The sequence below is a fragment of the Ailuropoda melanoleuca genome, chromosome 14 (genome assembly GCF_002007445.2).
Source record: "Ailuropoda melanoleuca isolate Jingjing chromosome 14, ASM200744v2, whole genome shotgun sequence".
In the NCBI taxonomy this organism is placed as follows: domain Eukaryota; kingdom Metazoa; phylum Chordata; class Mammalia; order Carnivora; family Ursidae; genus Ailuropoda; species Ailuropoda melanoleuca.
Genome location: NC_048231.1, coordinates 106,060,680 through 106,130,980, shown reverse-complemented (window position 1 = coordinate 106,130,980; position 70,301 = coordinate 106,060,680).

Below are 70,301 nucleotides of genomic sequence, written 5' to 3'. Positions count from 1 at the left end.
TTTGTTTGATTCCCTTTATTTTATTTTATTTCATTTCTTTTTTTTTTTTAAAGATTTTGTTTATTTATTCGACAGAGATAGAGACAGCCAGCGAGAGAGGGAACACAGCAGGGGGAGCGGGAGAGGAAGAAGCAGGCTCATAGCGGAGGAGCCTGATGTGGGGCTCGATCCCATAACGCCGGGATCACGCCCTGAGCCGAAGGCAGATGCTTAACCGCTGTGCCACCCAGGCGCCCCTATTTCATTTCTTTTTAACAATTAAAATACTTTAAAAAATTTTTTTAAGATTTTATTTGTTAGGGAGAGAGCGCAGGAGCAGCAGGGGGAGGGGCAGAGGGAGAAGCAGGCTCCCCGCGGAGCAGGGAGCCCAACACGGGACTCCATCCCAGGACCCCGGCCCGGCCCCGGGGTCACGACCTGAGCTGAAGGCAGAGCTTCACTGACTGAGCCCCCAGGCACCCCTTGATTCCTTTTTTAGATAGAAAGGCAGAATTGCAGCCTCACCGTGAGGAGGGCTGACGGCAGCGGCGCTGAGCTGGCGCTTTGGGAACGGTGGAGACGGAGCCCCTGTGGCGCAGTGCGGCAGGGGTGCCCTGGGCGTGGGGAGCGTCTGCGCGTTCCGCACATGGCCACGGACGTGCTTCGTGGGGGCTGCTCACTCTGGGGCCCTTTCCTGTCCTTTACTCCCGGTAGTGAGGCCGACACATTCCATTCATCCCATGAAAGGAATTTGTGGCATATTTTAAATGGATGTCACTCTTTTTTTCGAGTCCAATAAAACCTGCCCTAGTGCTTCAACGCCCTTTCCCTCCCACCCAGACTCCACGTGGAAAAGTCTCTGGGCCGCCAGGAGCCTCCGAGTGGGTACCTTTCCTCCGGGGTGACTCAGGCTCCTGCGGGCCAAAGGGCATCCGGGGGCGAGCCAGACAAGGCGCCTCTCCTCGGGGAGGCTCAGGGAGGGGGCTTCAGACCATTTCTACTTCGTGGGATGATCTCTCTGGGCCACGTGGCAGGTTTGAGGCTGGGAACGCCAGGTTAGAACGGCCTGGAGGCACAGCAGGGTGAGCGGCCCTCCCTCTGTTCAAGCAAGACAAATGCTCTTTTCTTGCACCAACTTCTCTAGAAACGTTACTACCCAAGTATTTCCACCAGAACGTTTAAGCTTATACACAATTTCAGGTTGGGGTTCCTTATTTACAGAGTTCAAATGTTGGCAAAGTTTGCCTTGGCACAGACGCCCGGCCAAGGAGAGCAGAGCCCAGCCAAACTTTCTCACTTGGAAACAGAGACTGACGTTTTCAGTAAGTTTGGTAACAACTCCAGGTGGAGACACACGTCCAGTCCACGCCCCCTCTGCACGCTCCCTTCTGACTCTGGCCCCGAGAGGAGTAAGGCTGCGGGCCAGCAGCGGGAGGCCCCGTGGAAACCTCGCGAGGACGGCCTGCAACCGGCCACATTTCAGATGTTTGAAAGGCAGACTGGCTCTTCACTCAGACACCTCTCCAGGCCCTGGGCTGTAACATCTGTCCCTGCAGTTCTGAAGGGGGATGGGAGCCTGGGGTCCGTTGCAGCCTTGGGTGTCCCCCCAGCCCCTCGCTGGCATCTGGTAATGTCACAGGGACTAGAGCCGACGTTGTTCCTGCCACAGGGTGTGTGCAGCCCAAGCCCTCTGCCCCCCACAGGGCCAGGGGCCGTTCCCTGGATCCCACGGGCTCATAGTGGGGACAGAAGGGTCCAGAAGCTGTGGGCCTGCATCTGGCCCTCAGCCCATTGTGGAGCCCGAGCTGGCAGCTCCTTGCACCTGGTGGTCTTCAGGACCCCTCCCCTGGCTTTTCCAGACAATAATTCTTACAAGTGGATGCCCCAGGCTCAGGTTCTCCTTGGCCCACAGGATGGCCGTCCACCGTCCACGGTCCATGGTCCACGGTCCATGGTGCTGTTCCAACCAGGTTCCTGGGGCGGAGCGAGTGCGCTGCTGCCATTTCACAGAAAATTCCACCAGCAGTGCTTTCTCCGCTTTGAAAACACAAGTCTGAGGCCGTCCCTTAAGCAGCTGGTCGGCAGCCTTCTGTGTGGCGGCAGGATGCCAGGCCTGGGCGTGACCCCCGCTCCGCCGCGGCCCCGGCTCCCCTGGGACCCCCCTCTCCACTGCAACCCCCACTCTTCTGTGAACCCTTCTCTGCTGTGACCCCCCACTCCCCTGGGACCCCGGCTCCACTGTAACCCCCACTCCACTGTGACCCGGGCTCCACTGTGACCCCAGCTCCAGTGTGACTCCCACTGTCCTGTGACCCCAACTCCAGTGTGATCTCTGCTCCCCGTGACCCCCGCCCAGCTGTGACCCTGGCTCCAGTGTGAATCCCACCACCCTGTGACCCCAACTCCAGTGTGATCCCTGCTCCCTGTGACCCCTGCCCAGCTGTGACTCCAGCTCCAGTGTGACCCCCACTGCCCTGTGGTCGCCTCCCCAGGCAGAGTTCTCCCGGGTTTCAGGCCCTTCTGCTCTGGGTTCCTCGGGAGTGACATCTGTGTCGACAGCCGTCTGTCCCCCAGGTCTACCTACTGGACTCCACACAGGTGGGTGATGGTGACTCCCTGTTGTCCCGTCCTCTGAGCCTGGCTTAGATAATGCCTGGCACGCAGTGGGCACTCAGAACACTGCTGAGAGAGCCAGCAACGACAGACCAGTGTGGCGTGAAGCCTATGTGTGATGGCGCTCCGGCAGGGAGACCGACGTGCGGACGGTGACAAACCCATCAGTGTCGCCTGAGACTGTTTCGTGCTTCACAGACACTGAGGTGGCACACCTGCGTCGTCGCCCTCACGTGGGACTGTGTGCAGGAAGGCTGGGCCGCACGCGGGAGCCGCTGCCTCGGGAGACCGGGTCCACGTCCGCAACACGGCTGCCCCCCAAGGCTGTGGCAGGGAGCAGGCCCGCCACCCAGGGCTGGACGTGGTCTCGGAAACCCCACGCTTACGTCTGTCCCACATCCGTGCTGGACTGAGATTGTGTGATCTTTTTAGCGGCAGAATTCTCAATTTATTTCACTTGAACTTCTGCTTTTTTGTTTCAGACAGTTGTTTTTGTTATTTCCTAGAACTCCATAACAATTCTTTTGACTTCATGCTGTTTTTAAAAAAATTAAAAATAAAAGTACACACTAACATTGAGTGTAACATACAGTAAAATATTGCTGTCAGCATCCCCTGCCCCCTGCAACGTGCTCTCAGAATTCAGAAATAGGAAAATCCACTGTGATTCTGAGGAACGATAAGCACACACGGATCTCGGCACCTCCGCGGCCGTGAAAGGGGAGCGTTCACCAGGCCGCCGACCACTCGCCCCCCGGCCCGCTGTGCCAGAGATGGCTCACAGACCCGCGTGCCCACCTGCCTCCCCCGGGCCTCCCCCACGTGATGGCCTTGGAGGCAAGTTGCCGAAGGCGAGGCCTGGCTCTGGGGCGGACGGGCCAGGGTCGTGGGTCGGCTGTCCACACAGCCACCACTGTTCATCTTGCTTTTAAAGTTTACGGCTCTCCTGCGCCCAGACAGGATTAAAGCATGTAAGACCAAGATACGTGCGAGAAGGGACAAATCAGATTGGAATTCAGCTGAACACCAGCAGGAACTGGGGGGAGGCAGCAAGGCCTGACGGGCATCCTGACCTCAGCGCCACACTCCCTGGCCCCAGGGACGCGAAGAGAAGCTTTATAATTTGGCCCCTCAGGTTGAGAAGGAGGGACGTCCTGTCTGCGTTTTGAGAGGGTTCATCTTGAGGACGCAAGGAAACGGCTGCTCACAATGGAAGACTTTGCCAACCCCTCTCCACTGCCAGTTCTTTCTCGTCCTCTTCCTACTCGCAGCCCCCAGGCCTAAGCCGCTATCCGTGTGAATCTGGGTTGGAACGCGCCGTGTCCTGTGCTTTGTGGAGCGTGGGTGCGGCGGGGTCCGCACCTGCAGTCAGCGTTGCGTGCCCTCGTTCCGGAGGACTGAGGAGCGGTGTTTGCCGGCGGGTCGAGCGGCTCAAGGACGCTCGCCCGGATCCAGAGGGTGGGCATTGGCGGCATGGGAGCTGCTGACTCTCTCCGTCAGGAAACAGCCCTTGAGAGGATGAGCGGAGGCCTTTCCCCAAGGAGTAGGCAGCCCGAGCCCTGAAGTGTTTATAACTGGACCCCGCAGGCCCTTCTCTGCACCTCTGTCTGGGAGGCCTGCTGTGTGCCAGGCACTGTCGGGGACGCAAAGGGGACCTTGACTCTGGGAGACAGGAGTGGGGTGAGGCGCCGAATTAAGTGGGAGGGACAGGGAGAAGTCATCCGGAGAGTGACTCGAGGGGAGGGAACGCGGATGTCCTGAGTGAGAGGGACTGGCCAGCCCATCTGGTGCCTTCTGGGGCGGCCAGGCCCACTGCTGGGTGGGGAATGGGGCCAGGGGAGGGGTGAGGAAGAGGGTGTGCAGGGGTGCAGGCCGTGTGAAGAGCATGGTTGGGGGGCACTGGAGGGCTGGGTGCAGGGCCCTGCAGGCTTGGGGGGGGGTAATGTTGGCCTGAATGTGGAGGTTCTGGTTATCTGCTCAGAGCCACCTGGAAAACTGGACAAGTGCCCAGAAGGTGGTCCTTCTGCGCCCTCCCCCAGGATGGCCCAGGCTTGAGGGTCCAGAGGCTTTGGGTCCCAGTGCGATGTCTGTCCCTTCCTGTGTCCTGGAACCTTGGGCCACAGCGTGGGTCTGCTCAGGGGGTTGTGCCGACTGCTTGGAGCTGAGGGCCCACGCGGACCACACGCCGTCCCACTGGAGCTGCACCCGGAAGCAATAGTGACACCCCACAGCCAGCGATCAGAGCTGGGTCAGAGCCCTGCTGCGCCATCCTAAGTGGGGCCCCCCGCCACACCCCTGTGTCGTGACCCTGAACACGCCTGCGTGTTTGTCAGAAATCCCGCGTCTGCGACTCACCCTGGGGCGGTGACGGGACGCTGGCGCAGACGGACACGTGCGGTGTCCTCTGCAGCTTGTCTGAGTCACAGACGGCGCTAACCTGCCCCAACCGAGAGGGGCAAGGGCACGAGTGTGTGCACGGGTGTGCGACGTATGCTGATGGTTTCAGGTGAAGGCCAGCACTTACTTAGTGCCCGCTGTATGCAGTGCGTGACCGACGCACGTCCACGGGTGGTGCCTCGGTTGTCAGGCGACCCCATGGGATTGACACTGCCACCCCTTGGCACACGCGGGTTCTGGGTGACCGGACGTGCCCCCTCCCCTGCCCCCCCCCCACATGGAGAGTAACGGCCCATAAGCCCCACAGTGTCCACCCGGCCCACACACTGGGCCTGGGCTCCGAACAGCAGCCGTGGGAGTGGAATTTCACCTGAGCCGTGTGTCTGAGGCTTGCTGACATGGACACGCACGCACACGCATGCCCCCGTACACGCACACACATGCACACGTGTGCACACACACCGTTCTAAGTGACCGACTATCCTCATTCTCAGTGACGTTCACGGGTACAAATCTCCCTGAAAACAAATCACAAACAAAAATTCAAACACACTGTGCAGCAGGCTGGAAGCCGCGGGAATGGAGGTAAGGGGGTCACAGTCTCAGCGTGAGCTGCGGTTACGAACCACTCTTCCTCTCATTCCTGTGACACATTTTCTGTCGGCTTACACATGTGTCCTCACACGTATGAGGGAAACTGAGGCACGGGGTCAGGGAGCGTCCTGTGACTCCCACGTGTAGCGCCCGCTGGGAGTGCTGGCTCGACACTCCGTATGCGCTGTGCTCTGCCCGCAGGTCCACGGCCACGGTCTGGGTGGCACTCGGACCCCAGGTAAGCAGCTCTGCGTCCCCCACACCTTGACCAACCCAGGGGTCCCCGGGGGGCGGGGAACCCACGCACCATCTCTGAGCCCGGGTCCCTGGGGCCGATGAGGGCTTTGCCCATCTGTCCCGGGAGACGTGTGAAAGGATAGGTTACCAACGACCAACGAGCTCATTCTGTCGTCACAGTGACGGTGAGAGTGGATGGAGTTCACCTCCACACTTCTGGCCCGTAGCCAGTGCCCCCGAGATGCACCAAGGGCACCCGTCCTCCGCTGTCTGCCCGACGCCCCGTGGCCCTCATTCTGTTTCCGAGATGTGTTCCCTTGGCTTCTGTCCCAGTCTGTCTTCCGGGGGCTGGGCTGGCCCTTCCGGCGCTCACCTCTGTCCCCCTGGCTGCACCTGCCATTTCCTCCTGTGCTGCGTGCGGGGGCCCTTCCCTGCTGACCAGCGAGGGATGGAGACTCGGCTCCCCCGCCGTACCTGCCCTGTTCAGAGGCCCGCGGTGACTGTGACTGCACGCCTGGCACCGCCTTCCGACTTCCCTGGACTTGCCGTCCCTGCACTGGGGTCGCTCTGGACGACGCACTGGCCTGCAGCACGGGCCTCTGCTCCCAGCACTCCCTGAGCCGTGAAGCGTTCCCTGACCCGTGCTTGTCCGGGGCCCCCCGTGCGGCGATGCTGAGAGCCACGGAAGTCACGGTGAGAGCCTTCCCGCCTGGAAACTTGTGCCTGGAAACTCACCCTCAGTTCTGGGGACTTTTCCTGGGATGACTGGCTGGGGACCCCTGCTGTTCCCTCTTCCATGCTCCCCTTCCCGGACTCCTTCCGTGTGTCCTTCCTGTGTCTCATCTCCGTGCTGAGGAGCCGTACTTTCTGGCGGTTTCCCTGAGCATTTCAGCAGCCACGGCCCCTTCCTCAGGCCCAGGACTCCTCGTGTGGGTTTCGAGCTCTGTGTCTCCACGATACAGTAGTTTGCGTGCAAGTTACAGCCGCGGTGCCTCACGGGGGCGTAGGAAATGGGTTCTCCTGTCCAGGACACACAGACACTGGGGGGCCTGGTGGCTGCAAGACTGGGTTTTAGTGTCTCCAGGGAAGCCCTCGGATCTTTACCTGGGAAGGGGGAGACGTCGGGCATGGAGATGGGGAGAAGGTTCTAGAACCAGGCTGGCACCCGGGAGGCCAAACCTCTGCATCAGGCGCGCTCTCGGCTTTCCTTTTTGCCGTGTCGCTGGCACCAATCCACCCACTTTGGGGTCTGTCTCCTCCTCGCTCTGCCGTCTGTGCTGTTTGGTTCACAGAACGTTTGCAGTGAATTCCTGGAGACTACAGACCACGTGTGTTTTCACCTGCAACTTCTCCTGGCTCGTCACTTTAAATCCTTTACAACACCCCGAACCCGGCACCTGACGGGGACAAAACAGCGCACGCCACAGTCTATAGGCTTCAGGAAATTTCCCTCTGCCCCAAACGCCGCCATCACTGTCCTCAGGCTTCTAGGCACGACTCCTTCCCGTGCTGGGGGCCTAATGCCTGGTTCCCGGAGCCGTGTCTGCCGCGCGGGGTCGTGGCTCCCCTCTTCAGCTGCCTGCGACCAAAGGGCCAAGAGGCCGGCCTCCTCTCCGGGTCCCAGGAGCACGTGCAGCGAACCCTCGCGTCCAGTTCCCAGGGTAGGGAACGCCACACACACCTCGCCGTCGGCTTCCGCCAGGTGACGGGACCCCGGGCTGCGCGCACCTGTCCTTCACGCTCTAACGTTCGTCTCAGAAGCTTCTGGCCCCAGACCGTGAGGTGTGGCGGGAAGAACGTGGTGCCGTTCCGCTCCCGTCGCCTGCTCTTCAGAACCGGGTGGCCGGTCAGTGTCAAAGTGGAGGCTCGGTGAGTGGGAGACAGAGGTCCGGAGAGGCTTCCCTCCCGGACGTCTGACCAAGCTGACTCCCGGCAGCCCAACAGGCGTGGGAGCTGCCGCCCGCTCGCGGCCTGGCCCAGGTAGTCCTCCGCGCTGGGGCTCCGGGTCCTGAGATGCCACGGCCCAGGCACGGACGTAGGCTGCTGACACGTCAGGGGAGGGTTTCTGCTGGTGGCACCGCAAGGCCCACTACCCTTGGTGACCAGCAGGCCTCGTAGCCATGTTTGTCCCTGCTTTGGCTCTGCGGGCCCCTCCCAGACTGTCTGCTCTGGTTAGCGGGGCACTCGTGCTCCGAGGTCCCGGGCAGCATGGCCTCACCTGAACCCAGCACAGCCTCTGCCCCAAACAGTGCATTTCAAGCAGAAGAGAGAGGGTGACATCTTCGTTTAGAAGTCCAGCAGCAAGGTTGACACCCGCTAATTTGGGCGTTAGAGATGAGTGTCTCCACTGGACGGTCACTGGACTTGTGCCTTGGAAATCGATCGTCTCCTGGTTCCTGGAGTCGCCTCTGCACGTCCAGATGGCTGGCACTGGACACGCTGAGCCCGTCAAGCTGGCTTCACGTCAGGCAGGCCCTGGGCCGAGTGGACATCCAGCTGCCATCTGCCCGTTAGGAGCCTTTAAACACAGGCTTCTCCCAAATGCAGATTCCAAAAGTGGGTGGAAAGCTCCAGTGACTTCCTGATGGCAATGGCCGCGAATGTGACGCGGATATACTTAGCACCAGGGTGACAGCTCCCTCCCCGGGAAGACAGCCGTGGGCGCTAATAGGTGCCACAGCTGTTGCTCTGAACCTCTGTTCTGCTGATCTGTTTCGGAGACCATGCTGACATCCTGTGAGTAACAAAACAGAAGCAGAAACACCCATTGCTTCTAAGGAACTTTGCAAACCCTCCCCAGGCCTCTGCACCCACCTGAGCATGACTTTGGAGGGGTGGGAATGAGCAGACTTTAAAGAGGACAGCATGTTAACCAGTTGTTCCAGAAAGGGCCAGAGAGGCAGCCTATGAAATAAAATGCATAAAATGAAGGGAAAACAAACTATCCCAACCAGAGAAAATGGGAGGTGGAACGGAGGTCCAAGGGGACACACGGAGCCCGGATTAGTGGCCTGGGGCGCACTTGTGGGCTGAGAGAAGACCGGCTGGGAGACAGCCCATCACTGTGCCCAGGAGGAGAGCCCGTCCTCAGCCCCCATGCTTCGCGTGGCCCAGCGCAGGGCTGGGGAGCACGCGGAGCCCCCCGGAAAGCGCTCTTGCAGGGAGGCGGACCGGGCGCGCACGTCTGCCCCGCGGAAAGTCGTGGACCGTGGGCCCCTGATGCTCCTTCCCAGGGCGCCCAGCAGGAATTTGTGCACATTTTCTCCGTGTTTTGTGGTGGGATGCTGCCCTGGGCTACCGCGGATGCAGCCGGCATCGGGATTGGCTCCGCATCGGCACCACAGAGGACCGCTCATACGGAGCCTGGTGGCTGAATCTGGAGCAAACACTCTGCGTGGGGGGCGTCAGTCTGTGCAAGGGGAGCCCCAGGGCCCCAAACTTGGATCTGCTCAGAGCTTACCTCAACAGGTGCTGTTTTCTACATTAACTTTTGAATCGGTCTCCACCTGTTACTGAGGAACCATTGTTTTGCCGAAGATCTGAACTGGCCGCCCGTGTGATGTCCGCTCGTCTTCAGGCCCCACGCGTGGCTGGCCTGGCTTTTCCGCCCGCCTGTCCTGAGCACGTCCCGTGCTGTTCCAACGTTATAGACCCTGAACTGACCTGGCGGCACAAACCCTGCCCATGACCTGGAAGGTTTTTGGTTTGTTTTATTTTGCCGTTCCTGTATTTTTCCAAGAAGAGAAGTCCCAATGCCAAGGCACACGCCCGCTCCCATCTCACTCACTGTCTTCTGGCCGAGCGGACTGGAAACCGCTCATCAGCAGGCCCAGCCCCTCAGGCAACGGGCAGGAGGGTCTCTCGAGGGGCCTTGGCTGTCCAGACGCCTGGCCGTGTGTCCCTGCACCTGCGAGGTTTCCACAAGAATAGGGAAGGGGAAACTTCCGTTTTTTTTCTCTGAAAGGGGAAGCTTGGACCCATCATGAGTGTTTTCAGTCAGTTTATTGTTTCTGCTTTCTCCAGAAATAGTTCCCGGCTGGTGAGCCAGGCTGACGTCTCAGACCGGACACTCACACAGGGAAGCCCCTCTTTGTCCCGAAGCCCCCACGTGTTGAATCAAAGGTCCTTCACGAGTCAATGAATTAAACGTTTACAAACTGCTTGTCCTGAGTCAGAGCTGGGACACGTGTTTGTTCTCAAAAGCAGAATGTTGCTGTTATTTTAAATACTCTCTTTGACACAGAAGCTTAGGATTCACACAGAAATCTCGTAACGTGGCGTTTCCTTGGTGGGGATACGGTCGTACAAGTGCAGCAGACAGCAGCACCCGCTACAGGCCGTCCTCTTAAGACTGCAAACTGGCAAATCTTTACAAGACGTCACGGCGGAAACCCCCTTATGTAGAGCCACTTTGTAGGATTTTCAAGGCCATGTGAAGTTACTGCTAACTTTCGACTTATACCCAGCTGTATCCTTAGGTTGCTGTCAATTTAAACTCACTTATGTAGTAACATAATCAGGAGATTCATTGGCTCCTATAGCTGACAGGTCCAGAGGACGAGGCTTCAGGGATGGTTTGATCCAGCAGCTCAATGATGACATCAAACCATTTTAAGTCTTTCTGTTCTGCCTCAACCTGTCCTATCTCATCACAAGGGGTTTCCAACAGCAACTGGTCCATGGCAGGGAGGGTCTCCCTGTCCCCATTTTGGATAGAGGCCAGATCTGGAGGGACGCCCCATCAGACAACTTTAGGCCACATCTCCAGCCGGGACTAGTCACTGATGGCATGGGAGAGTTCTGTGCTGGACGGCACCCCGGAGGCTGGGGCTGGTTTGGCCTGCCCAAACCTGCCATGTTCCACACAGGTGACCAGCCTCTCCTGTGCACACAGGATCTGGGCAGGTTCCCTCGCTTTCTGGTGTATAACATGACAGTGCTTCCTTTACACGCGACTCGGATACTCTCGGCCTTGGGCAGGGGTCTCACCCTCAGAGCCGCTAATAAAATCACCCAAACACACAGGGAAGGGGGATAGGAAACCTCTTTCTCTTCTGAATATAGGTAATTGTACAGGATTCTAGAGAATTCTACCCTTCCTAGTGCTTGGTTTATTAGCACTTGGATTGAGGTGCATTTTGACTCCTGCACTGGCAAGGTGGCTCTCCCCCCACACCCCGTCTGTAGGGCATCACTAAGAGGTCCCAAGAGGTGTGTGACTCAATCCACCCGTGTGAATAGTGGGTTATAGTTGGACTTCTTCTAATAAAAAAAGGAGGATTTCCTACAGTTCCCTTACTTGAAGGATTTGAGAGGACAGCAGCACCATCCCCCACTCCTGGCCCTGACACTCCCCTCCCCCTCCTCCCTCCTTCCTCCCTCCACTTGGGACTAGTGCCCAGGTGGACACAGGTGGGGGACGGGCAGAGTTGGGGTGTCAGGGGACTCCCGGAGCAGGACCTCCTGTTTGAGTCACTTGGGGGCATTGACCTGGGAGACCCATCAGAAGTGTGGTCCCTTGAGGAGCAGTGTGGGTCCTCACTGGGACCATGGTGCCCACTGCAGGGCAGTCCTGCCCCCGGGGGCGCCAAGCAGAGTGGGGTCAGAGCAGCTGGGTGGGCAAGGAAGACGTGCAGGAAGGGAGGTGGGTATAGTGAAACCAGCGTCAGCTTATGTGGCGGCCCTGCCCAACCACAGGGTGCAGGGCGAGGGGAGGGGTGGGGTCAGGGGTAGGGCACCCGTGGGGCATTGACATCTCTGCTGGGGTCAGGAGGCGTCCCGGCCCCACGTCGAGGCCGGGACCAGCTCAGACCCCACCTGAGGCCTGCAAGTTCTGCTGGCACCTCACCCTCTGCAGAGAGCTGGACATCTGCCCCCTTCTGCTCGCGGTCCTGGAGGCCCCACTCCCCTCAACACCGCAGCCCGTTGACACCACTTTGGCCATGCCCCTCCACGCTGGGGCTGGAAGCATTCTGACTCTGATGCACGTGTTTGCTCGGACACATCCTCTCTGCGGTTACCCGTGGTTCTCCAGGGAGCGCGTGACAATGACATGGGGAGCCTGGCCTGAGGGCTCAGGGAGGGGAGCCCGTCTGCTCCCACCGACCTCCTGCCCTGCAGCTCACGCGCCCCAGGCCGTAGGACCAGCACCCACACAGCCAGTGCCCTCAGTTTTTATTTCTGTGGTTAAGAAATTCTGTTTTATCTCTGCTGCCTCTCGAGACTGTGAGGACCCCAGTTTTTTTCAGGGTCTCCCCATTCTTCAGCAGCCAGGGCCCCTGACAAGGGCGCCCTATCCCTGCCTGTGGCCCCTCACTCTGCAGGTGGGCGTCCCCACTAGCTTCGCACAGTTCCTGCCCATAGATGTGCAACCCACGCCGTGTCCGTGGAGGCTCAGCGGACGGATTAATGAGGGCCGTTGCTAAAAACTCCATCCTTTAACAACACTTAGAAACATTTTCAGCATTAAGGCGAGAATGTTTGCAGGGCCACCCTGGGGTACTCCACCAAGTGGGGTACTTGTGTGTGTTTGCACACATGCGTGCACGTGTTTCTGGCCACACGGAGTTTTAATGCCCTGCTGGAGGCACCCCCGCTTCAGAGTCAGTGTGGACGTCCTACAAGGGGCCTTTAACACCCTGGCTCGCCCAACCTCTCCTGACCCCAGGGCACCTCCTGTCAAACGGGCTAAGCGGCAGTCAGCAGCTGCTCCCCCCCAACTTGTTCCCCATCGCAAACCCTGACCCCCAGCAGGCTCCCCTTCTGCTCACCTGCACCCCCAGGTTCTGGGTCCAGATAAAAATGATGAGGAGCGAGACGTGGGCTGTGACCCTAGCTTTGCTGCGGGGGCAGCCCCATGCCCTCTCCCTCTGGCACACCTGTGTGGCGGGACCTGGGCGCGGGCACAGACTGCTGCCGGCCAGGACGTGAGCAGAGATGTGGGCGTCCTCACAGTAGAACTGAATCTGGGTCCAGCCAGTAGAAGGGCTTTGGACAGAAGGATGGAATGTGTAGGTTCATCTCAAGCGTCCATACCAAGGCTCTTCCTCCTCTTTCTCGCGGGGTGCTGTGGGGCCATCATCAAAACCAAACAACCAGGCATGTGAGAAATGATCCAACGTTAACTTTGTAACATGTGACGATGGGCCTATATATTGCAAACCTTGGGTTTGGTCTATATGTAAATTTTATTTTAAAAACACCTGTGACAAGATACAAACTATTTTGAGTGCTTTGAAGAATTTCTCTATTGTGTGATTTAGATGCCAGACATCTCAGATGCTAGAGATTTAGTCTAGGGAATTTGAAACATAATTTTCTGCAAGGAGTCTGCCTCGCCTGGTTTAGACTGAATGTATCGGTATGAAATACGTTATTTAAAAGCCTCGGCAAGAAATATTTCCACGTTGCCCTGCTCTTGGTGGAGGCAGCAATTTGCCCGGATTGTCAGACGGGGGTCCAGACTGAACAAGGGCCCCGCCCATGCACACACACGAGCGTGTGCACACCCACAAGCTCACACACGCTCACCACACGCAGGGAAGGTGGCCTCTGCCATCGGGAGCGCAGGGAAGGCTATGACGGGCAGGCAAGCTCAGGGCTCAGCGGCCCCTTGCCTGGTCTTCCCGGCCACCAGCTGTGGTGGGCACCAGAGGCCAGCCAGGTGGGCTTTCGCCACTCGACCTCTGGGAGGAGGCAGAGCCCGGGGTACACCACCGAGGAAAGGAGGGGCTGGGGTTCCTGCCGGTTGGGACTCCCCGATCAGGGCCCCCCAGACCTGCAGCTGGAAGATGAGGCTCTCTGCAGTCCTGGGATCAATGGTGTCATTTTTCCGGGGTCTTACAGCCAACACCCCACAGGGCGCTGCAACACGCCGTGTAGAAAAGCGGTGGGCAGAGGGGGTGGGTTTGGGATCCGACCGAACCACTGGCTGCCTGTCCCCCAGCGCAGGCCTGCACAAGGAGCGCGCAGACGCCGGGCCAACACGGCCCAAGGGGTCATCTTCCCAGCCCCTTCCTGCCTCCCACGCTGACCGTTAACAGATGCGGCAGATGCAGGACCGGCGCCTGCTCCAGGGTGGGGGCCTCTCTGACCCCGGCTCCCCTGGCGGCCGAGGGATGGAATGCGGAGTGGGAGCATTGGTGGTGTGTGGAGGTAGCTGGTTCGCCCAGGGAGGACGGAGAACAGAGGGCTAGTCTGCACAGCTGAGCTGACGATGAGCTGCACCCACAGAGGGGGACGTGGGGGACGGGGCGCCAGACCCAGCAGGGGCTGCAGCGAGCCCACCTCTAGCTCCCAATCCCAGCTGCTTCATTTGCAGAATAAAGGGCCAGGCAGAGGTTTTAGCATGCGATCCTGTTTCCATACTTTCTTCACAAAAGCTACTCTTCCGTTCACTTGTTTGTTTTGTAATAGTTTGAGCAACATCCGTGGTGTTTAGTCCATTCACAGGGCTGTGCAACGTCGCCACGGTCAAGGGGAGGACACTTTTATCGCCAGCAGCACCCCCCCCCACCCCCGCAAGCACTGACTTCCTTTCCGCGCACGATTTGCCCGGTCTGGATTCTTGTGTGGATCGGATCGATAACATGGGGTCCCTGCTGACCGGCTTTTCCCACTCAGCATCACGGCTGGCAGCTTCCACCTGAGAATCCGTTCTTCGGGCACTGACGACGTCATTTGCTATTATTTCTCAGACAGTATTTTAAAAATCTTCCTGAAACATTCTTGAATTCCTTAAATAACCCTGGGTCGCAGGTCCTCACGGTGGAGCTGAACATGTAAGTCAGGGTTTCTGCTCCGAATACGCCACACGGCAGCCGAGAGCCTCGGAATCGTTACGCCCAGGGGCAGGTGTCCCCATCAAGCTGGGTGAAAGGGGGAATCAGTGGCTGAGAGTCGATGCTGGTCTGCCTGGTGGGAGCAAACGTTGAGTGGAACATTCCAGGCTGCTCCCCAGAAAGGCCCGTGGGTGACCCGGAGGAGGGGCAGAATGGTGCCATGGACCCCAGCCCACACATGCCCTTCCCCGTAGCCTGCCGTTCCGGGAAGGGCACGTGGCCTGCAGGCTGGCCAGCAGGTGTGGCGTGGCGCCCCTCTCCTCCGCAGGCCGGGCAGCAGCTGGACCTGCAGTGCCGGCTCCTCCCTCTCCCGGGTCCCCCCCTTGACATCACCTGGCTGCTCCGGGCCTGCTTCTACCCCCAGCGACCCCTGCACCTTCTCCCCGGTCCCCTACGTGTGCACTCCAGGGAGGTCACCCTCAGTGAGCCGTGGGGTGGCCTCCGGTCTGCTGGACAGCTGTCAGACTGCTGGTCTCCCGTGGGAGATCCTCCGGTTAGGACCGTCAGGGCCGCCTGCCTTCTATGGCCTCCCTCTCTGCCTGTTCTCCCACCTGCATCTCCAACTGTGACGACAGTGATGAGGACGGTCGTGCGATTATGTCATGGTGGAGATGACGTCATGCTGCTGCCGGTGATGTCACAACGCTGACAATAATGTCACACGGATGGTGGAGATGATGTCATGCTGCTGCCGGTGATGTCACAACGCTGACAATAATGTCACACGAATGGTGGAGATGATGTCATGCTGCTGCCGGTGATGTCACAACGCTGACAATAATGTCACACGGATGATGGAGATGATGCCATGATGTCATCACGACGATGATGACAATGTCATGACAATGATGTCATGCTGCTTCTGGGGATGATGACAGGCGTCACTGTAAATATTTGGCATATATTAACTCAGGGAACCCTCTTAACCCCCTTTCACAGATGTGGAAACTAAGAACCAGAGAGTTGTTCCATTGTGGGCAACTTTGGGCGTCCACCCTTTCCTTGGGCCTGGAGCACTGCACCAGCTCAGAACGTCTGTCATTCAAGCCCCGGCAGGAGGGTCAGGTCCTCCCTGCTGCTTGTCCGGCATTCACCCTCTGCCCCACCACCACCCCTTCTTTGGGCACCAGGCAGGCTCTCCCTGAGTCCCAAAGTGCAGGCCTTGTGCCGTGTCTGGCTCCGAGCAGGCAGGCCAGGCCCTACTTGTGCGACAGCTGGGCCAGGCCCTTAGCTGTGTTTGTGTGTAGTTTGTCAGAACCACTGGAGATGGAAACCACCTTCACTTCCTCTCCCTTTACTAACAAAGTGTGTGGGGGGCTCCGTGGCCAGTGGCCATTTTGGCTGCAAGCGGCACAGCTCAAAGCTGTTTCCACGCTCCTCTGTGCAGACATCGTGGCTTTGTGTTCATCCCACTGAGGACAAGGAGCCCAACGCAAGCAAAGGCGCCCCCACCCAGAGGAGCCCCTCGCGTGGCTGGGCCCAACCGCGACTCCGAGAGCTCTGCCCTCCCTCTGCCCTCCTCTGCTGGGCCCTTCCTCCTGGCCATGCCCACGGCCTGCGGAGCTGTGCGCCTAGGTCAGACTGGCTTTCTGGCTCTCCGTTTTCCCCCTTGCCAAATGTAAGATGCTAGAGGAAGTTCCCCGAAGCAGGGGACTTTCAGGAGATTACGGTGGGAGGGGGTTTCTTTAAACCAAAACCCAAGCTTAGATTGAAACTGGAGCAGGGCACAGGCTGCTCGAGGCCACCGAGCTTGGAGTGCGTCTTCAGCCGGAGCGTGGCCTGTGCCAGTCCGTGGCGGCAAACCCAGTCATTTCAGGCGGAGGAGACTATCAGTAGAACACAGACAAGCAGGGCCGTGAAGGCGCCACTAGGGATTTGTCGTGTTTATGCTCCTGCTTTCAGATCATGGCAGGTCGTTTCTTGGCTTGTAAACACCGAAGCAGGAAACCATGAAACTAAACATATTTGCCATTTCAATGAAAATTGCGGTTATCAACTTTTGCTTAAAATAAATAATAGTGTTCCTTAATTTATATGGTAGAGATGTCTTTGAAAAGCAGATTGGAAAGAGAATTTTGCTGAATTAAGTCTTGTTAACTACAGTCTGACTACACTAGAGAATCTCTCGGAAGAAGGGGCGAATGTTTTAGTAAAAGAATCTTTTCATAATGAAATTCTCTAATTTTTTTTACTATTCACTTAGCTTTTGTGCTATGAAACTTCCTTAAATTACATCTCATGAGCAATGAGAACCAAGTTCAACGAACAGCATCACCACCTGGGCCTTTATCTCCCAAAAGCTATAGTCAGATCAAGACCCACCACCGGGCCAAGGTCAGAGACAAAGAGTGGGGTATCTCGTGACTTTTATTATCCCCGCCTATTCTTTTAGTAAAAATTGCAGGTTGATTTGGGGCCCCTCATTTGCATTATATTCTACTGCTAGATGAAACCGCACCTACAAAAGTCAACTTAAAATTATTTTCCAGGGACGCCCGGGTGGCGCAGTCGTTAGGCAGCTGCCTTCGGCTCAGGGTGTGATCCCGGCGTTCTGGGGTCGAGCCCCACATTAGGCTCCTCTGCTGGGAGCCTGCTTCTTCCTCTCCCACTCCCCCTGCTTGTGTTCCCTCTCTCGCTGGCTGTCTCTATCTCTGTCAAATAAATAAATAAAATCTTTAAAAAAAATAATAAAATTATTTTCCAGGATTGTGGAAAAATATTCTGACATATCACCAGTTGACTCGTATTCCAGACGAGTCTTGTCAGCTGCAATGTCATCAAAAAATCTTGCTGGCAGCTGGAGCTAGAACACCGGTCTCGGTCCCCCTGAGTGCGTCGATCCAAATAAGGTTTCCCACGTTACGCAGACCCAGTACCGACCGCCTTGGCCACCGCTGTAATGTCTCCATTACATAGGCGACGGGGGCACAGAGTAGATCGTGTATGTTGCCCTCTATGCCCCCTGACTTTGGTGACATGGAACCCTTCTAACCACTATCCCAAACGAGGCCACTCTTTTAAAGAACACGCTTGACCCCTGTGTGTGGTGACAGGATGGCAGGGCAGGACCCCGGCGCTGAATTCCACCAGGGGCTCTGGAGGTCAGCTGGCGACATTTGCTTCCAGACAGTCTACACCTGCAGTACCGATGCCTTGATCCCTGAGGTCCCCTTGGTCCCTGTCCCCTTGGGCCCTGAGGTCCCCATCATAACGTCCCTGCAGAGATTTTGCCCCAAAAGGAGGGGATAAGCATGGTGAGCAATACTTGCTTTTGTCGGCAGAAGGAGTCAACAGTAAATTATTTGTTTTGATCCATTTGGGAAATTATTCCTCTCTCAATAAGACCTATCAAACTTCCATGGCCGCTTCTCCACCATCAAACTTTAATGCACATGTAAGCAGCGTAACTTTCAAATTGGTCTCTAACACTGTCATTTTAACCTTGGCCTTATTACTTTGCAAATGGACCCCACGTAGTCCAATCATTCATTCATTCTCGCACGCATGCGTTTAACAAATATCAACATAGGGCTGTGATAGCGGCGTGCATTGGACCGCCAAGGAAACACGCTAATCTAGCCACAGGGCTCAGCAACGGTAATGGGGTGCAGGGAGAGGTGGTTCTGGGTGCTTGAACAGGGTCCCTCTTGATGGAGAACAACTGGCATGTTTTCTCAGGAGATGGACCTGGTCAGATATGTAGGTTTTATTATATATTCACTTATCTATTTTTACTTTTTCTTATTATTAAGTAAGCTCCACACCCAACACGGGGCTCAAACTCACAGCCCTGAAATCAAGAGTTTCGTGCTCTACCAACTGAGCCAACTGGGCACCTCTGTGGGATTTATTTTTTAACAATTATTTTACATTTTAATCAAAATAATGTGAGAAGTGAAATAGAACCATAGTATTTATTAAGAAAGGCAGTAGTCCCCAGCCCACCCCCCCAAAACCCCTATAGGAGCAACTTTTCAATTCTAGTGATTTCACCTGGCATTTCCATTTGTATTTCCAGGCAACGTGAGCACCTGCTCTGCCATCCCTGCTGGAGTTTTCCCATCACGCTACTGTCACCCTACTGGGTTAGACGAGGGCTTTGTTGTCCAATCTGCCTGCTCGCCATATCCCCCCATATACCCACACTGCACTTTTGTTGTTGATGTCAGTATTTGATGTTTATAGTATTCTGTAAGTTTTGCTCACTGCTCAATCAAGTGGTCTATAGGATGGCCATAAAATACTCAGAATCATAGATTTTTTTTTTAAAGATTTTATTTATTTATTCGACAGAGATAGAGACAGCCAGCGAGAGAGGGAACACAAGCGGGGAGTGGGAGAGGAAGAAGCAGGCTCATAGCAGATGAGCCTGATGTGGGGCTCGATCCCATAACGCCAGGATCACGCCCTGAGCCGAAGGCAGACGCTTAACCACTGTGCCACCCAGGCGCCCCGAATCATAGATTTTTTTTAACGTGAACTGTATTATGACATCAATAAACCATTACATTCATTAATTTCTGTATTCATCTACATTTTCAGATGGTGGTCACCTTGTAGTATAACTACACCTCTCTTGTATAACTTTTTAATTTTCTGGAGTTAGTTGTTTCTTTTGTTTTCTTGATTTTTCTAAGTTCCCATCACTAAGTCTTCCTAAACTCCCCAGCAGCTCTGCAAAATCTCATTGAAGATGCTTTCTACATTGTGGCAATGACCAGGTAATCCTCCTGCTCTAGGCTGGGTGGCGGCTTTCCTGGCCCCGGGGAGCTGTCAGCATGGGATCCCTGCATCCTCCCCTGAGAATTCATCCCCCCCTCTCCTGATTCCCATGCCTACATTTTCCTTGGCTCACCTCCTCATTTGAGTGGAGCACAGTTGCAGAGCCCTCAGGGAGCCACTCTCTGTGGAAATTTGGAGGCAGCCTATGCCACCCCCACTCCAGTGCCATTGACTCTTCTCACCAAAGGGTTTTAGGGTCTTTTTGTATCCCTGGTGACCTAAAACTTCACAGTAATGTGCTTCTTACCGTGGAGGCCTACTCTGTCTTGTCCAGTGAGAGGGGGGCCAGGGAAGGCAATGGTCATTCCTGGACCAGTGTGGCCCACACAGTGGTTTGGTGCTGCCCCAGGGCTTAGCAGCCAGTGCATGACACAGAGGGCAGGGCCACTGGTTGAAGAGGGAGCATGAAGACAGAGGAGAAAGGAAGACCCCATCCTGGGAGGAAATAAAAAAAATTCTGGTGATCCCTGGCTTGGCCATCATTGTTGCTCTCCTGCTGAGGCTGCAGGGGACAGTGGGGACCAGGGGACTGTGCTTCCTCTGGCCCCTGCTCCTCTGCCCTGGGTCCAGAGCCCAGTGGGCTTTCATCACCAGGGAGCTAGGAGAGCACAGAACTCAGATTGTCACCTGTCGGGCATCCCCTGAAGCCACTGCCAAGGTTGCCACCAACATGAGTCCACCACAGGGTTTTTCAGAGAGCTGAGTGCACCACGGATGTGAGGCCCTGGGTGGAGGGGAAGCCGTGTAGGATCTCCCACACCATTGGGCCACCCCAGGGTCCAGTGTTCTGGAACTCAATTGTTAGCCGTGGAGTTGGGGCCAGTCAGACATGGTGCTCGTGGGGCACTGGTCACCGGGTCCCTGCCTGGCTCAGCCCCACCATCCCTCAGGTCTCCATGCAACCTGCTCCTCTCTCTCCAGCCACAGTGCCTGGTCACTGGTCCTCGTACCACCCTCAAGGTGGCCCTCAGCCTGGAGGCCACGGAGGAAGCCTGGATAGTGCAGGCAGCTCCACACCCACCCGGACTGAGGTGGGTCCTGCTTCCCCAAGGCCAGCCCCCTCACCTCCTTGCCTTGGTTTGTGCCTTCTCTAGCTGGAGGCCTCCTGGTGCCTACCAGGAATCCACCATGGAGGCTGTGCGGGCGCCCAGGAAGCTGCCGAGGGCCTGCACAGAGACTGACAGGCATCTCCCCGATTCCTTCCTCTTTTCCCCTTTCAGCTGAGCAATAAATAATTTGGGACATATTTATACTAAGATATTTGCTGTTCTTCTGAACTTCAAACCTAACTTGGCATCTGGTATTTTCTCTGGCAGACTGACAGGAGCAGGGTAGGAAATCCTCGGCTGGGTCGCTAGGGGCCCCTGAGTCCTGGTGGCTCTGAGGTCACGCCCCGCCCCGCCAGAGTGTCTTTCACGCCAAGACCTAAGACTGATGGCCTGTCGATGTCCACAGCGGCCAGTCATTTGCCCCGATCGTCCACCAGGGGCTCTGCTTGCTCTTTCTCAGGACTCATGGTGTGAGCCAGGCAGGCTTCGAGGAGGCCGCTGAGGAAGCCATAGTCAACGAGCCGCATTTGTGTCTGTGTGATGGCAGCCTCTGCGCCTCTGCGCCCCCCACGTTCCCCCCCCACGGGGACACTTTCTCATCACCGAAGAAGGCGTGGCGGGTGAGACCAAGACCCTCGGGAGGGACGTGGGGACTTCATGTCTGGAGACCCACAGTGGCAGTTGTCACCACCAGCCGGGGGGCCTCCGTGGCACTGTGGGGAGATCCCGCGAGGCCACTCGCTGTTCCAAAGCCGCTGCCCCGTCGGGCTATCTGCTCTCAGACCCCGGTGTTGTGGTTGCCAGACCGGGGTGATGGGGCCCCGTGGAGACCAGGAGCTGGCAGACGAGGAATGAGCGCAGGGGCTCCTGGTCCCCAGGGCACAGACCCAACAGACGCTGATTCTCAGTCTCATCTCACTCAGCTGTCTGTGCGGGTCTCCTCGGAAGGAAACAGGTGAGGCTGTAACCACACACCTGCTGCTGGGAGGGGGACGCCAGAAAGGCTGGTAGCGGGAGCTCCCCTCCCCCACACCTGGAGCCCAAACAGCAGAGTGGTACCTTCCCCAGGGAACTGCCCACACCCCTGCGCCCAGGACAGGGGACCGTAGCTGGGTTTCAGTGGCGCTTTCTGGGGCTGTCACTGTCCTCACCTCTCTGCCCCAGGGTCCCAGGCTCGGGGAGGGGGGAACCTCGCCTGACAAGGTGAGGGGGCTGGAACCCGGTGTGGACGAGGAGGAGTCAGGCTGTGTGGACTCAGACACAGGGGAGGTCTTTCTCCCTGACGGGCGCGAGGGACCACCTGTTCCTCCCACCCCCGCCCTCACCTGTTGACTTGGGCATTGCCCTGCAGGGGGCCGGGGAACCTTCTTCCCTGCCTGGTCAGCAGTGTGTGCAGCCGTGTCCGCTGATCAGTGCGCAGACCTCGTGGGACGTGATCGGTGCCCTGAGCTCTGAGAACCCGTCCTTGAGGAATGGGGGCCTGGGGCAGCAGCTTCCTACTGCGTCTGACACGTGCTCTCCACGTGATGTCATGCCGTGAGAGCAATAAAGGGTGTGCATTCTACGTGAGGATGCCGCACACATGTGTGTGCAAACACACGTCTGCGCGTGCATGCGTGTTCAGAGCAATTCTTTCTTTCTGTTTTGAATACAGCAGAGACTGGTGCTGTTAGCATTTTCCCTTCTTGCTTGCGGGCAGCGGGGGACGAGAGGCACCACAAGGCCTCAGACGGCCGGGTCTCACGCCAGCTGCCGCCTTGCCGGGGAAGCCCGCGAGGCTCGGCCTCGTCCATGTTCGCAAGTCCTGTGACTCGCCTTGGACTTTGAGCGAGGGCTGTGTGCTGCATAGACCAACACTGCAGCCAGCTCTGGAAGCGGGCGTGCCAACGAGGGCCTCCCGGTGCCGCGTGCCTTACAGGAGCCGGGCCAGGGCCGTCCCCCTCGAGCCCCGTGCTCCTTCCGCACGGAGCTGCTCCGTCTTCATTCTCGTGATTACTTTTCCGACTTTGTAACTTCAAAGCCACATTTTCTTCCCGCCTTCCCTGCCAGGGGCAGGACTGGGACCCTTGGGCCGGGGCAGGGGAGGCGGGCTAGCTTGTTTGGGGGAGGGTGCCTCCTGGGAAACAGGCCGCCTTGTGTGTGGACGGTCTGACTCCAGGTACTCAGAGCTCAGTCTCCGCCAGGACCATGCACCTGGCTCAACTGCACAATGACATTGCCCACCGTAAAAGACTGTACGGAGGGAGGTGACCCAGGCTGTCTCCACGGAGACGTCCAAGTGCAGGGTGGAGACACGGCGGAGCAGAGTTGAGCGGCCGAGAGCACCCAAGCTGTGCACTCTGCCATGCGGTGAGCACACGGGGTCCCTGCTGCTGCCAAGGGCACTGAGCCCACTGGGCTCCAGGGCGCAGGCTGGAGCCCCCCGGGAATGGCCTGGGGTCCGGTGGCTGCACGTCTTAGTGTGGAGCCGCATGGGGACGAAGGTCTGAGGGGTCTGCTGGTGCTTCTGGAGCCGGAGTAGCCAGTACCTCCCAGAGTGCGTGACCCTAGAGCAGTGGGGACTTCAGAATCGTGCCCTTGTTAGCGTGGGTCCTGCTGTGGGGGACACGCACACCAGCCTTCACGTGAGCTGGAGGCGGGAAGGAGTTGGTGACCTCCTCCATCAGGGGCGAGCTCCAGGCCAGCCAGAGGGACGAGATGTACCGTCAGGAATTCTAGCATGGAGAGTCAGGTGAGTGCAGATGGTGCCCCCGAATTCGGACAGAAGATTGCCGCGGGGCCACCAGGTACAAAGTAACACGAGAACCGCCTGTGGGGGAACGTTCCTGGTGTCAGCAGCAGCGTAGGAGCGACCCCAGGGCTCCTGCAGAGTCAGGCAGGAGGGTCTGGGTCTGATGAGAACAGGTGCTGGGGACAGACGAGGGGTCAGAGGCGAATTCTTACAAGCGATGCTCAGGGATGGACAGAGAGGAGAACGTGAATCAGGATGATTTTGCTCCATGTGGTGAGCAATCAGCTTCTCGTGGAAAACGCAGGGTCACATGTAAGGTCACCATGGGGTCAGGTGGGGCCCCTGTTTTCGTCTCCTTCTGCAAACCTGGGCGCACAGGAACCCCACCCCTGCACTGAGGGGGATTCAGCGTCCGTCGTTCCCGGGGAATCTCTCCTTCTCCTGCAGCCCACCTGAATCTAGAATGTCTTAGTGGTGTCCGGAGACTTCCATCTAGTGGACGCCCTTGTGGGCGTCCTCACCGTCCCTTGCTGTGTGCTCCCAGAAGGGCAGGGGCTCTGCTGTCCCCTTGCCTGCTCTGGCACTGGGTCTTGGCCGTTTCTGGAGACCCGATGCCTGTAGCCCAGCCTCCCTGGGTACCACACATGACCTCACTTCCTGAAGTAAGTCCCGCCCACCCCAAGGACCAGGACCCATCCCCTTCCACCCCGCCCCACGGGACTCTCCCCATTGCCCGCCTTTCCTGGCTCTCCTCTGCCCTGGGACTCCGAGCGTCGTCTCCATGGGGGCCTGTCACTGACCATGCCAGGAACAGAGGGTGTCTTCCGGTGGCTCTGCCCTGCATGCAGGCCTGGCGCCTTCTCAAGCCTGTGCGTGTGATCAAACTGGGGTCCGCAGGTCAGGGTCACCCCCCACTCCAGGCCGGGCCCTTGTTGAGAAGTCCCAGAACACGCACACCCTGTCCCCAAGGGCTGGGACCGTGGGCCGTGAAGCTGTGTTCAGCTTGTCACACCCGCTCCCCACTCTGCTCACCTCCTGCAGGTCTGTGCGCTGCCTGCACTCCCAGGCCTGCCCCGCCACTGCCTGGCCTGCTCTGAGCCCAGCTGTCTGGGTGGACAGGGTGACAGCAGCTGGCCTGCAGCACCCAGAGGGCCGCTGGGGAGTCCGTGCCGCACACGGAGTCTCACGCCAGGTGCCTCCTCCGGCGGGGACTCAGCCGTGCGGGACAGAGCGCTGTCCCCGCCCCTGGGCCCTCCCTGCCACTCTGCGGATGAGAGCGGACTGCCATCCTGTTTTCCAGGAGTTGCTGGCTTCTCTGAGCCGCGGTGTGTGTCACGCACCCCAGGCTACTCTTCGCTCCTCCTGACACGGTTTGTCCTGCCCTTGGAAACTCCTCGAGGGTAGATGTTGATAGGCACGAACGGCGATGGAGACGCTGCAGACCAAGTCGATGGGTCATCCAGCCTCAGTTTCCCATTGTGTCTGTTGCTCTTGTGGGTTGTCCCGTGGCTTCCCACAGGCGCGAGGGCCACCTGGTGCTGCGTGAGTGGGATCTGAGCGTGCACTTCAAGGACGCACGTGCGCGTGTGATGGCACAGCCGATCGGCGTGGCCCGTCCCAGCCCGTGCTCCATGCCAGGCCGCGAGGGCGTCTGCCTGCCACCGGGGTGTTTGGTCTGGGAGCTCCGAGGGTGCTCCCCCCACACGCTGGGCTGTGCTGGGGGCAGGTGCCACGTTCTGTTGCCAAGGTCTTCAACGCTGATTTGCTACATGTTCTGTCCTGCAATGGCTCAGAGCCTGGCGTCCCAGCCGTCAATGCTTCAGCTGCATTGGACACACGGGGTGCTCCCATTCCTCTTGCCTGAAGCTCTGGCAGCCTGGAAACCCTGCTGAGTGCTTGGCATGCCCTTGTAGAAGCCACGGCCTTTCAGGGGCTCCTGACAGCTCAGATCCATGGTGATCACACCGCTCGAGACGGGCTCTTTAATCAAGGAACCGGGTTATGGTGCATTTGCAGCCCTCTGGGACAGCACAGCAGAACAGATGCCCAGCGGAGAGTTGCCGAATCAGATTATGCTTTGTTAAATGAAAACACAGGCATTCGTAGGGCCTGGAGGCAGGGGGACGGCTGCCTGAGTGGGGGAGGAGCCGAATGACCTTAGGAACCGGGTAAGGCAGCGGCAGAATCTACACAGAAGCTGAACTCAGAGTGGTGACTCCTCCAGGCAGGCCTCAGGGGATGCTCTTCCATAGCCACCGACAGATCCCCCCATTGCACTTTCTAGAAGGCACTTTGCAGCCTTTACACGGGGGAAGCAGACCGAACATTTACTCTATTAATAACAAGGCCTCTTAGAAAATTGCCAACTTGTGCTCAGCTACCATATCTAGCAGTTATCACTTTTTTTGGTCTCAGGACACCTTTAAAAATTATTGAAGACCCCCAAGAGCTTTTGTTTCTGTGGCATGGACCTACTGACACATATCATACTGGCAGTTAAAGCTGAGAAATGCAAAAAACATCAACCGATTGATTGATTTAAATGTAACGATAATAAACCTCTTAAATATTAGCATAAGTAGCATTTTCACGAAACATAAACAATTTTAGTGAGAAGAACAGCATCATGTTATGTTTTTGCAAATCTCTTTCCTGTCCAGCTTAGTGGTTAGACTCTCATCTCTATCCCAGATATTCAGTGGGAAAAGAGGAGCGTTTAGTTAGTCTTTTCAGATAATTGTGTGTATTCTTTGATATTACACGAAATAGGATAAATGCTAGTGTCTTACAGGCCAGCTGCCACGTGGGCTCTGGAGGCACGTGGGCCAGCAAACCGCCCACGCTTCAAGGGACGGTCCCGGGCGCGGCGCTGGAACCCATGCTCGGGTCGTTGGAGGTCGGCTGCTGCTTGTTGTGTAGACCTTCCGATCTTTATACAATATCAGAAAGTCACCATCCTCCTCGGCAAAGTGGAAGACGGAGAAGAGCCCGGGGGCTTGTACTAGTTTTCCAAAATTCTAATTTTTGCTTGAAAGTTGAACTTCTGCTGTTGGTGACAAATGCCATCTGTCGTTTGCATTAAAGCAAACCATGCACCTTGCTTATTTTTGAGGAGATGTCGGCCTGACGCCCACGTCTGGGCGACCACCACCAGTTTTGGCCATGTCTCAAGTAAGAATATGCCGAGGGTTTAGTCTTGAGCTCACGTCCTCCTTCCTGGCAGCGACGTCACATGCGACACGCATGCTCCCGGGGCCCATGCAGAATGTTAACAAGACCTGTACGTGAGGGTTGAGATAGAACTCAGTTAGTACTTTTTGTTTTATTAAGCGTCCTTTCACGTGACCTGGCATTACGTGGTTTTACGGCACATGGGTGATCGCGGACCTGCACGCTCCCAGGGGGCTGGCATCTCAGCATCACCGAGATGAGTTCTGGCCCGTGGGCTGGTTGGCACGAGCGGGTGAGGCAGAGGAAAGGTCCATGAGCTGGGGCCGGAGCTGCAGGGTCTGGTCCTGGTCTGACAGCCGCCACTGTGGCAATCTGGGGCGTCGCGGAGCTCCACTGGGCCCCTCCTTGTTTATGGACCCGTGGACGGCACGCCAGACCTCCAGTACCCCGCTGCGCACTGAGGGCGGATCCCCACCTCCTCCCCCAGGAGTGCCTGCTGCCCGCCGAACAGGAGACCCACAGCTTGGGGCATTTGCACGTTTCCATTTGCTTTCGGATTTTGAATTTCCATGAACACAGTTCTCCTTACTCTCTGTGCGCCTACATCTGAGTCAAGGTCCGGCTGCGGGGCCTGGAAGGAGCGGTGTGTCCGTCTGCCCGGGGTGTGCGGGTCCGTGCAGAGTCGCTAGTCCCTGTGGCTGGCGAGTCCCACGGTGCAGGTGGGGTTCGGTCGGTAGCACTACTGGTAGACACTCCGTAAGGACATGCACGCCTCCTTGTCAAGCAGTTACTCCCTCGACCTGAATGTGAGCGCGGCAACCTCCGTGCTCGGAGCAGGGGAGCAGGGCGTGCGCGGAGGGCTGGCTCCTCAGAAGTTTGTCTCTGGGCCTGGTCCCAGGCTGGCCCTGCTGGGCAGAGAAGGTGGACGGAAGCTTGAGATACCCGGGAAGGGACGTCCTTACTCATCACCGCTGCTTTGTTGTCCCAGGCCCACGTTCCCTGTCTCCGAAAATACCAAACTAACACAGAAAGACAGACTAGCTTTCTAGCTTTGCCCACACTCGAGGCAGCGGACACCTTGCTGTCCAGGGACACACGCAGCTCTGGCTTTCACACTTTGGGATCAGGTTAGAGACCCACACGGACGCCCGTGGGTTGGGGGGACGTCGGGAAAGAGCCCCCACAATCAATCAAACAAAGCTACTCAGCTGTTAGTAGCCTCTGGTTTACCCCGAGGCTGGCTCCCACGCGGGGGCACCAGCTTTCTTGGTTTGCTCCGATGGACAAAAGAAGTAACCGCGAGTGTCCATTTTGCAGAGCCATGGCTGTGCGGGAAGAAGAGACCCGGTGTCCCCTGGCCCGTGACAGCCTTGCGTCCTCCAGCAGCTGGGCCTGGGTCCTTTCATGCGCTGGCCCTTGGTCCCCACCCGGGCGGGACGCCGGCCGGGCCCCTGCAGAGATCTCGGCCCCGGGGCCTGGGCCAGGTCTTGGGTGCTGAGCAGTTTACACTTTTCCCCATTTTGCGAATCCATCCACCTTCCAAGGTCACCTGGTTCTCGAGGAAGCCGTTGGGGAGGCTCAGGACTGGCCTCCTCTTCGTGCGATGGCTGGGGGGCCATTGCCTCCCGAGCAGACAATCCGAATAGAAGTTCACCTGATGCTTTGGAGGGGTTTGGCCTGAGGACCCCCTCGGTGGACAGCCCACAGGAGGGGCTGCCATGTGACCGTCTGTGTGGCAGTTAGGATCCGTGAACCCACCGGCCATTCCCACTGTCGGGCACTTGTGGCCTTGTGCTCCGTCAGCGGTGGAGCTGAAAGCGTCGGCCTCCTTCTGAGCAGCCAGAGACCCGCCTTATCTCAGGGCTCTGGACTGTCACGAAGCCCGTGGCCGGGGATCCCCTCCCAGGGGTCGGGGGGCGTCTTCCCCTGCTCGCGGGGAGTGGGGAGAGCATGTTATGCACGTGTCATCGAGGGCCAGGGTCCTGCACTTGCCATGTCCCAGAAGCCCTCCCGCTGCCTTCCCGTGACACCGCGACGCTTGGGCAGGTAACAGTCCTCCTGCGAACACGCTGCCGGGAACTCCGTCCCTCCGCAGCCCCGGGAGGGCCCTCGGCACTCGGCGCTCGTGTAGAGAATGGGAGGCCTGCTGGACTGCGTCTCGGGCTGGGTCCATTGTGATTATTTGCACACGATGAACAGTATTAGCAACAAACACCCCGCCATAGAGAAGAAACCCACGTGACAGATTCGTCCACGTAGGTGGTGACTCACCCTGCGTGGGTCGTCTTCCTTCCACGCACGTCCGATTGTCTCCCCGATCCAGACTTGCCATTTGGCATAATCGCAGGGGGATTCCTGGGTCCTCCTGCCCGTGCCATCCCCTTGCCTGCGGGCGGCGAGTCTGGACACTGCGCGGTGTGGTGACGAAGGGGCCAAGATGAGGGGAGTTACAATCCAGATGATTTGGGAAACAGATGACAGGTTCTGTAAAGGGATCCAAGGGGAGGGTGGGGAGCCCGCCGCGGTTTTCTAAGCATCTCTCCAAGAGCAAATGCCTCCTTTACATGCACAGTTGGTCGCGCCCTTTCCCTTGTGGCAGAAGGCCATCCTCCGGCTGACGGGTGTGAGGAAGACAGAAATATGTCAGGGTCAATGCCGCAGGCAGGAGAACGTGGATGCCGCCAGAATCCGCAGCCCGGCAAGAGGCGGAGAGAATCACAGGCCTTGACGACCCTGTGTCCCCGCTGGCCTGAGACCCCGGCCCAGGGCAGTGAGGGGCTGCAGGCCTGCGATCCACAGGTGGACCCAGGGAGTGGAGGGGTCGGTCCAGCCTCACAGAGCTGGACGCCCGGGGGTGAAGTGAGCCAGCGCCCAGGCCCTGGACTCGGCTGGCTCCTGGGAAGTGAAGATGGCTCTGCTGGGGCAGGTCCTGGGGGTGAACCCCCCCAATGATGCTGCAGAGTGTGGAGATGGGAGAGACCAACCATCAGCTGGGCCCCAGAAGGAGTGGGGCCCTCTCTGCCAGCACACCCTGTCCCCTGCACAGGAAATGGGGCCCATTTCTGTCTTGGGGTGTAGAGACCCCCCCTGCAGGTGAGGAGAGACCAGGGAGACCGCCTTGCTGGAGATGATGCCGTAGGAGTAGAAACCACTCCACCGTCTTGGCGTCTCCTCTCATCCTGGTGGGGAGCCTTCGCTGTCTCAGTGTGGGGGGTCCCGCTGCCCCAGGTCAGTGCGGGGAGACCCGCTGTCCCAGATCAGTGTGGGGGGTTCTGCTGTCCCAGGTCAGTGTGGGGGCTCCCACTGTCCCAGGTCAATGTGGGGGTCCCTGCTGTCCCAGGTCAGTGTGGGGGGTCCCTGCTCTTCCCGGTCAGTGTGGGGGGTTGCTGCTCTCCCAGGTCGGTGTGGGGGGGGTCCCCGCTGTCCTAGGTCAGTGTGGGGGGTCGCTGCTCTCCCAGGTCAGTGTGGGGGCTCCTGCTGTCCCAAGTGAGTGTGGGGGGGTCCCCACTGTCCCAGGTCAATGTGGGGGTCCCTGCTCTCCCAGGTCAGTGTGGGGGGGTCCTGCTGTCCTAGGTCAATGTGGGAGGTCCCTGCTGTCCCAGGTCAGTGTGGGGAGTCCCTGCTCTTCCTGGTCAGTGTGGGGGGTCCCTGCTCTCCCAGGTCAATGTGGGGGGTCCCCACTGTCCCAGGTCAGTGTGGGGGGGTCGCTGCTCTCCCAGGTCAGTGGGGGGGGGTCCCCGCCGTCCCAGGTCAGGCACTCCTGTGTTTTGCTCAGCTCCTTCTTTTTCTGGGACAACAGGTGGTGAAAACCAGGGGAATTTCCAAAACTGTATAGAAAGCAGCACATGAAGGTATCCCTCTTCCGTGGCCAAGTCTGGATTGCACCGCACGCCCGCCCCGTCCTCCTGTGCTGACCTCTGGGCTCGTCTCCCCCCCAGGTCTCCTTCTGCCCCTGAGTCTGCACCTGTGGCTGCTGTGAGCCCCAGGGAGGGGCAGGCGCTTCCGCCTGTGCTGGGCTGTGAGCCGCCAGGGGGACCGGGATCTGGAGCCCGCCCACCTGCTCTCCAGGTGGGATGCAGGATTGCTTGGCGCTCCTAGGTGCTCATTCCTGCTCCCCCGCACGTGATGGTCACGCCAACTCGAAGCCAGGCCCCCCTGTTCCCAGCCCGGCCATCCGGACCCCTTCGGGCAGGACAGCAGGCTTAGGAAAACGTCGTCCTCACACTTCCCTGGATGATGGGTCCTCAAGGGAGAGGCGAGTTCAGGGCTTGCTCTCAAGGCAGAGGTGCCCGTTAACGGGTGACGAACCCCAACTTTGACTCTGCAGGTAGTTTGTGTTCAGAGCGGGCGTGGGGAGGCTTCCCCCCTCTGCAGACAGCCAAGGAGGCTCCCCAAACACGCGGGAGCCGGGCCCGGGGCTGCGGTGTGGGAGAGACGAGACGGGACGCTGCGGAAGGGGCCCCCACCGCCCTAACTCTTCAAGGTGGAAATTCCCCTGGTCAGCCTGGGACCACCTGCAACCTGCCTCAGAGGGCCCTGCCCCCGGCCCAGCCCCGGTGCCTCAGGCCCGAGTCACACGGGCTTCATGTTTACAGGGCAGTTCCCATTCTCTGAGAATTCTGCTCTTCAGGAAGGGTTTTCTCCTGGACGTCTCAAGGCGCAGCACGGACCCCAGACTCTGCACCGGAGTTATCGTCACGATGCTGGGGGCAGCCGCGAGGTTGCAGAACTAGGCTGTTCTGCAGCCCAGCGCTGTGGCCGCCCGCCCCTCTCCGGCCTGCGTGCCCAGCTCCTCCGCGGGCAGGGTTCTGTGCAAAGTAGCGGGTGATGTCCAGCCGTGCCTGGGGTGGGGAGGCTGGAACATCCTCGCAGCTTGATAGATGTTGATTCCCTTTGCAGCAAATAAAACAACCCACAAATGCGTTCGTAGAGGTCACTGTAAGTTAATTAATACAACTCTCACAGCCTTATTATTCTTAGATACAAAGCTAATTTGGAAAGACACATGTTTCTTTTAAAGTTGCGTGGTTTAAAGGACTCGGGGGCTGAGTTTGATTAAGAGAGAGCAGCCCTTAGCGTGCGATCCTCGCGGGCAGGGGGAATATTAGATTATGGTTCTCACTCCCTCCCACACCACTGCTCCTGGACACCAAGCCCACGTGAACTTCTCACGCTCCCCGCGGGCCCGAGGTTGTGAAGCAAACGTCTGCCAGGCACCCCGGGTGTGTGTTCCCCTCAGGGATGAGCCCTTCAGGGACACATGCACCCTGTGGCGACCCCAGAGAAGGGACCTCTGTCGCGAGAACCCAGGGGTCTGGGGGCTTCTCTTAGAGCCGCCGTGGGAGCTGGAACTGGGCCCAGCCTTCCGGCTGGCAGCCCGCGTGGCTCGAGGCTCTGATTGTCTGCAGTGGGGCCGACGCTGCAGGCTGCTCCTGACAGGAAAGCCTTCCTGGCTGCATCTGGGATGTGCTTGTGGGACAGAGGGTGCTGGAGGAGTGGGGCTGGTCCTGGACGAGTGGGCATCTCTGTGGCCAGCCCCAGGCAGAGGCCGGTCCCCATGGGGCTGCTGGGGACAGCTGGGGTCCAGGAGGGGAGGGAGCAGAGGGTCCCTACCTCCCGGAGGCCTGCACTTGGCCTTCCTGTCACGAGGGCTGTGGTTCCTCTTCCTGCCTGCCTGTCCTTCAGGGCCCCAGATGGGCACGTGGCTGACCCGCATCTGCTGGAGGACTGGGGCCTGCCTGGGGTCTGTCTCCCCACCTCGGGGGGCTCCACCGTGAGCACGTCCCCAGCTCTGCTCCCTGGGTTCTGAGAAAGACTCAGCTCAGGATGCAGACGGCTGCATGGGACGCTTCACGCACGTGTGCTGAGTGTCATCTGTTTCAGGCGGAGCTCAGGGCCGCAGAGTGCTCAGGAAACCCATTTCACAGATGGGGACACCGAGGGCAGGGCGGTGGCAGCTGCGGCCAAGGGCAGGCTGCGTACCCCATGCTGGACCCCGTGTCAGGGTATACGGATGCCACCAGCCCAGGAACAAAGGCCTTCGTCTGTGACTCGGAGCCCCTGTCTTGGCTGTGGCCCACCACACCGTGAGGGTCACCTTGGCCCCTCGCGGGTCTTGACGCACAGTGTGGGGATCCGGACGTGGCTGGCGGGGTCTGACCCGGTGGGTGCGCGCTTTCTCCCCATCAGCAAGCCCCTGCTCTGGGGTCTGTCTTCTCACGTACTTCCGCCCGGACTGGATTTAGGGGGGATGATGGGGTGGAGAGGAAGGTGGGGTGGTGTGGCAGGTGCCCAGGAGGCTGGGCTCTGGGGGCAGAACATCCCCAGCGTTTCTGGGGAGCAGGTGGAGGACGTGCTGCTGGGAGGGAAGGGGCTCCAGTCGGCACAAAGCCGGTAGGGGCAGCGGGTGTGCGTGGGGGCCACCCTGTGTTTCCTGTAGGAAAAATGCTGGACTGTCTCTAACACAGTCTAAAACTGACTTTCGACAAAGCTCAGAGGTTGTGCGAGAAGTAAGTCTGTAGAACACCTGGAAATAGTTCGGGGGCTCTTCACTCTCCAGGAGGGAACATGCACCCCCACTCCCGGGGCGGCTCCACGTGGAGACCCCTCAGGACCCCCAGCCCCACACCCACAGCCCTGTGAGATCCAAAGGGGACATGCTGCCCTGCCCGGATGGGGCCCCGGGACAGAAGGAGGACATCAGGCCACACTAGGGAAATCCGAGCAAGGGACGGGTTTGGTTAACGACGGCGTGTTGTCCTGGTTCTTCGCATGTCCTGTCACACGGAGCTTATGGGATTGTCCCTGTCACAACCTGAGGCATCCGCGGCAGCCCTCACCGGGTGGGGGGAGTGTGGGGGACTCTCTGCACTATTTTTGTGAACTTTATGTAAAATGAAACAATTTAGAACTAAATTTAAACCACGGAGAGAATAAAATCTCTTCCTTCAGTGAGAAGGGAGAAGAGAACTATTTCCATCCTCACGACCTGTGACTTTTGGGGTCTTTCTGCAGCGGGCTCCAGGTCCCATGAGTGGCCCTGAGCACTGACCCTAACGGTGCTGGTGAGATGGGGTCGTGGGGGAGGGTCTGCCTTTCCAGGAGGGGTGCTCGATGGAAGCCTCAGCTTTCCTACCTCAGGCCCCAACCCGCGGTAGTGGGGCGGGGGGATGAGTCCCATGGCCGGAGTGGATGAAGTGCGTGATGGCGAGAAGTTCCCTGCGGACCCACGCTGAGCAGATGGGATGGACTGACCAGTTGCTGCCTTGGGATGTGCGGGGGTCTCGCCTCAGATCTCTGCCATTCTGACAGCCACCCTTCCAGCAAAGTCCTCAGGGACCCACCGTGCAGGGAGGCCTCGGGGTCAGCTCCATCCCACCTGCCCTCAGAGCGACTGCAGCCAGCTCCTGGCACCACACAGGCTGGCGTTCCGGGAGGGGGGCGGGCTGGAGCGGTGCTGTGGGGGGCCAGGACCTTGCAGGACGTGCTGCCCGTGCCCGTGGGGTCCAGCCGTGTGGTGGGTGGGGAGGGTCTCTGTACACTGAGGATCAAAGGGCCCCTCCTCAAACGTCTAGAGCTTGTTAGACCCCCAGACCTTGGGAGGGATTAGCTTCGGCCATCCCGCCGGGTGGGGCAGGGATGGACTGGGGGCGTGGCCTCGCCGGCCCTCCTGCGGTCTCTCCGCTGCAGCCCGAGAGCCCCTGCCTCCCGGCCGTGGGTCCTGCACACCACGAAGGGAAGCCAGCACCTTCGGGAACAGTGACAGCGGTGGGTCCAGGTCTGGGCGGGGGCTTCTCAGGTCTTTATTTATCTCACACAAGCAACGGAATCCGTTCACTGCGGAGCGTTAGTGGCTGGGTTATAACGTCCTTACCACCGCGTCCTCGTCCCCGAACGCTGTCCAACGAATGCACGGCTTTCCGAGGTTTGCGTGGCACTGGGTCGGGCCCGGGGCTCTCAGAACACAGAGGAGACGAGCTCCTGCGTGCCACTCAGCGCTGGCCGCCCGGTGTCCCCGGGCTGTGGGGCCTTCATAGCGCACTGAGCAGGGAGCAGACCCTACATGGTACCCGGGGATGCGCTCCAGCAGCAGCCACGCCCTGCAGCCTGTGGTCGGCCCGGGGCTCCAAGAGGCCACAGACGGGGGCGTCTCGGGATATTTGCTGCTCAGGGTTTGGAGTCCAGAGCAGCCTTCCTGCAGACAGTGTCCATAGGAACCCCACACTTGATCAGGTGCTAAAGCTCTTGGGACCCCAGAGAGACTGGCCCACAGAGGTGGGGCGAGCACACCTGCTGCAGACACACGGTCTGCTGGGCTGACAGTGGCCCCCGACTCATGTCCACCGGGAACCTCAAGTCTTTGCAGGTGTGACGAGCTCAGAGGATGTCGTCCTGGATTAGGGTGGGCCCGGAGGATAGGACTGGCGTCCTCACAGGAGGAGGAATGCCGCAGACCCCACACAGAGAGGCCACGAGATGATGGAGACAGAGGCGGGGGGACACGGTCAAACCTGGGGCTGCTGGCACCACCAGAGGCTGGAACAGACAGGAAGGGTCCTCCTCCAGGTTTTCTGGGCAGCATGGCACTGGGATGCCTTGATCTCCGACTGCTGGCATCCAGAGAGAGTGGTTGCACTGTTTGGAGCTGCCTGGTGTGTGGGGCTCGGTTAGGGCAGCCAGGGACACTCACAGCAGGAAGCAGGCTGCACAGGGGAGGCCGTCAGAACCTCGCCAGGCGTCCCTCTCCTGGAGGGATGGTTCCCCTTCAGGCCCTCGGCTCCCTTGGCCCCGGGGAGGGCAGGACACCACCTCCGAGGCTGGGGCACCTGGGGGTCTGATGAGCAGGTGGCCAACTGTCTAGGGTGCCCACCACCAGGGCTTCCAGGGACCCGGGGCTCTGAGTGCTAACACCCGCTGAGTCCTGGGGACCCTGGGTGGTCTGCCCCCTCCTGGGCAGTCTGGGAACGAGGACCAGCCCACCTCGAGCTGCTGTCTTTGGGTGAGACTCTGCTTAAAGCAGGGTCTCAGGGTGGAGTCCCCCAGCCCACACACCAACCCTGGGTGCCCCAGGAAGGCCCAAGACTGCGGCCGGGGCTGCTGCTGGTGGAGCGGGGCCCAGGCCCCATCTGTCAGTGCAGACGGATGCCCAGGGCGGCACCTGGTTTGTTCTAGCTGTAAGAGGGTGGATGGGTCTCAGAAGGCACCTGGCAGGGCTCCTCTGTCACCGAGTGGAGGGTCTGGCTCCGGGCTGGGGTGAAGCTGGAGTGGTTGAAGGGTGGGGGGGACAGGGCTCCCGGCAGGCTTCCTCGGGCTGCTGGCCTGCTGGGACTGCGGTCAGGGTGCTGGGGGCAGGCAGGGGCTGGAGTGTCCCTCCCTTAGCGCCCCGTGCTGCTCTGCTGGAGGCCCGGCTGCATGAGGCTCCGAGCAGAGGGCTCAGAGACGGGACAAACCAGGCTGTCTGATCGCTGGTCCAGGCCCTGCAGCACCCTGAACCTTGGTGCACCATCGGCCGGCATCACAGCCTCGAAACTGAGGAATTCGTTTGGCTCGGATCTAAGTATTCAGTGCGCCCACGTGAACGGACATTTTACTGTCTCGTCAGCAGGTTTGTAAAGCCATGTCTCCGCACAGGCATCTTGGGGGTCCTGCAGGCATGGCCCTCCGTGTTTTCCTTTATGCCCTGAGAGCCCAGCTCTGAGAAGGGCCCGCAGGCCGAGGAACCAAGGAACCAAGCAGCTCCGTGCAGGGGGAGGGTGAGGACGTGTGCGGGGCAGGGAGCCGCACAGCCGGCCATGGCGGGCTCTCCCTCCAGGCGTCCAGTTACCACCCATCTGTTTCCAAAAGGGAATCGAGGTTGTTTACAATAAAGAAAATACCGGAGGCAGAAAAACAGCAAAGAGCGAGTGTCTGGTCAGTCTGTGGGGGGCGGCGGTCACTGGGCCTGGGTCCCTGCGCTTCCCAGCAGACAGGGCCTGACCCTCACCATGAAAGGAGCAGAGGGCTGACGGCTTCAGGCAGGTGTGTCTGCAGGAGGCCCCTTCTTCCCTCATACCCAGGGGCCCTCCTCCCCCTCCTGGTGGCCGTCCATCTGGCCAGGCACTGCTTCTGTCCCTCCGCCCAGGTCCAGCAGCAGCCCAGCTCCTGAGAGGGGGCCTCCCCATGGGGAAGGGGTCTCCAGAGGGCCTCTGGAGAAACTGCCCCGGGGGAGAGCACCAGCCCCCCGGCCCTGCCCCCACCGCTCTGGGGGCATTTTCTCACAGTCTCTACTTTGTGTTGGAGAAGACAAGACCAGACTACAGTAGATTCCAGGCACGGCACTGAGTTTGAATTATTGTTTTATCTGCATTTGAAAAACATCAACTCATTAAACGTTTTTGTCCTCAACAAAGGCATGGGGAATTGTTTCTGGATGTGCTCCTGGGGACCCCCTTCCCATTCTCTGAGGTGGCCCCAGGTTGGCCCAGTGGGCTTCCCAGCAGGGTCAGGGCAAACCCAGGGTTAAGGCTCCTCAAGGAAGGGGGTCCTGGACACAGACTATTCCGGGACACACAGACTGTACCCGGATATGCAGACCGTCCCCAGACACGCAGACCTTCCCCGGACACGCAGACCGTCCCCGGACACGCAGACCTCCCCGGACACGCAGACCTCCCCGGACACGCAGACCATCCCCAGACACGCAGACCATCCCCGGACACGCAGACCTCCCCGGACACGCAGACCGTTCCCGGACGCGCAGACCTTCCCCGGACACGCAGACCGTCCCCGGACACGCAGACCGTCCCCGGACACACAGACCTTCCCCGGACACGCAGACCGTGCCCGGACACGCAGACCTCCCCGGACACGCAGACCTTCCCCGGACACGCAGACTGTCCCCGGACATGCAGACTGTCCCCGGACACGCAGACTTTCCCTGGACACGCAGACCGTCCCCGGACACACACATCCTCCTGGGCAGACATGTGGGGCAGGCTATGAAGGGCCAGTCTTGCGTAGAGCGCTCGATATTGTGACACTGCTCCTGGGGGTTGATTATGTGTTTAATCACACAAAGATGGTCAATTCATACCATAAATCATACGTCAACACGCTACCTGCTGGCACCTTATTTTGTTTACTTAAAGCAGTTTCACAGACCTGACTTTGAGGTGAGGAATGCTTACGTGTTGCTGGGTGTTTAGGGCAAGATTAATAGATTATCTGTAGCTCCTGTAATGAAAACATTACACAGGCCCGGCCATCAGCCCTGTGCTGCTCGTTTCCCTGCTAATTGCTATGGGATACGGGTCCTGTTATGAGATGAAGGGTCATCCGTAACCTCAGCCACATTTATTAAAATATAATTGCTTTAAGGAAATTTTATGGAATAAAGCACAGTAAACAAAACATTGCCTTCGTAAGGGGTGATTTTCGCGGCCAATTACAGAAATGACTACAAATCTCTAGCTTTACATCTGTTGGGTTCTCCTGGCACATGTGTTGGAGGGAATGTTCCAGGCAGGCCCTGGGCTCCCTGTGGCTGCCTGGACCTTCCAGCTTCACCTCAGTGATTTTCCAGTGGTTGAAAACACACAGACACAAACCCTACCAGGCCTCTGGCCTTCCCAGAGGCGGTGAGGGTGGGCGTCAGGGGGGAGGGGAGGGTTCCCCTGCAGGGTGAGGCTGCACCCCACCTCCCTGCCAAGCTCCCTGCCCCTCTCTGGCCATCCCCTCACTTGCGAGTTTGCCTTGTGCCCGGAGCCTGGAGCGCTGCTGTCTCCTCTCGCTGCTGGAACTTTTTAAGCAAATTCATGAGAAACGGATGGACAGCAGGATGCTATTACACCAGGAAAAAGCCCTCTTTTCTTCTCGGCTTCCAGCAACGCACTTGCCTCCCGTGGGACTCAGTTTCCCTATCTGTAGGGGGTACAGTAGACTACAGCCCTCCCCCGACTTGGCCATCGTACGAATCTGGGTCGGCCTCCTCTTCCGCTGCCACAGAACTGGTCACACGTGGCTACGGAATTCCCTGCTGCGGACGGTCTGATGTAAATGATTTGGCACGCGTGTGGCTCGTCTCTGGCCCGCCCTCCTCTGGGGAGTGCAGCTCCCGTTCCTGTGCTTGCCCCCAGGCAGTGGCAGGTGCCCCCCGCCCCGGGCCATCGCTGTGTCACCCAAACCACAGACCTGTGCCCCATCCGTCGATCATGGGCAGGTCCCTGCTCTCCCCCAGGTGACAGGCCAGCTGGGTTCCCAGGAGAGGAAGTAAACAGAGGGCACGACATGCTATCCTTCGCTCCCCCCACAGCCCGTAAGTGAGATGTTAGACTGTGACGTCCACTGGCCACTCGGAGCCCCACTGGAGGCCAGCGGCCTGGCAGCGGCAAGAATTGGCACCAGGCTTTGTTTTTGGAGGCGAAGCTGGTGGCCCTGCCCGTGGTCCTGGGGGCTGGGACCCCCTTTGGGTAGATGCTGAGGCTTGGGCACATGGGAGGCAGTTCGGTGAGCTCCCTGAGCGGGGCTGGGGCGAGGATGGGCGCGTGGAGCACCTCCTCCTGGGGCCACCTGCCCAGGCTGCTCAGATTGCTGGTGCTGCGCCCAGGCTAGGCCTCCTTGGTAGCAGTGCGCTGTGCGGCCTCCGAGGTGAACTCACTGTGTCTGAGCACACGGCAGCCGGAATGCGCCTCCAGCCTGCAGCCCTCGGGCCTCACATGGGGCCTTCCCGAAGCCCCAGCCCCGTGCCAGCCCGGCCCCGTGCCAGCCCCCCTTGGAGCTCCACCCCCTGCCCAAGTCCCCAGGGGATTGTGGCCTCAGGGTGCGAGTGGGTGAGCTCAGCTCAGCTCCCTGGCAGTTGCCTCCTGGAGGCGAAAGGAGTGAAGAGGAGAGAGAGGAGAGGAGAGAGGAGAGAGGAGAGGAGAGGGGAGGGGAGGGGAGGGGAGGAGAGGAGGGAGGGAGGAAGAAAAGGTGGCAGGAAAAAAGAAAAGAAGGAAGGAACTAAGGAAGGAAAGAAGGAAATGGTACTAAAAATGGGTGAAGAAATCATGAAAAAAATTTTTCCTTCTTTTACAATTTTGCTATTTTTTCCAAGGGCCACGTGATACAATGTCATTGCAAGAATTCTTCAGTTTATTGATTTTCTTTTTTTTTTATTTTTTAATTTAAATTCAGTTGATTAACATATAGTGTTTATTAGTTTCAGAGGTAGACTTTAGTGATTCATCAGTTGCATACAACACCCCGTGCTCATCACATCAAGTGCCCTCCTTAGTGCCCATCACCCAGATACTCCAATCTCCCCCTGACTCTCCTCCAGCAGACCTCAGTTTGTTTCTTATAGTTTAGAGTCTCTTAAGGTTTGTCTCCTCTCTGATTTCACCTATTTTATTTTACCCTCCCTTCCACTATGATCTTGTTTCTTAAATTCAACACGTGTGAAATCGTATGATAATTGTCTTTCTTTGATTGGCTCCTTTCGCCTAGCATAATACCGTCTAGTATCATCCATGTCATTGCAAATGGTAAGATTTCTTTTTTTTTTTCTGGCTAAGTAATAGTCCACGATATAGATATACCACTCTTCTTCACCCATTCATCTGTTGGACAGACATCTGGGCTCTTTGCATAGTTTGGCTATTGTGGACATTAATGCCGTAAACATCAGTGTACAGGTGCCCCTTTGAGGACTGCATTTGTTTCCTTACTTGGTTAATTGTAGCCATTCTGATGGGTCTGAGGTAGTATCTCATTGTGGTTTGATTTGTATCGATTTTCAAAAGCATTATCCAAGTCCTGAGTTCTTGAAATTCAATGAGAATGAGAAGAGTGTTGTGCTCCCTCAGAGTCATGGTATTCCACGGAAGTTTTTTGGTTTTTTTTTTTTCCTTTTTTTAAGTTTTAGAGAGGGAAAGACAAGTGAGGAGAAAGGAAGAGGGAGAGATCAAATCTACGCTGGGCATCACAACCCTGAGATCATGACCTGAGCCAAAAATCAAGAGTCAGACACTTAACCAACTGAGCCACCCAGGCACCCTTCCGTGAAAGTTCTTAAAAAACAATGAGAAGTTCATTATTTATAAATGCCAATACTTAGCTGTTATTCCCCCTAATGAATAAAAAACTGTCAAGGCTCCTTTTTTTTTTTTTTTTNCAGAGGTGCCCGTTAACGGGTGACGAACCCCAACTTTGACTCTGCAGGTAGTTTGTGTTCAGAGCGGGCGTGGGGAGGCTTCCCCCCTCTGCAGACAGCCAAGGAGGCTCCCCAAACACGCGGGAGCCGGGCCCGGGGCTGCGGTGTGGGAGAGACGAGACGGGACGCTGCGGAAGGGGCCCCCACCGCCCTAACTCTTCAAGGTGGAAATTCCCCTGGTCAGCCTGGGACCACCTGCAACCTGCCTCAGAGGGCCCTGCCCCCGGCCCAGCCCCGGTGCCTCAGGCCCGAGTCACACGGGCTTCATGTTTACAGGGCAGTTCCCATTCTCTGAGAATTCTGCTCTTCAGGAAGGGTTTTCTCCTGGACGTCTCAAGGCGCAGCACGGACCCCAGACTCTGCACCGGAGTTATCGTCACGATGCTGGGGGCAGCCGCGAGGTTGCAGAACTAGGCTGTTCTGCAGCCCAGCGCTGTGGCCGCCCGCCCCTCTCCGGCCTGCGTGCCCAGCTCCTCCGTGGGCAGGGTTCTGTGCAAAGTAGCGGGTGATGTCCAGCCGTGCCTGGGGTGGGGAGGCTGGAACATCCTCGCAGCTTGATAGATGTTGATTCCCTTTGCAGCAAATAAAACAACCCACAAATGCGTTCGTAGAGGTCACTGTAAGTTAATTAATACAACTCTCACAGCCTTATTATTCTTAGATACAAAGCTAATTTGGAAAGACACATGTTTCTTTTAAAGTTGCGTGGTTTAAAGGACTCGGGGGCTGAGTTTGATTAAGAGAGAGCAGCCCTTAGCGTGCGATCCTCGCGGGCAGGGGGAATATTAGATTATGGTTCTCACTCCCTCCCACACCACTGCTCCTGGACACCAAGCCCACGTGAACTTCTCACGCTCCCCGCGGGCCCGAGGTTGTGAAGCAAACGTCTGCCAGGCACCCCGGGTGTGTGTTCCCCTCAGGGATGAGCCCTTCAGGGACACATGCACCCTGTGGCGACCCCAGAGAAGGGACCTCTGTCGCGAGAACCCAGGGGTCTGGGGGCTTCTCTTAGAGCCGCCGTGGGAGCTGGAACTGGGCCCAGCCTTCCGGCTGGCAGCCCGCGTGGCTCGAGGCTCTGATTGTCTGCAGTGGGGCCGACGCTGCAGGCTGCTCCTGACAGGAAAGCCTTCCTGGCTGCATCTGGGATGTGCTTGTGGGACAGAGGGTGCTGGAGGAGTGGGGCTGGTCCTGGACGAGTGGGCATCTCTGTGGCCAGCCCCAGGCAGAGGCCGGTCCCCATGGGGCTGCTGGGGACAGCTGGGGTCCAGGAGGGGAGGGAGCAGAGGGTCCCTACCTCCCAGAGGCCTGCACTTGGCCTTCCTGTCACGAGGGCTGTGGTTCCTCTTCCTGCCTGCCTGTCCTTCAGGGCCCCAGATGGGCACGTGGCTGACCCGCATCTGCTGGAGGACTGGGGCCTGCCTGGGGTCTGTCTCCCCACCTCGGGGGGCTCCACCGTGAGCACGTCCCCAGCTCTGCTCCCTGGGTTCTGAGAAAGACTCAGCTCAGGATGCAGACGGCTGCATGGGACGCTTCACGCACGTGTGCTGAGTGTCATCTGTTTCAGGCGGAGCTCAGGGCCGCAGAGTGCTCAGGAAACCCATTTCACAGATGGGGACACCGAGGGCAGGGCGGTGGCAGCTGCGGCCAAGGGCAGGCTGCGTACCCCATGCTGGACCCCGTGTCAGGGTATACGGATGCCACCAGCCCAGGAACAAAGGCCTTCGTCTGTGACTCGGAGCCCCTGTCTTGGCTGTGGCCCACCACACCGTGAGGGTCACCTTGGCCCCTCGCGGGTCTTGACGCACAGTGTGGGGATCCGGACGTGGCTGGCGGGGTCTGACCCGGTGGGTGCGCGCTTTCTCCCCATCAGCAAGCCCCTGCTCTGGGGTCTGTCTTCTCACGTACTTCCGCACGGACTGGATTTAGGGGGGATGATGGGGTGGAGAGGAAGGTGGGGTGGTGTGGCAGGTGCCCAGGAGGCTGGGCTCTGGGGGCAGAACATCCCCAGCGTTTCTGGGGAGCAGGTGGAGGACGTGCTGCTGGGAGGGAAGGGGCTCCAGTCGGCACAAAGCCGGTAGGGGCAGCGGGTGTGCGTGGGGGCCACCCTGTGTTTCCTGTAGGAAAAATGCTGGACTGTCTCTAACACAGTCTAAAACTGACTTTCGACAAAGCTCAGAGGTTGTGCGAGAAGTAAGTCTGTAGAACACCTGGAAATAGTTCGGGGGCTCTTCACTCTCCAGGAGGGAACATGCACCCCCACTCCCGGGGCGGCTCCACGTGGAGACCCCTCAGGACCCCCAGCCCCACACCCATAGCCCTGTGAGATCCAAAGGGGACATGCTGCCCTGCCCGGATGGGGCCCCGGGACAGAAGGAGGACATCAGGCCACACTAGGGAAATCCGAGCAAGGGACGGGTTTGGTTAACGACGGCGTGTTGTCCTGGTTCTTCGCATGTCCTGTCACACGGAGCTTATGGGATTGTCCCTGTCACAACCTGAGGCATCCGCGGCAGCCCTCACCGGGTGGGGGGAGTGTGGGGGACTCTCTGCACTATTTTTGTGAACTTTATGTAAAATGAAACAATTTAGAACTAAATTTAAACCACGGAGAGAATAAAATCTCTTCCTTCAGTGAGAAGGGAGAAGAGAACTATTTCCATCCTCACGACCTGTGACTTTTGGGGTCTTTCTGCAGCGGGCTCCAGGTCCCATGAGTGGCCCTGAGCACTGACCCTAACGGTGCTGGTGAGATGGGGTCGTGGGGGAGGGTCTGCCTTTCCAGGAGGGGTGCTCGATGGAAGCCTCAGCTTTCCTACCTCAGGCCCCAACCCGCGGTAGTGGGGCGGGGGGATGAGTCCCATGGCCGGAGTGGATGAAGTGCGTGATGGCGAGAAGTTCCCTGCGGACCCACGCTGAGCAGATGGGATGGACTGACCAGTTGCTGCCTTGGGATGCGCGGGGGTCTCGCCTCAGATCTCTGCCATTCTGACAGCCACCCTTCCAGCAAAGTCCTCAGGGACCCACCGTGCAGGGAGGCCTCGGGGTCAGCTCCATCCCACCTGCCCTCAGAGCGACTGCAGCCAGCTCCTGGCACCACACAGGCTGGCGTTCCGGGAGGGGGGCGGGCTGGAGCGGTGCTGTGGGGGGCCAGGACCTTGCAGGACGTGCTGCCCGTGCCCGTGGGGTCCAGCCGTGTGGTGGGTGGGGAGGGTCTCTGTACACTGAGGATCAAAGGGCCCCTCCTCAAACGTCTAGAGCTTGTTAGACCCCCAGACCTTGGGAGGGATTAGCTTCGGCCATCCCGCCGGGTGGGGCAGGGATGGACTGGGGGCGTGGCCTCGCCGGCCCTCCTGCGGTCTCTCCGCTGCAGCCCGAGAGCCCCTGCCTCCCGGCCGTGGGTCCTGCACACCACGAGGCTCTAGAAGGGAAGCCAGCACCTTCGGGAACAGTGACAGCGGTGGGTCCAGGTCTGGGCGGGGGCTTCTCAGGTCTTTATTTATCTCACACAAGCAACGGAATCCGTTCACTGCGGAGCGTTAGTGGCTGGGTTATAACGTCCTTACCACCGGGTCCTCGTCCCCGAACGCTGTCCAACGAATGCACGGCTTTCCGAGGTTTGCGTGGCACTGGGTCGGGCCCGGGGCTCTCAGAACACAGAGGAGACGAGCTCCTGCGTGCCACTCAGCGCTGGCCGCCCGGTGTCCCCGGGCTGTGGGGCCTTCATAGCGCACTGAGCAGGGAGCAGACCCTACATGGTACCCGGGGATGCGCTCCAGCAGCAGCCACGCCCTGCAGCCTGTGGTCGGCCCGGGGCTCCAAGAGGCCACAGACGGGGGCGTCTCGGGATATTTGCTGCTCAGGGTTTGGAGTCCAGAGCAGCCTTCCTGCAGACAGTGTCCATAGGAACCCCACACTTGATCAGGTGCTAAAGCTCTTGGGACCCCAGAGAGACTGGCCCACAGAGGTGGGGCGAGCACACCTGCTGCAGACACACGGTCTGCTGGGCTGACAGTGGCCCCCGACTCATGTCCACCGGGAACCTCAAGTCTTTGCAGGTGTGACGAGCTCAGAGGATGTCGTCCTGGATTAGGGTGGGCCCGGAGGATAGGACTGGCGTCCTCACAGGAGGAGGAATGCCGCAGACCCCACACAGAGAGGCCACGAGATGATGGAGACAGAGGCGGGGGGACACGGTCAAACCTGGGGCTGCTGGCACCACCAGAGGCTGGAACAGACAGGAAGGGTCCTCCTCCAGGTTTTCTGGGCAGCATGGCACTGGGATGCCTTGATCTCCGACTGCTGGCATCCAGAGAGAGTGGTTGCACTGTTTGGAGCTGCCTGGTGTGTGGGGCTCGGTTAGGGCAGCCAGGGACACTCACAGCAGGAAGCAGGCTGCACAGGGGAGGCCGTCAGAACCTCGCCAGGCGTCCCTCTCCTGGAGGGATGGTTCCCCTTCAGGCCCTCGGCTCCCTTGGCCCCGGGGAGGGCAGGACACCACCTCCGAGGCTGGGGCACCTGGGGGTCTGATGAGCAGGTGGCCAACTGTCTAGGGTGCCCACCACCAGGGCTTCCAGGGACCCGGGGCTCTGAGTGCTAACACCCGCTGAGTCCTGGGGACCCTGGGTGGTCTGCCCCCTCCTGGGCAGTCTGGGAACGAGGACCAGCCCACCTCGAGCTGCTGTCTTTGGGTGAGACTCTGCTTAAAGCAGGGTCTCAGGGTGGAGTCCCCCAGCCCACACACCAACCCTGGGTGCCCCAGGAAGGCCCAAGACTGCGGCCGGGGCTGCTGCTGGTGGAGCGGGGCCCAGGCCCCATCTGTCAGTGCAGACGGATGCCCAGGGCGGCACCTGGTTTGTTCTAGCTGTAAGAGGGTGGATGGGTCTCAGAAGGCACCTGGCAGGGCTCCTCTGTCACCGAGTGGAGGGTCTGGCTCCGGGCTGGGGTGAAGCTGGAGTGGTTGAAGGGTGGGGGGGACAGGGCTCCCGGCAGGCTTCCTCGGGCTGCTGGCCTGCTGGGACTGCGGTCAGGGTGCTGGGGGCAGGCAGGGGCTGGAGTGTCCCTCCCTTAGCGCCCCGTGCTGCTCTGCTGGAGGCCCGGCTGCATGAGGCTCCGAGCAGAGGGCTCAGAGACGGGACAAACCAGGCTGTCTGATCGCTGGTCCAGGCCCTGCAGCACCCTGAACCTTGGTGCACCATCGGCCGGCATCACAGCCTCGAAACTGAGGAATTCGTTTGGCTCGGATCTAAGTATTCAGTGCGCCCACGTGAACGGACATTTTACTGTCTCGTCAGCAGGTTTGTAAAGCCATGTCTCCGCACAGGCATCTTGGGGGTCCTGCAGGCACGGCCCTCCGTGTTTTCCTTTATGCCCTGAGAGCCCAGCTCTGAGAAGGGCCCGCAGGCCGAGGAACCAAGGAACCAAGCAGCTCCGTGCAGGGGGAGGGTGAGGACGTGTGCGGGGCAGGGAGCCGCACAGCCGGCCATGGCGGGCTCTCCCTCCAGGCGTCCAGTTACCACCCATCTGTTTCCAAAAGGGATTCGAGGTTGTTTACAATAAAGAAAATACCGGAGGCAGAAAAACAGCAAAGAGCGAGTGTCTGGTCAGTCTGTGGGGGGCGGCGGTCACTGGGCCTGGGTCCCTGCGCTTCCCAGCAGACAGGGCCTGACCCTCACCATGAAAGGAGCAGAGGGCTGACGGCTTCAGGCAGGTGTGTCTGCAGGAGGCCCCTTCTTCCCTCATACCCAGGGGCCCTCCTCCCCCTCCTGGTGGCCGTCCATCTGGCCAGGCACTGCTTCTGTCCCTCCGCCCAGGTCCAGCAGCAGCCCAGCTCCTGAGAGGGGGCCTCCCCATGGGGAAGGGGTCTCCAGAGGGCCTCTGGAGAAACTGCCCCGGGGGAGAGCACCAGCCCCCCGGCCCTGCCCCCACCGCTCTGGGGGCATTTTCTCACAGTCTCTACTTTGTGTTGGAGAAGACAAGACCAGACTACAGTAGATTCCAGGCACGGCACTGAGTTTGAATTATTGTTTTATCTGCATTTGAAAAACATCAACTCATTAAACGTTTTTGTCCTCAACAAAGGCATGGGGAATTGTTTCTGGATGTGCTCCTGGGGACCCCCTTCCCATTCTCTGAGGTGGCCCCAGGTTGGCCCAGTGGGCTTCCCAGCAGGGTCAGGGCAAACCCAGGGTTAAGGCTCCTCAAGGAAGGGGGTCCTGGACACAGACTATTCCGGGACACACAGACTGTACCCGGATATGCAGACCGTCCCCAGACACGCAGACCTTCCCCGGACACGCAGACCGTGCCCGGACACGCAGACCTTCCCCGGACACGCAGACTGTCCCCGGACATGCAGACTGTCCCCGGACACGCAGACTTTCCCTGGACACGCAGACCGTCCCCGGACACACACATCCTCCTGGGCAGACATGTGGGGCAGGCTATGAAGGGCCAGTCTTGCGTAGAGCGCTCGATATTGTGACACTGCTCCTGGGGGTTGATTATGTGTTTAATCACACAAAGATGGTCAATTCATACCATAAATCATACGTCAACACGCTACCTGCTGGCACCTTATTTTGTTTACTTAAAGCAGTTTCACAGACCTGACTTTGAGGTGAGGAATGCTTACGTGTTGCTGGGTGTTTAGGGCAAGATTAATAGATTATCTGTAGCTCCTGTAATGAAAACATTACACAGGCCCGGCCATCAGCCCTGTGCTGCTCGTTTCCCTGCTAATTGCTATGGGATACGGGTCCTGTTATGAGATGAAGGGTCATCCGTAACCTCAGCCACATTTATTAAAATATAATTGCTTTAAGGAAATTTTATGGAATAAAGCACAGTAAACAAAACATTGCCTTCGTAAGGGGTGATTTTCGCGGCCAATTACAGAAATGACTACAAATCTCTAGCTTTACATCTGTTGGGTTCTCCTGGCACATGTGTTGGAGGGAATGTTCCAGGCAGGCCCTGGGCTCCCTGTGGCTGCCTGGACCTTCCAGCTTCACCTCAGTGATTTTCCAGTGGTTGAAAACACACAGACACAAACCCTACCAGGCCTCTGGCCTTCCCAGAGGCGGTGAGGGTGGGCGTCAGGGGGGAGGGGAGGGTTCCCCTGCAGGGTGAGGCTGCACCCCACCTCCCTGCCAAGCTCCCTGCCCCTCTCTGGCCATCCCCTCACTTGCGAGTTTGCCTTGTGCCCGGAGCCTGGAGCGCTGCTGTCTCCTCTCGCTGCTGGAACTTTTTAAGCAAATTCATGAGAAACGGATGGACAGCAGGATGCTATTACACCAGGAAAAAGCCCTCTTTTCTTCTCGGCTTCCAGCAACGCACTTGCCTCCCGTGGGACTCAGTTTCCCTATCTGTAGGGGGTACAGTAGACTACAGCCCTCCCCCGACTTGGCCATCGTACGAATCTGGGTCGGCCTCCTCTTCCGCTGCCACAGAACTGGTCACACGTGGCTACGGAATTCCCTGCTGCGGACGGTCTGATGTAAATGATTTGGCACGCGTGTGGCTCGTCTCTGGCCCGCCCTCCTCTGGGGAGTGCAGCTCCCGTTCCTGTGCTTGCCCCCAGGCAGTGGCAGGTGCCCCCCGCCCCGGGCCATCGCTGTGTCACCCAAACCACAGACCTGTGCCCCATCCGTCGATCATGGGCAGGTCCCTGCTCTCCCCCAGGTGACAGGCCAGCTGGGTTCCCAGGAGAGGAAGTAAACAGAGGGCACGACATGCTATCCTTCGCTCCCCCCACAGCCCGTAAGTGAGATGTTAGACTGTGACGTCCACTGGCCACTCGGAGCCCCACTGGAGGCCAGCGGCCTGGCAGCGGCAAGAATTGGCACCAGGCTTTGTTTTTGGAGGCGAAGCTGGTGGCCCTGCCCGTGGTCCTGGGGGCTGGGACCCCCTTTGGGTAGATGCTGAGGCTTGGGCACATGGGAGGCAGTTCGGTGAGCTCCCTGAGCGGGGCTGGGGCGAGGATGGGCGCGTGGAGCACCTCCTCCTGGGGCCACCTGCCCAGGCTGCTCAGATTGCTGGTGCTGCGCCCAGGCTAGGCCTCCTTGGTAGCAGTGCGCTGTGCGGCCTCCGAGGTGAACTCACTGTGTCTGAGCACACGGCAGCCGGAATGCGCCTCCAGCCTGCAGCCCTCGGGCCTCACATGGGGCCTTCCCGAAGCCCCAGCCCCGTGCCAGCCCGGCCCCGTGCCAGCCCCCCTTGGAGCTCCACCCCCTGCCCAAGTCCCCAGGGGATTGTGGCCTCAGGGTGCGAGTGGGTGAGCTCAGCTCAGCTCCCTGGCAGTTGCCTCCTGGAGGCGAAAGGAGTGAAGAGGAGAGAGAGGAGAGGAGAGAGGAGAGAGGAGAGGAGAGGGGAGGGGAGGGGAGGGGAGGAGAGGAGGGAGGGAGGAAGAAAAGGTGGCANTTCTCATCCCCACGGTTGGATCAGCGGCTATGAGAGCAGTGGCCTGTATTGTGGCCCCGGCACAGGGAGACACTGAACCACCTGCCCGGAGGGGAGACGCTGGACACCAGGCTCCAGCCCCAGGCCTGGAGCTGGCAGCGGCATGGGGGCATTCCCGTCCTGTTCTGTCCATTTTGCTTTTGGACCAGACGTGACCAGGCGCAGGTCCTGCTGGGACACGGAAGGTCTGTGTGGTCTTGGGAAGACGCTGGTTTCCCGATGGTTTTACTTCCAGTTTACCTGTGGATGGCGGGTGGCAGGGGAGCTGGGTGTCAGCCACAGGCCCCCACCTCCAGAGCTCAGTCTATGCCTTCCGTGCACACCCCTGCCCACCCTCACCTGCCCCCCGGCCAGCCGGGGGATGCGGGGTGGGAGAGGTCAGCCTGGCCCACGGACCAGGGCAGAGGATGGGGTGGGGACTGCAGGAAGCCTCCACCATCCCGGCTCTCCCAGGGGCAGCCCCGCACCACGGCATCCCCGCCTGTGACAAGGAGCTAACTCGGGCGATGGTGGCAATTCTAGGAACACCTGGTTACTTACCTGGGGCAGCTCCAGGCTGCTCCATCCCAGGGGTCTCACCAGGAGGCAGGGAGGTGACAGGAGGGGACACCTGGTGAGAGGCGGTGTTGGGGCAGGCCCCGATGGCACTCCAGCTGGTGGGGACGTGGGGCGGGCCCAGGTTCTGACACTGGTTCTGACACCAGTAAGGCAATTGGTTCCGCTGGCGAGCTGTCCCATGTCTACAGAGCTCTCTTGGCCTCGGCAGGCGGGGGTTACGGACCCTCCCTGAGCCCCCGGTGCTGTCAGGAGCCCACTTGAGCCGAGTGGGAGGAAGTACGAGTGTGCCCTTGGGGGGCCAGATATACAATTCATAAATTTCCTGGAAGAACGCTTGGGACCCTTAACTTCGGGAATATTGAGAAGTTTCTTCATCTAAACAGGAGGAGGGAGTGAGTTTAGGAACACGCACTCTGCTCCCGTGAGGGGAAGTGGTGGGGGTGTGGGTCAAGGCTCTGGAGGTGACCCCCCGCATGTGAGGAACCCACGAGGAATCCCATGGCCCCTCCCAAGCCTGTGGTGCGGCGTGAAGGGTGGGCAGAAGCACCGTGTCCTGGAGGCCAGGGTTGGGGCCAGAGGGGCACCGCCAGGCAGTTCGGGGCTGCCCTGCCCACCTCCAGAAGGTCCGTGGGGTCCATGGGGGACCATGTGCTGGGACTGGGGCAGCGTGAGTCTAGACCAGGCTCCCCACCCTGACGAGGAGGGGGCGGCTGTTTCAGCAAGTATGGGGTCCAGCCTGGGGGTCTGCACCCCTCGCCAGTCCCCAGCTGGGCTGGGCTGTGTGCCAGGGTCCTAAGCCCTCTCTGGAGGCTGCGTGTGTCGGGTAAGTGTGTCGCTGTCTCTCAGGCAGGTTAGAGACCCTGCCCACCCCATGCCTTGGCCTCTCCCTGAGCAAGACATCACTTCACTGGCCTCTTCCCTTCACAGAAGGAGACAGGCCCGAGGTCACTGCTGATAGTGGCCGTGGCTCCGTGATGAAGCGGCCTCCCATAGGGGCGGGCGTAGAGGGGCCGTGGTTGGGGGGGCGTGCACGGGCCTCCTCTCCTGGCAGCTCAGTTGATTGTGCCCCTCCCCCACACCCCGGACAGGGTGCATTCCCCCGTGTGGTGTGTGCTGGTAGGAAACAAGAGGGCCTGTGTTCATGGGGCTGGCCTGCCCTTTGGGTGCCTCCCCTTCAGAGGGGAGGGGCAGCCCCACGTGTCCCAGCAGAGCAGCCCCTGGGGGACAGTTGAGGGTCTCAGGGCTCCCTGGGGAGTGTGAGTGTCACTGCAAGAGGCCCGTTGGCAGCCCCTGGGGTCCCATCCGCCTTGACAGACCAGCCGCTGGGGCCTTGCTGCACTTCTGAACGTCCGCGAATCCTAGCCCCTTCCCGCCAGGTGCTGGGGGCAGCTGGGGGCCTCCGCGGAGCTGAGGCAGGCCCCTCCCAGAGGTCTGCTTTGTTCCAGGCCCTTCCAAGGGCACCTGACGGAGAGGGGGCAGCTGCCAGGAACTTGGCTGCCAGCCAAGTTGGGCCAGACCCTTCCAGAGCCAGAGGGGCCAACACAGCCACCCGCGGTGAGCAGACGCGGGCTCCCGGGCTGCTGGCGGCTTGCCCAGGGCGGGAACCTCACTGCCTGCCTGTGGTTGAGGCACAGGGAGGAAGAAGGGCGAGCGGGCAGGTGAGCACTCGTGGGTGGGGGCGGCCGCCTCTCCTTCGGGCTTTGCCAGCTCCTGGGCGGGAGCCTTGATGCAATGAAACATGCGGGATGCAGACCTGCCGGGCCCAGGCAGAGGCCCGGTGATGCCGAGGGATGACGGCTGGGGATGCACCGCAGGAGCTTTGCACACCTCGAGCCCCTCACCCCTTGGACGCCCATCATCCACGTCAGGAGGGCCCCGAGGAAGGACTCCATCCACAGGCGGGGCTGGAAACTTGTGGGAACAGGCCCGTTTTCTCCTCTTCCTGGCTCAGCAAACACGGTTTTAGCGTCCGGGGCTTTGGGGAGCCGGTGAGGGGCCGGGGCCAGCTGCAGGTGGGTCATCGGGGATCGGCATCGAGCATCACGGTGGCGCCGGTGGCCGCAGGTGCTGCTAAGGAGGGACTGGGCAGGCCAGAACCCCCACAGAGAAGATACCATTCCTGAGTCGTGGGGTTCTCAGCTCTGACCCCCTGACCTCCTGCAGTGCATGTCCTGGGCCCTTTCCCAGTCCTCCCGCTGCTGCCCTGTTTGTTCATGCCGCCTGGCTCCCCACAGGGCCGGGAACACTTCCCAAAAATGTGGGCCCGCTGCTCCCCGCTGAACAAGGCTACTGGAAACAAGGGCCCTGGAAACAGTGCAGGCCGAAGCCAGAGGTGCAGGTGTGGGGCCCCGGGGACCATGAGGGGCCGGCAGGGGCTCCAGGAATGAAGTAACAGGGCACCTCAACACAAGTGGTCACCCAACATGGGAAAACAGCACTGCTGGGCACGGTGGTCGCACCACGGCCCCTCCCCGGACTCTGCCGCGGGGACTGCGTAAGGATTGCCTCCCAGGGCTGTGCGTGGGTTCAACCCCACTCCCTGTGCTGGTACCCCACTTGGTGTGCTGCCTTTCCTTCCCTCCGTGGCCCTTGCTCTCGCCCCTTACCAATCCTCCCAAGCTGTGTGTATTCAAACCTCGTCTTCGGGTTCCTTTTGTGGAACCCAGACATGGATTCATTCCTTCTGCCAGCACGGAGCCGTGCACTGCGATCTCAGACCCACAAGCACTGGGAAGCTCTGTCCTGCTAATAGCACACTGACTTGGGGGGATGTCACCAGGAGGGCCTCAGAATAGACTCGCCCTTCCGCAGTTCAGAAACCACATTTGCTCGAGTTCCAGGCTCCCAGGGCCCAGACGTCCCAGTCCGAGGGCTGAGGGAGAATGTGTCGGCTCAGCTCCCCTGGCTGCAAGTTTGTCTGCTGGCCCAGGTCAACATTGAGCCTGACAGTCGCCGTGCATGAGGCCACGTGCCCCCTTGGCTTCTGAAGGAATAAGGCCTCTCGTGTGCTTACATCCCGGAGAGGTCTTGAGAGCGGCCCTGAAAAAGGCAGCAGCCCTGTCGCTCACGGCCACAGTGCGATGGGGCCAGGGCGCCTCCAGAGAACGGACCTCCTGCTAGCCTTCACAAGTCCATGTCCCTGAGGCATAGGAAGGACCCCGTGCTCTGCCTGGAAGGGCCTGGAGGGGGCAAGTTTAGCCCTCTCCAAGTTTTCTAGTGCTTACAGATGGCGTTTGTGCAGGCCTGCCTCCCCGAGCGCCCACAGCAAGTGTGCGTCAGGAGGGCCTGCGTATGTTCTGGGCTCTCAGGGTGGGAGGTGCCGCCAGGCCTCCGTGCTGCCGACAGGTCTCCGTGCTGCCGCCAGGCCTCCGTGCTGCCGCCAGGCCTCTGTGCTACTGGATTCGGCAGGGAGTCTGGAGCAGCCGGACGCCGATGGTGTCTGAGCAGCTCCAAGGGAAGGGAGTGTAGCACAGAAAGCAATCATGAACATGTCAGGAATGAGATCAGCCTCCAGGATCATTTTGTGGGCACATGGTTTTCCTCCGTTATCACCTGGCCTGGCTCTTGAGATCGGCCTCTCACCTTGGCACCTCTGGCCTGTGGCCCTGATAAGTGCCGTGGGTGTCCTGTGCCCTGCGGGGTGTGGAGCACCCCGGCCTCCACCCGCTCAATGCCAGTAGCCCCCCCCCAGTCTGGGCGACCAAGACTGTCTGCAGAGGGGCACGGTGTTCCTTGGGGTTCACACTGCTGGGAGGAGACCTCGGCTGGGTGGGGAGGCTGCCGAGGCGTCGCACTTTCTGCTCTCTTCCTCAATTCTCCCACCTCCGTGTCTCCTTCGGTTCGTGATGGGACAGGCACTGGGTCATGTCCCTCCTCAGCCTGTGGGAGGGCCGTGTCAGGCCCGTGAGAAGTGACTGGGATGGGGGCGGCCTGCAGCCAGCCTGCCTGTGAGGCCCTGTCTTGGCGTGTTTGCCTCGGAGCCTGGACAGCCTGCTCCGAGGCCCGGCCTCCTCCCCAGCGTGCGTCCCTCCCTGGAGCTGGGCGCCGCCGGAAGGGACCTGAAGAGGAGAGGGGCCTCCTGAGGGGTCTCCCTGCGGCTCTGAACACGGCGAGTGGGCATGTTGGTGTTGGTGTGTCCACCTGATTAGAGAAGAGAACAATGCTTTTTATACTATTGCTAAAATATCAGTGTTTGCAAGGTTGCTTGCGAGACACACCGAGGGCAGAATCCAAAATAGAACGTCTAGACAGACTCCTACTGTCTGACCTTTTCTGCATTTCATGATCCACCCCATCTGGCGAAGCAAACGGGTGAGTAAGCGGCGGTTCACTCGGCACCCTGTCACCGGGGCCTGACGAGGCCCAGGTCACTGCTGTAAATTTCAGTCTGGCCGCTCCGGCGACGCACGGCTGCCTTCGCCACTGGGGCTCCTGTGCGGTTTCCGAGCTGCGATGTGTGTCTGGGTTGCTGAGAACTGATTTCAAATGTGTTAAGTCCAAAAGCCACAGGGCTTCTGAGAAACAGAGCTCGCTCTGAGCCGGCAGGACCCCAGAGTTCACATAAAACACGGAGAGGAAGGCAGGACAGGACTGGCTCTCTCACGGGGCTGGGAGGAGCCTTGGCGGCTGGCGCTGCCAGAGGGCAGCAGGGGCCCTGGGCACAGCCAGCCTCACGCACGCACGCTGTCCTCGGGGTCCCTGCCGAGCTGATCGGAGCCTCAGGGAAGCAGCCTCGTGTGGACGGGACGGCTCATCTGCGAGGGAAGTCGTCCTTTGTTCTGAGTGAACTCAAAGTGCAAATATTTGGCTTTATAGAACTAGGGACCGAATTTTTCCCCCCTGAAACTGAGGCTTCCATGCACCCGTGGGCCCAGACGCCTTCGGCGCTGGACTCCCAACTGTGGCAGCGACACCTTTGCTCCCACAGAGTGCCCCAGAGCAGGCCTTCCTGAGCTCCAGACTTGAAGTCTTACCGCCCCCACCAGGCCCACCGGTAATGGCACTAGCACATGACCTCCCCGGCCCAGCCCTTTGATGCTGTAGACCTTGGGTGACTCCACGCTCAAGCCCTCTGGCCCCACGCGGTGCCTGGTGACAGCACGCACTGACGTCCTCACTGGAAGATGAGTGAGAGTGGAGTTTCCAGCCAGAAGCCTCAGGTCTGCCTGGTTCTCAGCGACCTCTGAACCTGGGCCTCTGTCTCCTGAGGTCCTTTTAGTCCTAATATTCCATGCTCATGGGCCATCCCCCCACAGCAGGAGCAGCCCACTCCCCTGGTGGAAGCTACATTCTCCATCCTTCCGCGGCCGACCCCACGTGGCCTTGCCTGGCCACGTCCTATCCACACCCCACCCGGCTCCTGCCTCCCCAGGTTCTGCTGGCCCCGCTCACCACTGCTTCGGCTCCGTGCCTCCTCGGAACTTGAACACTCGCGGTGCCCGTGGGCTCACAACAACCCCACCACATGCCCCGGTCTGGTCTGAGCTCCCACCGAGGCCCCACAGCCTCCACACCGGAGGATGTGTTCGGTTGACCCCACACTGGCACTGCCCAGTCTCAGGCCTCCTGTGGCACCCCCAAGCCCCAGGTGAATGGCAACTCCTCAATGACCATCCCTCCCTCCCAGGCTGTCCCCCTCCCTGCACTGCCTCCAATTTTCCAGGGCCTTCCACGTCCATCCTCCACTGTGCAGCCCTCTCCACTTGACCTGAACCACGCCATCCTATGGCTTTAGCTAAAATATTCCTTCTCAAGGAGGTCTGTTCCGACCCTCCTGTAGGTTCCTGACCAATCCAGAGGGTCTCCATGGCAAGGTTTGTCCATAGATCACGTCTTACCCATTCCTGGGGGCACCTCCTGGGGGCTGTGAGCTCTGGGGATGTTTCCTGGGGGCCTGAGCTCTGGGGACACCTCCTGGGGGTCTGAGCTCTGGGGACACCTCCTGGGGGCTATGAGCTCTGGGGACACCTCCTGGGGGCCTGAGCTCTGGGGATACCTCCTGGGGGCTGTGAGCTCTGGGGACACCTCCTGGGGGCCTGAGCTCTGGGGACATTTTCTGGGGGCCTGAACTCTGGGGATGTTTCCTGGGGACTGTGAACTCTGGGGATGTTTCCTGGGGGCCTGAGCTCTGGGGACACCTCCTGGGGGCCTGAGCTCTGTGGACATGTCCTGGGGGCTGTGAGATCTGGGGACACGTGTCTAGTGTCTTCTCTGGACTGAGGGACAGGCCAGAGTGTAATTGCCCAGCAGGACCCTGTGGGGACAGTGCAGGGATGACTGTCTTCTGGTATGAACAAGCCACCCACAGAAGGGACCACCACTGATGCTATCGGCTTCCTCCTTTTCCACCTGAAATCACTTCCCGAACAAAGCAGGTGCGTCCAAGCTCCTTGGGGCCACACTCAGCGCACAGGGGCCCCATCTCAGGCCCTTGTGGGCTGCAGTGCTGTAAGACCACATGCCCAGGACACACTCCTGTCCCAACCGAAGTGCCCAGACCAGACAGAGCTCACGAGAACAGACAGCAAATCCACAGAAATGTCCGGAAGGTTTGCTGTTGGGCTCACGGAGACATCATTCAATGCTGAAGGACAGGGGACGGGAAGGGATGGGCCTGCTCCCTGCTGGGCGTGATGTTCCCCATGTTCCTTCAGTTATGGCTGGAGCCCTGGGAGTGCCGCCTTGTGCTGGGGGAGAGGGGCTGGCGCTCCTGCCAGGCTGCTCTGAGGCCCCAGTGCCTTGCGCTGAGGCCCTAGCTGCTCCATGCGGTTGGTGCACAGAGGTGGTATTCCTCTCCAGCTGCATCTGTTGGTGACGAGAAATGGACGGGCCCCCTGCAGGCTCCCAGGACAGTGAGGCAGCCTCGGTGGGGTACTGGGGTCAGAATTTAACTGTCCGAATGGTGAGGTGGTGGCCTTCCAACACTAGACAAGGCGGGTGCCCGGGAGGGAGGCTTTGGTGGGGGGGGGGACCATGCCTGAGGGAAGCCCCGGCCTGGGCTGCGTCTTGCTGGTCTTCACGTGCCCCCAGCTCCCAAGGAAGACCCGGTGTGCGTGTGGAGGCTTGGCGGTCCGAGCCCTAGTCCTGCCCAGCATGACCCTCTGAACCCGTTTCCTTATCTGTGGGTGTGGGGCCTCCCTGGCACCTCCCTGTGGGGCGGTGGGAACGGTGGGTCCTGGCAGGAGTAGCCCCGCCAAACCTGCCCGAGACTCCCCGCTGAGCCCTCGTGTCCTGGGGAGCCTGGGGCTGTCTGCCTGTGGGCATCAGGCCTCTCGCTGCCCCCGGGGACTCTGATTAGTGGGCCGGGTCTGTGGACGGGGGTCTCGCCTGGCCTCAGACCTCACGCTCTGGGGGGAGAGGTTGCAGGGCTGATTTCCAGGGGAAGCCTAATAGGTGGGAAGATGAGCGTCACGGGTTGAGTGCATGCAGAAAGAGACGTTCAAGTCCTCACCCCCAGTCCCTGTGAACGAGACCTTGTTTGGAAATAGGGTTTCTGCAGATGATCAAGTTAAGATGAGGTAATTAGGGTGGACCCTGATTCCATACGACTGTGTCCTTTTAAGAAGAGGGAACTTTGAGGAATAGGCACATGGGGAGGCCAGCTGACAGGCCGAGGCCAAGGTGGAAGGGACGTGGCCACAAGACCAGGCAGCTTGAACCCCAGAAGGGCCCCTTAGAGCCTCCGGGGGAGTGCCACCCTGGTCACCTACATCTCAGACTTCTGGCATCCCAAGTGGTGACAGATGAATTTCTGTTCGGTTGAGCCATCCAGTTTGTAAAAATGTGTCATTGCCGCCCCAGGACACTGACACACTGATTCAACGGGAAAAACGTGGCTCCTGTGGGCTCCAGGACAACTCTGAGTCCCCCGTGGCAACAGCCCCGTGGCCCCTCAGGCTGTCGTTCCCGGAAGAAAAGGCTCAAAAATGGATTCATCTTTGATGTTCCTTTTCAAGGGAAAGTTGTTATTTTGCTTTTTCTCTGGACTCTGTTGCTCCAGGCTCCTTGAGCGATGATAAAAGATCGGCCGTAAATAGCAGATCGGACACTTGGCTGAGATTTTATGAGCATTAACTACTCAGGGACCTTGTGGGGTGGGGAAGCTGAGGCAGGAGGTTAATGACTATTCATTCCATTACCGCTCACCGCTCTCAGTTACGTCTTCTAACGAAGAACAGGATGGAGGCTAAAATTCGGGACCCACAGAGGAGTCAGGGCGGAAACAGGTCAGCAAGCTCAGCTCCCAGGGGAATGAGGGGGTCCTTAAGTGCACGCTCGGCTCTCAGGGCACAGGGGTGGGATGGGCGGGGCAGAGCCTGCCGCGAGCAGCCGAAGGTGTACGTGGTGCGAGTGCACACATGTACTCTGCGTGCTGTCGGCCCGTGTCCATGTCTGCAGCTGCTGCATGGTCCCCTGCAGAGAGAATCCCAGGAATCACCCTTAGACCCTTACGGGAGACTGCTTCCCTCCTCCCTCCCTCCCTCTCTCCCTTCCTTTTTTAAGATTTACTTATTTAGAGAGGGAGAGAGCAAGAGTGCAAGCAGGGGAGAGGCAGAGGGAGAGAACTCCAAGCAGACTCCCTGCTGAGAGCAGTGCTCGACGTGGGTCTCGATCTCAGGACCCTGAGATCATGACCTGAGCCAAACCAAGAGTCGGCTGCTTAACTGACTGAGCCACCCAGACGCCCAAGGAGACCGCTTTCTGATTCTGTAACAGCCCACGTATTGTGGGTGCTGTTTTCATGGGAGCGCTTGGATTTTGAAAGATGTGTTTCCAAAATGAACAGGAAGTTCTCCAACTACAAGTTACTTGGTTCCAAACCTCATCGCTACTCAGGGCTCGGGCCTGCATCAGGTGTGGGCTTTGTCTTGCCCACGGCAGGTGGGTGTCTCCCGAGGCCGGAGGCAAGAAGAGGGCAGGGAGGCACAGATCCTCGACCCGTGCCTGGCGTCCTCAGTGCAGCCCCTTCCAAGAGCTCAGACCAGCACTTCAGCTGCCATAGTGAAGTTTGGGATAGGACAAGCCTGTGGAGTTGTTCACACTAACGTGTGAATGACTGACGGCCTTTTAATAGTGCACGTACATTTGCATTTTTAGAATAGGATCCTGTTAACCCGAATAGATCTCTAAGTGGTTGCATTCCCTGGGGATTTAAGTGGAAGCTTCAGGGAGCAGACAGTAGGGGGAGGAGGGCAGAGTCGGCCTCCGTCAGTCCCCGGGATTCCCCAGCTGCTCCCCACTTCTGAAGGCCTGGCGCACTGCCCTGCAGAAGGCGGCTGGACCCACAGCAGGGGTCCTGAAGACTTGGAGACGGCATGCCGAGCCCGGCGTGGCAGAGAGGCTCAGGGTCTGGTCCTCCCAACCCTCCTTCCAAACGCCCCTCCTGGGACTCCCTGGCAGGAGTTCCTCCGCCGGAAAGGGAGTGCGTGCCACAGCTGTGGGGGTTTTGTCCTGTCCTCTCTGCCGTCTCAGGTCCTGTAACAGTGGTGACCCCAGCCTGGGCTGCCTGGTTCCTCGGGCCACGGGGGCAGGGTCGGGGGCTCCGGGAGACCCCTGGTGGGGGGTCTGCCCTCTGAGGCTGAAGTGTTTGTGGTCTATTTGCCCCTGGGTCTGGAGCTGAAGGAGGGGCCTCTGCAGGGGCCTGAGCTGTTTCTCTGCGGGCGCCCGAGGCAGGACCACGCCAGGGGCCAGTGACCAGATGAGCAAGCAGGCCCCGCACCATGGCCACCTGCGGCCAGAACCACCACAGCTGGCGAGAGCGCCGAGGCCTCACTGCCACTCAGGTGCGTGTGCTCCGGCGAGCTCTTCCTGCCAGAACCCGGCTGACGGAGAGGGACAGCTGGGTGTCAGGTGAGGTGGTGAGGAGGGGGCTCCCAAGGACGCTGGGTCAGTGTGTCACACTGGGGTCTGCTCAGGGACTGCAGGACAGAGGGGGCCTCCCCCTGCTCCCCATTGTCACTCAGCAGCAACCCACGGTCTGACAGCCTGGCACTAACTGGGGGCCACCTCCCTGTGCCCCTCACGGCCTCTGGGCAGCTGGGCCCTTGCGGTGGACACATGGTGCAGGGGGCCGCTCGCTTGGTCGTGGTGAGACAGAAATGCTGTGTCATCACGCGATCCAGAAGGACCAGGGAGCCACCAGGCTTCTTACAGGACCATCGTCCCCAGCCCTCTCCTCCCCCCCCACCTCCTGCACCCAGGTGCCACGGTCCTGTTCACAGGAAGCCCTCCCCGCGGCAGAGCCCAGTGTGAATGTGAGGACACGCAGGGGCTCTTCCCGCTCAGGGCACGAAGGAACCATCGTGGGCTCTGTATGCCGGAGATGCTGTACAGGGAGCGCGGGGCCGGTTTGCGGGTGGTGACCGGGACTGAGGGAGGTGTCCCTGAGCTGTGCCAGCAGGCGGGGGTGGCACCCCGCGAGGTGGCTGGGCTTGGCCAGGCAGGTCTACGGCCAACAGGGTGAGCGGGGCACCGGGAGCAGAGGCCTCACTCCTGGTGTGACTGGCTCCCCCGGCTTGATTCGGCACCACTGTAACCCCACCGGCCCTGCAGTGGCACAGGTGGCCTGGGAGCCAGAAGCCTCTGGCAGTGGGGGTGGGCTGACGCTTCACAGGCGGTTCCAGCAGGAAGGGAGGCTGGAGACCCGTCTTCATCGTGATGGCCTGGGGCCTTTCCTCTCTGCGGTTTTTTTTTTTTTTAAGATTTTATTTATTTATTTGACAGAGAGAGAGAGACAGCCAGAGAGAGAGAGAACACAAGCAGGGGGAGTGGGANAGTTTTTTTTTTTTTTTTTAAGATTTTATTTATTTATTTGACAGAGAGAGAGACAGCCAGAGAGAGAGAGAACACAAGCAGGGGGAGTGGGAGAGGAAGAAGCAGGCTCCTAGCAGAGGAGCCTGATGTGGGGCTCGATCCCATAATGCCGGGATCACGCCCTGAGCCGAAGGCAGACGCTCAACGACTGAGCCACCCAGGCGCTCCTCCTTTCTGCAGTTCTGACCATGGTCGGTGCCCCTACACTTTCTGTGCTCCTTGCCGACCTATGTGACTTCCTCCTCCGAATGCGCCCCAGACCCAGGGCAAAGCCTGGGCTTCCAGAGCACACGGACGTGCCTGGTGTGCAGTTGCCGCACGGGCCCCTCCAGTGCAGGCCAGCTGACCGTCGGCAGCCGCGCGTGCGTGCGTGTGTGTGTGTGTGTGTGTGTGCCGTGTGTCTACATGGATGCCTCAGAAGGGTGCTGGGCATTCAGTTATGAATCTGGGCAGAAAAATCACTTCTTGGTGACGCACTGACTCAAAATCTTTACTATCACGGGACAGACACGGATGAGGGGGAGGGAGCACGTGGTCAGAAGTGTGGACCAGTTCATTAAACGCCAAGCCCTCGCCAGAGGTCCTCTAGGGATGCTGGGTCCATCAGACTGGGGATGTGGAACCTGACGGGCAGGCAGAGGCTTGTCCTAAAGGCCTGGGAGTGGGGGAAGAGTGCCCCATGCTCCCCCTGGGAACCACGTCCTCCTCGGCAGCCCACTCTGGGGAGCTCCTGGAGGTCGCTGCATCCGGACATTCTGGGCTTGGCTGGAGCCCTCATCTCTCTCTCCTCTGCTCTCTGGCTGTGTCCTGGGTCTCAGCAGGCCTTGCCCTGGGTGGTCATTTTGAGTGGGTGGGACGCGCAGGAGGGCCTCAGGGGTGGGTTCCCGTCCTGCCTGGGGCTGGCGGCTGGGTTCCTCCATGACCGGCCCCCTCCCCAGCCACACTGGCCCCTGGGGACAGCTAGAGGCCGGAGGGCCTGACACGCACTCACCCACCAGCACTCAGTTCTGGGGACGCGGCTGCCAAGAGCGCCCGCCAGCTGGAGGTGTTGCTGGCGCCCGCGCCCTCCCCAGCCGGCCTCCACTCACCCGAATACCTGGGGCCTGTAGTAATCTCCTTGCTTGCCTCCTGTCCGCGGGCCAAGGCCCGGGGAGGTGGCTTTGTTTGGGCGGCTGTCTCGCTGGGCCCTTAGTGTGGCTCTGGAAGAAGGTACAATGGCAGGTTTGCAGTTTTCACCGTCTTCTCATTTCAATTTACGTGACTGAATGGCTTACAGCTGCTTCCCAGGGATGTGCTCTGCTCCTTTATTTGCCACATCGCAGCGGGGGGAGGGGCTGCCCAGCACAGCTGGAGCAAATTCAGGCTTGGCCTCCTCACCGAAAGCACAGACTTACACACTCGGCAAAAATAGTCTTTTCATGGCAAGGCAGGAAGGAAACCACAGCCGCACGTAAAAAGCCTCCTGTGTTGGGCCCGGGATCTGTGCAAATCTTAACACACAAACAATGAGCCTTGTGCTCTGCCAGCGTCTGTCACTCGAGACAACAAGACAACCAGACAACCGAGACAGAGACAACCGCATGGCCCCGGCCCTCCTCCTCTCCTGAGGACGGGACAGCTGCAGGCTCCCAGGTCTGTGCGTCTCACTCCTGAGCCCCGGGGACTCGCTACCCCCACCCGTCCCCCTGCGTGTGCAGGAGGCCCTGGGGCGACAGCAGAGGGCACGGGCGCAGCGTCGGGGGCTCCCCGCAGTTACCCCAGGGCAAGAGGCACAGAAAATCAGAGTTAAAGTTTCATTTAAATGTGACAAAGGGATTTGAGACAAGCTGTCATTTACTAGGATTTATTCTCCTGGGTCTGAAAAGGAGTTGTTTTTTTTTTTTTTTTGTAGCTTTTTGCATCATCACCACGTCTCGGTCAGCACCGGGGGATGCACAAACACGTAATTTTCCCAAACCGAAACTCTGAAATAGAAGCGGCAGTAAAAACAGATCCCAGATTTATGACCATGTTCCACCCCCCCCCAATATTTCTTTCTTTCAGTTAATTGGGGGTACGGGGGAAAGCTGTCCACTGCATGGTGGGGGAGCTCTGGTGCCGAGCCCCCTCCTCCCCCTGCCCCAGAGAGCCCCGCCCTGGCCCGGGCCCCTGCCCCCTGCCCCCTCACTGTGGGTGGGCGCCCGGGAGGGGCTCAGGCCCCTGGAGTCCCACCCTCGCCCGTGAGAACAGCTGTCTTGGCAACTCTGAGTGCACATCAATTTGGGAGTGAACTCAGAAATACAAAGTGTGCGCGAGGGGTGAGGGGTTGCTCGCCTCCTTCCAGGCCCGCCCCGGGCCTCCGCCCACCTGGGCCCTTCAGGCTCTTCCCACGGCTGCTCCTTCCCCACCTCGGCCTCTCACAGCCCCGAGCTCCGGGACGTTGTTCAGCTGGGGCGCCTGCCCCATGCCCACTGCCCGCACGCGGCCCGCGGCATACTCCCGGCCGGGCGCAGGCCTGTGCAGACGTGTCGGCGCTGGCAGCGGCTGCCCTGAGCTCTGTGCAGGGCCGCCTCACGCCGGCACCTGGAACGGGGCCCGGGAGTTAGAGGCCCCTCTGAGTCATGGTTTCCAGAACCTCGCACCCTGGCCTCCGGGGCCGTGGCTGCGTCAGGGCTGGGAGCCCTTCAGGGGCCCGGCCGCCCCAGCCCACGCAGCGCTCGGCCACTGCAAGAGAACTGCTCTTGCCCTCCCAGAGGGGGGATGCAGAAAGAGGGGTGATCAGTTCTCCAAAGCGGCCTTGTGCTCCACTCCAAGCGACTTCCTGAACGTAGCAGACACAGAGGACTTCGTTTTATAACCTTTCTGCACAGCAGTCTGGAGGGGAGAGCCCTTCCTGGTGAAAAACCAGAGTAGGACTCTGCTGCCAAAGGTACTGTTCCTCCAAGTTAAACACAGTATCACATTTGCTTTCATACGATTTTAAATGGAAGCAATTAGCTCTGCAACTCAGTTTCATCATTTGCCAGATCCCGCTTTTTAAAATCGTGACCATTTAGGGGTTAAAACGTCCAGTCCCCTTTCTGCTCCACACACATCACAGGGCTCAGGGCTTCTGGGGCCGAGGCAGACCCGGTCTGCAGCAAGCAGGTGCCAGGCAGGCTCCCTCTAGAACGTGGGGGGAGTGGGCAGAGCCGTAGCGGGGGCGGGGGGGGCCCAGGACACCCCCGTTTTCCTGGAGTCAGCCCATCTCCGAGGACCTCCGGCTTCAAGGTCAGCAGGAAGCAGGGCGCCTGGTGAGCCGGCCGCAGCCGTCCCTTCGCGCCCCTCCGTGGGGGGGCTGTGCTTGGGGGCTCGCGCACGTTCCCGAGCTGTTCGTCTGTCTTCGTCCTGCACATAGTCAGGCTCCTTGAAGCAAAACTTTTGTCTATCACTTCATCGTCTTTTTAGCTTTTATTTTTATTAAGGTAATAAATACATTGTTTCAGGAACGTGGGTACATTTTTATTGTTTCAACCACCACCACCCAACAGCACAGCATTCTTGGCCGCTCCCTTCCACACCCTGCTTCTTACTCGCTGAAGGACCTGCTGCAATTCTTTCAACTTCCTTTTGATTTCACCTCCAAGTATTAAAAAATGTGTTGCGCTGCTATTTTAAGAATTTTAAGGTTTAGGGGTGCCTGGGTGGCACAGCGGTTGAGCGTCTGCCTTCGGCTCAGGGCGTGATCCCGGCATTATGGGCTCGAGCCCCACATCAGGCTCCTCCGCTATGAGCCTGCTTCTTCCTCTCCCACTCCCCCTGCTTGTGTTCCCTCTCTCGCTGGCTGTCTCTATCTCTGTCGAATAAATAAATAAAATCTTTAAAAAAAAAAAAAGAATTTTAAGGTTTAGGTATTACCTGCTGGCTCCCTACTATGGAAGGTGAGGATTTGGGGTTTTCACTGCCCTCCCCTGCGCTGCCCCCCAGACCCCTCCCTCTGGCCTCCTCTACGCTGTGTCCACCTGGGTGCCTTGGGGTCCCTGGGCTGGCTGTCCCCAGCATCTGCTGTCCCCTTCTCCACAGGAGACGAGAAACCCTGACTTTGTTAAGACTTCCTTTTAAACTGCACAAGTGAATGGAATCTGGAATGCTCGGTCCCTCGTCCTTAGCGTGGGTTTGTCCCTCACAGAAGAGGGCTCTGTCCACGTGGCCTCGACGCCTCCCCACCCCAGCCGAGGCAGCAGCATGGCCTCCACTCCCCACCCCCAGCTTCTCCAGCATAGGTCGTGTCAGGGCTTCTCTGCTCCGGTGCGCCCCAGAACTAGGCTCTGACCCGGGGGCAGCCCACTCGGGTGAGTGTGACGTGTGCAAGTTCCTGGCAGGACGCATAGAAGGGCCGGCTCGGGCTGGGAGCGAGTGTCAACGCAGGCCGCAGGCCGAGCGCCAGACGTGCGGGACTTCTGCTCCCGTGGCTGCACGAGAGGCGGCTAAGCCAAAGCTGCGTCCTAACGAGTATGTCGTGAATACACATCTTTCTTGTGCGAATTGTTATTTTTTTCCTCGGATTAATAACTGCCTTGGTTCTCCCAGCGCTCAGCTTACGGGGCTGTCATGGATTCCCGCCCCACCTCCCTGTCCCGCTGACGCTCTGCAGCTCTCGGCTTCTCCTGGCGACGCCCATCCGAGGCACCCTGTGCTCACACCTGGTCTGGCCTCGGACTCTCCCCTGGGCCGCACTCTCCAGCAGACGCCACATGTCCTGCAGGAGCCTCCGTTCAGGTCTGAGAGCATCTTTCTCCTTTCATGCTTGATTGAGAAAGCATTGGGTTTGGAACTTGAAGTGGGGAATTATTGTCCTAAAACCAGGAAGGCTTTGCTCCCAGTGGCCTGGGTTCCTTGTCACTGCTTAGGACGCCAGCGCCTTCCGAAGCCCGAGCTCGGGGCCTAGAGGCTCCGCTCAGAGCTCCAGCAACTTCGTTCTTGCGGCTGGGAGAACCGGGGGTGGCCGCCGTCGGAGAGGGCGCATTGTTTCGCGGATGGTGTGCTGACACTTTCTACTTTGTTTCTGGAACTCCTGGTGCTGGGGGGTCCTCCGCTGGTGGGTCTTCTGACTTTTACAATCTCCTGCCCCTTCATCCGCTCATCCACTTCCCAGGACATCCGAATGTTGCCTTCAGTTCTTCTGTTGAGTTTTTATTTGTGCCGTCAGTTTTAAATTTCCATTGAGTTTAATTTTAATTTTTTGATGTTTTAATTTCCAAGAGCTCTGCCCTCTGAACAATTCCTTTCGCCTAGCCTGTCTTTTTTTTCTATGATGGTCATGCCTTTTTCTATCTTTCCAAAATACACGAGGGTCTCCCCGCCCCCTGGATTTTCTCTTGTGAACTTTCCTCTCTCACGTGCCAGGCCGTGCAGCCCTGGGAATATCTAGCAGTTTGCTCTCTGGGGGGGGGGGGAACCCGACTTATGATGTTGTCCAATTTCCATGGTGTAAATTCTCTCATCATGGACAATTTCAAGTTACCAGCAACTAGCTCCCGAAATTCCTAAACACTGAACAAATATGTCCCAGGAGCCAACAAAAGCCAGCTCCAGCCCAGAGCTGGCTGCCAGCCCTTGGCAGGTGTCGGGCCACGGTCCTACTGGCGGTGAGCAGTGAGTGCGTCTTGGCGCCCCCGAGGGCCCCTGTCTTGGGACAGTTCTCCTCTCCCTGGCCGTGCATCCAGGCGCCACACACACTTGGGTCGGCTTCCTCTCCCACTAAGTCAGCTCCCTCTTACCCACCAGCTCCCACAATGTGTGGCTGCTCCTGTACACTGTGGCCTCCTTTGTACTTGTGGGGTCCTGACATGTCCCCCTTGCTGTCATTTCAGGGGAGTTCGGGAGGAAGGAAAGGAGGACATGCATGTCCTGCTATGACCCCTTAAATGACCCGCCCCTTAGAGCTATCCTGCCCCCGCGGCCGTGGCAGGATCTAGCTAACCACACCCGTCTCTTCTAGGCTTCGTCCTCGAAATCCCGACGCCTCTTCCAGAGATGGCTGTCTCCGACCCTCCGAGCTGAGGGACAAAGGCCTTACTTTGTGGGGCTCCCTTTCTCCCCCTGCAGAGGAGACTTTCTCTTTCAGTTTAGATAAATGGAGAGTTGACTCTCGCTCTGGGATCCCTTGACCCATACGGGTGGCAGGAAACACAACCGCTCCTTTTTTTTTTTTTTTAAAGATTTTATTTATTTATTCAACAGAGATAGAGACAGCCAGCGAGAGAGGGAACACAGCAGGGGAGTGGGAGAGGAAGAAGCAGGCTCCAAGCGGAGGAGCCCGATGTGGGGCTCGATCCCGGAACGCCGGGATCACACCCTGAGCTGAAGGCAGATGCTTAACGACTGCGCTACCCAGGTGCCCCCACAACCGCTCCTTTTATGTGATGGTCAGGAGACCTAGGCCCCGGCCACGGGGTGGGGAGGGCGACAGACTGCCCCGAGCCCAGAGCACACATGAGGAGATGCCCCCCCGCAGCTCAGCAGGGCTGTGCGCGGTCAGTGCTGTGTGGTCTGCATGGACTGACCCTCTTCTTCCTCAGATGCGTGTACGGGTCACACCACGTGGCTGGGTGGGAAGAGTGGAAGGCAGCAGGCGTGGACAGAGAGGAAAGTGCAGAGAGCCCCACGCTGCAGTCAGATCCCCAGGGAGGGTGGGGCTGATTCACCGAGGAGAATCCAAAGAATGTTCTAGTTGAGTCTTGTGGCGGGGGGTGCTCCAAATTGCATGTTCATTTGCATTCAAACCATTCCTAATTGCAATTTTGGGAGAGATCAGAGCAGCCGAGAGCTGGGCCGGTGGCCGGATGGTTTCTGAAACGCAGACCGCATCTCCCCAGTATCAAGCCACCCCGCCAGATGAGTCATGCAGGGGTGAGTAACTCCTGCCTCGTTTCCAGGACTCCTTCCCAGCGCCAAGAACACATTCCAGCGGGATGCTGTTACGTGCGGCTCAGCCCCATGCGCCCAGGGAACGGACACCCGTGGGTCCTCATGGGGCCCCACGCACCGCTCTCCCTGGACCAGGGGCGGTGGCGGCCGGGATCTTCGGCCTGATGTCTGCCCAGGCCTCTGGGAAGTTGGCTTCCACAAAGGTGAGCAAGCGTCCCGTCCAGCCCCACCCTGCCGAGCGGGGAGAACAATATTCAGGCAGGTTGACAGAAAATGAGCCTTCCTTGTCTGGCTCTCATTAGTCTTAATTACGTGACCATGACAGCTTTAATTACTACTCGCCATAATAAGTAATAAAAATGTAAAATGTTTAAATGAACTGTGGCTCCTAAAAGCTATTATGAAAGCTTGGGGAAGAGCAGGCTTTCTGACCTCACCGTCGCTGAGAACCGAATCTAAGGGGGCCTGTGGTTAGGCCCTCAGAGCGTCACGCGGCATTCTGGACGCTGCCCAGGGCTCCCTCAGGCGTCCCCAGCGTCTGGCTTTCGGGTCTGGTCGAGCCCAGTGCGCGTGGTTTGGTGGTCACTTGTCCCAGCTCCCGCTTCCCCGGATGGCTCCCAGGAGCCACAAGATTAAAGCCTTTGGTCACGAGGCTGCCGCTGGGATGACCTCCGTGCCTCCAAACCTCTCCCCTGCTCACTTCATCTGTGACCCAAGGACGGTGTAGATATCCTTCCTCCAACGAGTGTGTGTTTACACAGGACACATTCATGTTATTCGCCCTCAACAGGATTAGGAATCTCTTAGCTCCCTGACGGTCAAGCCCGTGCTGCCGGGGCAGAAATACAGCAAGCCTCTCATCCCGTTTTCTGCGGTCGCTTGGTCAAAGCTTAACTGACGGCTCCACACCACGTTTATGGCAAATGCCACAAAAAGGCCGGTGTGACTGTGTGAACAGGCGGCCCCCCAGTGTGCTCGCGGAGTGGAGTAGGGACTAGGCCTGGCCGCCAGCCCGTGGCTCCTGTGGGTGTTTGTATCGGTCCGTGTGGGTTGATCAACTTCGATGTGGGTTTGCGTCTTGCCGGAATCTTGGATTGCTAATTACCGAAGATACATTCATTGTGTGTGTGTTTTGAGATGGCTGCAATTTGATTTTCCAGATTTAGGACACTTCTCAGTTCCATGTTGGAAAAAGATTATTGGCATAACAAACAGCTTTAAGTTCCAAATCTCGCTGAGTTTCAGCGTCAGGTCCCACTTCCAATACTCCCCAGGAATCCGTCGGTTAATCTGTTAGCATGTGGAGGCACAGAGACGGCCGGTGCCAAACTTCTGAGCAATGTTTATGCACCATAGGTGACAGCAGCTCACGCCTGCACAGGAAGGAAGCTCTCAGGTGGGGCTGCCTCCCGAGACCCGGCTTTGGATGCTGAGTGAAGTGCGAGGCCACGTGATGGGAAGAATGGAGAAACCGGGCGGGGACGGCGCCAGCCCGTGGCAAACAAGTCTGGCCACCTGGAGAGGATGAGCAATCGAATAATGGGAGCAGCCAGCGCCCACTGAGCCGGGCGGCCCCGCGCCCTGGTCGGCGTCGATGGAGGGCATCTCCACAGTGGCCCCTGAGGTGGGTGCCATCGCCACGTGGCCACAGATGAGGGAGGAGACTGCGACACAGCCGGGTCGAGTAGCGTGGGCAGCACCACGAAGGAGCAGAGCCCGTGTGGAGCCGGCGCAAATGCACGGGGGCCGGGTCCCAAGGCCCACGATGCCTCGCATTTGGTGCCTAAGGTAGAGCCGAGGGCTCTGACAGTGCGTGTGCCGCTCAGACAGCACGTCCACGACGTCGGCCACGACACCCCCAAGGTGGGGACCCAGGACATCCTGGCACCCCCACGCCAGGCTCATGCCCTTCCCAGAGGCAGCTGCATGCTGCCGTCGGCTCCGGAAGTCCACTCGGGTGGGATCCCATGCTCCGCCCTCGCCTTTGTGAGTGGGCCCGGCCGTGCGTGCACAGCTGTCTGCACACACCGACTTTACTTCTTATTTCTTCTGCTGTCGGTGGACATTCCCGGGGTGTCCAACGTTTGGCTGTTACACATAAAACCGTGATGGGCACTAACCCGTGTCGCGGGTGCACATAAGCGCTCATCCCGCTGGGCGCGCAGTGGCGTCGGTGACGTGTGAGACAGCCTGCCCCCGCTCGCGTGGGACTCCGGCCCGTGTGCCGTCAGGCCCCGTAATGGGGTCGGCCTGCACCTGGGCCTACGGACAGCTCGCGTCTCCAGGACGAACACTCAGCGAGCATTGCTTCAGACGCTGATGAGACGTGTGGACGTCCTCGTTTGCAGAACGCCCACTCAAGTCCTCACCCGCTTTGAGCACGGGGTCAGCGGCACGTTCCCGCCGGGGCCTCGTCTACGTCTCCTGGGCCTGGCGGGCTCGAGCAGGCTCCAGCCCCGCCGTCTCCCGCGTCTGTGGCCGGCATCTTCACTTTCTGAATGGGGCCTCTCGTGGACAAAAGCTCTTCATTTTACTGAAGCCAAATCAAGTCAATCTTGTGTTCGTTGTTGGGGTCTTCCGTGTCCGCGCTCAGCAATCTCGGCCTCCCCCGAGCTGCTGACGGGCCCTCCTGCCCTCCCCCACCGCGGAGCCCTGCTCTGTGTGCTCCGACATCAGTGCAGACCCCACAAGGCCGAGCTCTGTCGTCCTCCCTCTGGCCACGTGGAGTGGACAGAGGCCGATGGGGGACCCAGGTTTCGCCTCTTCCCACTTTTCCCCTCTGTCCCTCCTGTGTCTCTGTCAGGGACTCACTCTTGTGCTCGCATCGGAGGCTGACTTAGCGGACATTGCGTGCTCTCCCCCGGCCTGATTCAGCACAGCCGTGGCCCATCCACACAGGCGCCCAGGTGCCAAGCAGCAGTGAGGCTGCCAACAGGCCAGGGGGGCCGTGAAGTAAGCCCAGCACAGGCCACGGGCAGGGCCACGAGGCCCCCCTTCTTCTGCAGCCTCACCCCCACGCAGTGGTG